The sequence below is a fragment of the Carica papaya genome, chromosome 1 (genome assembly GCF_054855325.1).
Source record: "Carica papaya isolate Zhongbai chromosome 1, ASM5485532v1, whole genome shotgun sequence".
NCBI classification, from domain to species: Eukaryota; Viridiplantae; Streptophyta; class Magnoliopsida; order Brassicales; family Caricaceae; genus Carica; species Carica papaya.
The window spans coordinates 13,328,799-13,400,887 of NC_142309.1; the positions used below are offsets into that span (position 1 = coordinate 13,328,799).

At 35.0% G+C, this 72,089-nt stretch overlaps 1 protein-coding gene across 12 annotated transcripts; it reads left to right on the top strand.

Annotated features, from left to right (window-relative positions):
* The first annotated feature begins 28,385 nt into the window (after positions 1–28,385).
* On the top strand, positions 28,386–58,201 carry LOC110825159 (ATPase E1-E2 type family protein / haloacid dehalogenase-like hydrolase family protein). 12 transcript variants are annotated; one of them, XM_088220191.1, is made up of 13 exons: positions 28,387–29,342; positions 30,822–32,146; positions 34,195–34,314; positions 34,411–34,687; positions 34,972–35,060; positions 35,140–35,248; positions 35,322–35,528; positions 35,634–35,756; positions 36,464–36,523; positions 55,278–55,376; positions 56,034–56,225; positions 57,226–57,757; positions 57,862–58,201. In XM_088220191.1, the coding sequence occupies exons 1-12, from the start codon at positions 28,947–28,949 to the stop codon at positions 57,742–57,744; spliced, it is 3,516 nt and encodes a 1,171-aa protein (XP_088076317.1). In that variant the 5' UTR covers positions 28,387–28,946; the 3' UTR covers positions 57,745–57,757; positions 57,862–58,201. The 12 variants fall into 12 exon arrangements, 11 of the variants coding, with proteins under 11 accessions (XP_088076338.1, XP_088076343.1, XP_088076346.1 ...); XR_015819208.1 differs by lacking the exons at positions 57,226–57,757; positions 57,862–58,201 and adding an exon at positions 44,778–44,835 and having other exon boundaries at positions 28,386–29,342; positions 56,034–56,173; XM_088220212.1 differs by lacking the exons at positions 57,226–57,757; positions 57,862–58,201 and adding an exon at positions 56,446–57,136 and having other exon boundaries at positions 28,386–29,342.
* Positions 58,202–72,089: the final 13,888 nt, after the last annotated feature.

Below are 72,089 nucleotides of genomic sequence, written 5' to 3' on the forward strand. Positions count from 1 at the left end.
AGAAATTATACCCACACTCAAAAAACTAACTAATGTCTTAAACAATTGTAGGGAAAATGTTTATTTAGCTTACTTGGGCAACATCATCTGCTCCCACAATTGCAAATGGTATTATCATGGTGCCAAATTTAGCTGCAATCCTTACAAACTCAAGATTCTTAGGCCAAAATAACATGTATTCTTCATCTGTAATGTATGAAATTCATGATTGCTGAATAAATAGGATGTACTCTGGTCTTCAAGGCTTAGACCTTGTTTAGTGAGAATCTTGTAACAAAAAGAAGGCAACTCGTTTTCAGTAGAAACATTCGTTACAGAGATCTTTTTTCAATGAAGCCACCATATTATCTGTTGTGAAAGCAATTACTCTGATCACGGCTTCAATTCAGAAAGGAAACAGCAATGAACTGTTTTTAGTCATTGCATTTACAAGGTAATATAGTTTATAAGATTTTGGTTGGTTCTCAGGTACTTCAAGATGGGTATGGAGGTGGTTTCTACATAAATGTTTTATGTTGTAATTCTACATATTAATCTTAATCTTGTAATCAGTAAAGAAATAACTAGAAATGAAATACAAATTAAACACGTCGGACAGTAGGCATATACCTTCCTATGCATGGCCTCACTAATATCTCCTAAATAGAGCAGGACATGCGAATTGGATGACAGAAGTTCGTAGAGGTTACATGCTAATACAGGAACTCCACCTTGTGGTTCTCCGTGAATCCAATCATGATACATCAAGTAACAGTCCGTCTTTCAGTCTTGTAAACATAAAGGGATGTCCCGTTCCTCTCAGAATAATCTTTCTTTCAGCATAAAACCGATCAGGCAAGGAAACCAAGTCATATCCCAACATATGATTTCCAACAATTAGGATGGATCCTTCTGAAGGAATTCCATTAAGACCCTTCATAATCTTCCCATCTTCTGAAGTCGAGAACGTCATTGAGCTGGTAAAAATTTCAAGCAACCTGGGAAAATATTTGAGATTAGATATTTAAAACAAATCGAGTCTGCAATTGTATTTTATATGGATCTGATGGCAAAGAATCTTATGGAAAAGAGTCTAGAATCCAATGGTCAGACCAGTGCGACAGCTCTGTCGTTCCTCTCTCGCAGTCGGGGGTTCTCTTTGGTCGTCCTGCACTAGAAAAAAGTCTAGAATCCAATGGTCAGAAAATGGAAGAAAACGAGGAGGGGATTTGGGCTCACTGGAGGGATTTTATCGTGGGTGCGGTGGCCCAGCCGGGCTCTGCTCTCGGTTTTTGGCTCTTCTTTCAGTTTTTCGGCGCTGATATGGGTTTTAAGGAGGCTTAAAATTAAATTACGAATCGAATGGGGGAAAAAAAAATCACCTTGCAATGGCTGACTTTTTTTTTTACTGCCCTTCTTCTTCTTCTTCGACGGGATTGGTTGCGGCTACGGTTAGGATTTCTGTAGAAGAGGAGTTTAAATACTCCTCTTCATTAAATTTGGGTCGTTTGTTCGAGGAGATGTGATTTATTCCCAGTTGTTGGATCAATCCTATATGGGGAATAAATCTGGACCACACGATCAAATGCAATCAGGGTGTTCGATCGCTCCTGAAGAGAAGTAGATCTGGACTGTCCGTGTGTGCAGGAGTAGAACTGGGCCGTCGGATCCGTTGGCACGCGGATCACCTGCGTGGATTCCCACATGGACACGTGTTTGCGTGTCTGCCACGCAGCGCATGACAATCAACCACGTTTCTGACGTAGTGATCCACGTGGCCACTTTTATGTTTTTTTCACTTTTGCCCTAGTTTCCTAGATTTTTTTTCAAATTAGTCTTTTTTTATTTTTAGTTTGGCCACGACTTTTGAAAATTGTTTTCAAATACACTCAAAACATATATTTCTTCAAAATTTCTATGAGAAATTAAAAATTAAATTTTCTAAAATTATTTATTATTATAATTTGTTTATCCCTAGCCTAAATCCCAGGTTCGAGTGTTACAACTCTTTCCCCTTTTAAGAAAATTTGGTCCCCCAAATTTGTCGCTCTCCCACTAGTTAAACAATTGAGGGTACTGGATCTTGCAAGTGGTTCTGCCCTAAGACCTTGATGAAGGAAATTTTTCTGTTGCAAAGCACTATGCTCTTCTAGTCTAAAATACCAACCGGTACCTCTTCATATGATAAATCCTCCTAAAGTGGGAGTGACTCTAAGATAAGACATATGAGGGGTCCGGGTTGTACTTACATAACACTGACACGTGGAATACATTATGAGTTATGAATAGTTTTGGAGGTAATGTTAGCATATAGACAAATGTCTCAATCATGTCCAAAATCTCAAACGGTCCCATGAACCAGGGGTTCAACTTCCATCTCTTCCCAAACCTAATAATACCCTTAAAGGGAGTGACTTTAAGGAAAACTCAATCGCCCTTCTCAAATTCTAAATCTCTCATTCGGGTGTCCGTATAACTTTTTCGTCTACTCTGGGTTGTCTAGATGTTCTTCCTAATTTTAGCTATCTTCGCTGTGGTCTCATCTATAAGATTTAGAACAATCAATTTCCTATCACCCACCTCTTCCCAACAGATCGGTGACCTACAAGGTTGGCTATACAATATCTCATATGGAGTCATGTCAATACTTGCTTGATAACTGTTATTATAGGTGAACTCTATCAGGAGTAAGTGGTCATTCTAATGTCCTCCGAAATCTAGAACGCAGGCCCTGAGCATATCCTCAAATGTGCGAATGGTTCGTTCTTATTGTCCATCTGTCTAAGAGTGGAATGTTGTGCTAAGAGATAGTTTTATCCCCATTGTTTGCTGAAAACTTGTTCAAAATAGAGAGGTGAAGTTAGAATCCCTATCTGATACCAATGTCACCGAAACTTCATCTAGCCCAACTGTCTCCCAAATATAGATCCTAACTAGTTTGTCCAAGGGGTAAATCATTCTGATGGCCAATAAATGAGAAAACTTAGTGAGTCAGTCAACAATTACCTAGATTGCATCATGCCTCGAGCGTGCCCTAAGCAACCCTATTATAAAATCTATGGTGATATATTCTCATTTTCACTTCAAGATTGGTAATGGCTGAAGTAGTCTGTCTGTCCATTGATGTTCTACCTTGACCTGTTAACGTACAAGGCACTTTGAGATGAAATCGAAAATTTTTCTTTTTATCCTGTTTCACCAGAATCGGAGTTGCATGTTTTGATACATCTTAGTACTTTCGAGATACGTGGTGAACCTTGAACTGTGAGCCTTTGTCATGATATCCTCTTTCAATTCACTGTCATTTAGAACATAAACCCTATCATGAAATCTAAGCAACCCATTGATAGAGACTCAAAATTTTGAATTTAAACCCTGTTCTGTATCCTTTCTGATAGCTACTAGAGTGGGATCAGTTAATTGAGCTTCTTTTATTCTCTGAATTAATTCGGGTTGGACTGCTAGATGGGCCAGACATGTGACCTTTTTCAAATCTTGGAACTGTATCATTGCGCAGCCTTTATTACCCTACATTCAGAAACCATTATGTGAGCCAACATAATTGCATTCTTCATGCTGAGAGCATCGGCGACCACATTATCCTTATCTAGATGATACAATATCTTATAATCGTAGTCCTTGAGGAGCTCTATCCAATGCATCTGACGTATGTTGAGATCCTTTTAGGTGAATATATACTTTAAACTCTTATGGTCTGTATAAATTTCAAATATCTCCTCATACAAGTAGTGGCACCAGGTCCTCAAGGTGTGGATAATGACAACAAGTTCCAAGTCGTGAGTGAAATAATTCTTTTCATGAGTTTTCAACTACCTGAATCCACAAACTATAACCTTTCTGTATTGCATCAGAACGCAACCCAATCCTTGGTAGGACGCGTCACTATATACCGTATATCCACCTGTCCCATTCGACAAAGCCAAAACTGGTGCGGTAGTCAATCATTTCTTGAGTTTTGTAAAGTTCATTTCACATTCATCATTCCACTCAAACTTGATGTTTTTCTTCGTAAGTCGGGTCAGGAGAGCAGCTATGCTTGAAAACCTTTTTACAAACCCTACGATAATAAGTTATCATGCCCAAAAAGCTTCGAACTTCCTTAACTGAAGTCAACTACTTCCAATCCATCACTGCATCAATTTTTTTGGGATTCATTGACACCCCATCCTTTGATATTATGTGCCCTATAAAGGAAGTTTGCTCAAGCCAAAACCCACACTAACTCAGTTTTACATATAGTTTCTTTTTCCTAAAAACTTGTAAGACCTGAGTTAGATGTTGAGCGTGTTCCTCTCTACTTTTTGAATAAACTAGGATATCATCAATAAATATTATGATAAACTGATCTAAGAACAGCCTGAAGGCCTTGTTCATCAAGTCCATAAAGATGGCAGATGCATTAGTTAATTCGAATAGCATGACCAAGAACTTATAGTACCCATACCAAGTTTTGAAGATCATCTTAGGATGTCTTCTGCCTTGATCTTTACCTAATGGTAACCCAAACGCAAGTCAATCTTAGAGAAAACCTTAGTACCCTGTAACTGATCGAAAAGATCATCAATCTTGGAAAAGGGGTACTTGTTTTTTTATTGTGACCTTATTCAATTCCCTGTAATCAATACATAACCTCAAATACCCATCACTTTTCCTTACGAACGTGACTCCAATATCTCAAAGATATATATTGTGTCGGATGAACCCATTATCTTACAATTCCTTGATCTGTTTCGTCAGTTCTTCCATCTCAACACGACTCATTCGGTAGGAGGCAACTAAGATGGGTTGGGCGCCAGGCTAAAGATCTATGGCAAATTTAACTTCTCGATCTATTGGTAGTACTGATAGCTCATTAGGGAATACATCCAAAAAATCTCGGATCACAAAAATATCATAAATGCAAATTTCTTTCTTAGGCTTGCCTAACGTAGAAAAGAATAGTTGGGTTAAGGCGTATGATAAAAAATGCATAATATCTAAATTATTAATTTATGAATGACTCTTCGTTAGGAATGTTGAATACAAGCTTCTTATGAAAATAATCTACGGTGGCATGATATGCCACTAACTAATTCATTTCTAGAATTACATCAAAATTTTTCATGTCTCGTACTATCAGATCTGCACTCAATTTTCTACCTGCTATTTCTATTATACAAGCCTTGTGTATGACATCTCCTAATAGTGTCTCATTCCCAAGTGTAGATACAAACAGCATAGAATCAAGGCTTTCAGGTGATAAATTTAAATTTTTTGTAAAAGTATGTGAAACAAAAAAATGTGAAGCATTAGCATCAATTAAAACATGTGCACAGTGGTTACAAATAGTGTACGTAACCTGTATCATATCTAAATTGGCTTCAGCAACCTGCTGGGTGATGGTATAGACTCTGCCCTGGACTAGAGGTCGAACCTGATTCTGATTCCGCAGAGTGTTCTTGTATAGTGCTGGGCACTTTCACATATTCAGCAGGTGTTGTTAAAGCGATACCAGGGTCGATTCCCATGGTCCTTGCCACAGTGCTGACAAGCCTTATTGCGTCATATTGCTGGGGCCTGAGGAGCAGCTTGAGTCACGAGCCTAAGTCTCTTGTTCTGTTGGTTCGATGTAGTAGGTACTAGCCTGCGATGTGGAACCGAGGGCCTGGGGTTGCCCACTATTGGAGACAAGATGCGGAGGTTTTTTTTCTATCAGTTGTGCCTTGGCCAAAACTGCTGAGTAGGTATTGAACTCGAACACATACAGTTGTTGCCTAATCTCAAAACGGAGACCCCACTCAAACTTCATTATCTTTCTGTCTTCGTCCATCATGCTCTCAGGAGAGTATCAGCCCAATTCCAAGAATTTTTAGGCATACTTAGATATTGTCATATCCTCTTGGACCAAGTGTGCAAACTCCATCTCCTTTAAATGTCGAAGGTGTTCTGAGAGGTACTCTGTATTGAAAGCTACCAGAAATTATTCCCAAGTGACTGGGATGGGTAGGGTGGCCTGCTTTAGTTGCCATCAACGTCCTACTTCACCCACAAACATGTAAGTGGCAAGGATGACCTTATGTTCATGAACTATTTCAAAAATTGCGAAAGCCTTATTCGTCTCTGCTAACCAATACTAAGATTTTTCAAAATTGGATGCCCCTACAAAAGTAGATGGGTTAAATCTTTTGTACTTCTCGATGTAGCCTGGGTCCATTTTGGGTGGAGTTGAGTCCTGCTGAAAATGAACTGAATTATGCTGGAGAGGGACCGGATTGCCCTGTGGTGGCACCTGATTGTATGGCGGAGTCACCGGATTGTACTGTGGCAGTGTCGAATGATACGGAAGATGAAGAGGGTTGTACCGAGGTGGTAGTAGATCCTCTCACTATAGGGGTACCTCATACTGTAGTAGTGGTGGAGGAGGATCAAACAACTCTCTCATCTCTTCCCTCACCTGCTGGGCAGAGATGAGTCTCTCCAGCATCTCAAAGGGCCGATCGTCTTGAAGCGACCCCTCCCGGGTTACTCTATTCAGTGGGGACCTTCCTCTCCTCATATCCTTGTACCTGCATTTCACAACAAATGGTTGAGATTTGGGTTGTATTGAATGATTCTAACCTTTGTGCAATAAATGATTCCGAGGAACGTGGCTTTGATACAAACTGTAACAGCCCAAAATTCATTTGATTGGTAATATTGAATTAATAAAGTATTAGTAGAAACAATTAAGAATTTAGGGTTTATATTCCTTGCACAGTTTAATTAGAATGTACAATAGGGTTACGGAAATGTCCCTTGAAGGAAATTAAAATAACATAAGAAAAAATGCAACTAGAAACTTATAGGGTTGACCTCCATTATACAAATAGTGAAAAACGGGAGATAACCTTTAATCACTAACTTTCTTGCTGTTCAGGATTCAAATCTTTGTCATTTTGATATGAAATAGTTAAAAAAGAAGGATGAACTATACTAGCTCATTAAGAATATCAATACTTTACAACTGATACGAAAAAATCAATTGTTGGTAAAAATCATAAAATAACCAATAGAGCTATTTTATTTTTAGATAAATTCATTCAATTTTAAATAATGTTAGTTTCATACTCGCCTTTCAGGTTCTCAAATACGACTCGTGAAGAGAAAAATCGAAATAGTAATCCATTAGGCATTATAAAAAATAACAATAATCAAACTATACCTTTTTACTTACTTACCGGTGTCTTTAGGGTCCATAGGGATTCTCACTATACGCAGACCCAATATCAAATCTCTTAATTAACCGGTTGTCCCTATGCCCCATTTAGTAATGGGCACCAAACATACTATTGCCTCAATACCCCATCCGATAATGAGGGTGAACAAATGTTTCCCAACCCCTTTTGACATGAGACTTCTCAGCCCTGTTTGACTGAAGTAATATCCACGATAGGGTTTGTCCTATGTAACGGGTCCGTACACCCTTTCCCATGACACTAGGTAAACCTTCCACATACATATCTTCATTATTAACTAGTCCCCCATAACATACAACAGTCTTATTTCGTAATTACAGGACAATAGAATGAAAATTAAATAGACAATACAATTTGATACTTTAATAACTAAGAAAAGTAAAGTCAGAACATTTATTTCAAACTAATCAACCGATAGACATAAAACAGTTAAGTAAACTAATAAACAGGAAGACAATTAAAATCAATAAATTAAACCACACCATGTAACAGTAAGCAATTAAGGCAATATAGAAATAAATAGGCAACACAAATAAACTATACACTGACCAGTTACTGTCTCCATCGGTGACTTGTATTTAATTAATAAAAGGTTGTTAATATCCACAAATTTTACTTTTATTATTATTTAAACTTTAATGAACCATAACGGGAGAAAGGATGAGGGATTCTTACCCCAGATAGGTGTTCGAAACACCGTTTTTTTCATTGCACTTCCTGGCGGTTCCCAGATTTCTTGGTTTTTTGTTGCGAATACTGATGAATGCGTCACATATCTTGAAATACCCAAAAAGGCCAAAAATAAGGTTTTAAAAATTTCCAGGATGATTTAGGGTTCCTACATGGTGGCGTCGTCATGCTCTGACATCAACTCTGCCGCCTACGACGGTGTTTCCTCTTGGTCTTGTTGGTTTTAACCGGTCTTATGCAAAAACCTGCAAAACTCGAGGTTAGTTGGCCTCTGTTGGCCGAAAAAAGGAAAAAACTGAAGCATTACTGGCGGGGTGCTTTTTCGGTGTGGTGGCTCCGCCGTTCTTCTCTCGCAGCGCACCAGAAAAGAGTCAGGAATCTAATGGTTAGAAAATGGAATGAAACGGGAAGGGGATTTGGGCTCACCAGAGGGGTTTTGGGTCGCGAGTGTGGTGGCTTGGCCGAGCTCTGCCCTCGGTTTCTGGCTCCCCTTTTAGTTTTTCAGCACTAATATGGGTTTGAGGAGGCTTAGAATTAAATTGTGAATCGAAAAGGGAAAAAAACTCATCTTTCATCTTCGGCAACGGCTCCGGTGCGGCGGCGATGGTGGCTGGCTTTCCTTCTGGCCGCCCTTCTTCTTCTTCTTCTCTAGCAAGATCGGTTGCGGTTAGGGTTAGGATTTTTGTGGAAGAGGAGTTTAAATACTCCTCTTCATTAAATCTGGGCCTTCTGTTCAAGGAGACGTGGCCCATTCCCACCTATTGGATCAATCCTATATGGGAAATGAATCTGGACCGCATGATCGGATGCAATCAGGACCATTTGATTGCATCTAAAAAGTAAACAAATGTAGACCATCCCTGCGCGCAGGAGTTGGTCTGAGTCGTTGATCCGTTGGCACGCAGAACACCCGCGTAGCTTCTTGCGTGGACACTTGTCCGGGTGTCTGCCACGCGGCGCACGGTGACCAGCCGCACTGCTGACGTGGTGGTCCACGTGGTGCACGATGATCGGCCACGCTGCTAATGTGGCAGTCCACGTGGCCACTTTTTTATTTTTTTCACTTTTACCCCAATTTTTTAGATTTCTTTTCAAATAGGTCATTTTTTATTTTCAGTTTGACATTGACTTTTGAAAATTATTTCAAATACACCCAAAACATATATTTCTTCAAATTTTCTATGAAAAATTAAAAATTAAAAATTATTTATTATTATAATTTGTTTATCCCGGGCCTAAATCTCAGGTCCGGGTGTTACATTACGGCTCAAGAGGATGGAAGGAAGGAGATTTATTTTTTAATTTTTAAATATGATTCTAAAAAATCTATCTAAAATTTACTAGAGAGAAGTATTTATACATGAGAATGTCAAAAAGAGTTACTAAACGATTTTTCAAACCAAATCTTATACTTTGAAAAAAATTGAAGAAATGTTCCCCAAACATTATAGATTTTTTTTGTTCTACATGATCTTCTAACGGCCCAGGAATTATAATTAACTTGGGTTCAAAAATTTAAGAGAATGAGTAAATTTTTATGCAATAATGTATAAAAATATTTTTATGTTCTCAAAATTTTTCTAAAATAGATTGTAATGTTTATAAACGCTAAGAATTCGAGTTTTAGAAAAATATTAAATTGATATTAATTTATTTTGACTCCGACAAATATAGATCCCTAGAAAATAATTTTAAAATCTCAAATATTTTTCTAGGATATAATTGAAAAAATTTTAAAAATTAGGAAAAATATGTAATTAAAAAAGGATTGAATTGAAGAAAATTTTCAAAATTAGGAAAAATCTGTAATTTTATGAAGTTGTGATACCTCAACTGGTGCAGTGTCCAAGGGAGGCCAACCAAAAATGACCGAATGTTAGATCACATAGGCACGCAGAAGGGGAATGAAATCAAAGGCTTTGATGGAGCCATGAAGAAAGACATGTGGAGGATCAAACAAACGAGAGGGAAAAGAAAATGAAATGCTAGAGACGGACCACGTAGGAAACTACAAATTTAAATAGACACATAATTGTATTGTTAATTGCAAAAATTTGCTTTTTTCATTGTTAAATATAAATAGTTATATTATAATACACTATGTATATCATAATGACTACAAATTTAAATAGACATTCTTCCAATATAAATTAAAACATATTGATGATCATATCTTAACATGGCTCAACATGATAACACTAATTTGAGGGAACACTCTTCACCCTATCTACGGGGCACTAAAATTATTTAAAGAATTAAAATCATATTTTAACACTGATCAACATTAGTTAAAATCTATATTATGATTAATAAAATTAAAACTATTAAAATTAGAAAGTCAAAATTTTCTTTAGTTAAGTTCTTATGTGTATATTAATTCTAAAAAAACAAAATAATTTAATTTTTTTATAAATACATAATATATAGTGACATTTTTAAAAAAACAAGAATTAAAAGTGAGTCTTCAAAATGAAAGAATAACATAAATAATCATTGAGTTAAAATTCGTTAATGATCCAATGAGTTTAATTGCTCTTATTGTGGGGCCCGACTATCTTATTAGAATTTATTTAATCCTCTTTGTTCTTAATATGTCAAGCAAACAACATCATATTCATACTAAAATTTTAATCAAATAACATAATATACATAGCGTCAGTTTTATTATATTCTTTCTGAATTTAATAAATTAAATGTGTCAGAATAAATTACTCACACAATTAATTGACCAAATAAATTCTCTTAGCTCTCCATCAAAAAAAAAATTTATCAATCTCAAATTAGCAAAGGATAATAATAAATATAAACTAAACAAAAATTTTACAAGATGCTTCCACCTATAAATCAACTAGGTTAGTTGACAGATTATATGCATTATATATATGTATAATTTGTATATAAACATATAGGGACAGTCTATATATATTATACATATTAAAATATATATATTTAGGGTTTAGTCTCCAAGGGGAAGACTATGGTAGTATATTTAGGTATCTTGACAAGCTATGACTATCTAAAGGTTAAAGACAACAAGCAGAACAAGAATGTTGGGAAAATTAATCTCTAAAGAGCATACAATCATAACAAAATAAAGTAGATAAAAAAGAACACACAAGATTTAACGATGTTTGGTAGTGTACCTATATTTACGGGTAAGACCGACAAAATTTTTTTCTACTATGATAATTTGATAGTACATTACTAATAAGTTATTAAGCCTATATATATAGAAAAACAAAAACTCTCTAAGATATACATCAAATATTTTTCAAGATAAATACAAAATATTTCCAAGATATATATAAAAATATCTACTAGAATAAACATGAAATATCCCTCAGAATAAGATATCCCCAAATTTTAAGTCACATCGACAAATTTTTCTCTTGGTTTGAATCCTTTTTATCATCAAAGCAATTGATCGTCTTGTTGCACCATCTTGCCAACATATCCCCACAGAGGCACTACTGAGTTTCATATACTTCAACCAAGTCTAGTTTGTGCTTAAACTTGCTACCTAATCCTCGAACAAAGTGATGTCTGCATAAAGTTCTTCACACTTAACACTAATTATTTGATCTACATCTGAACTCCCTAGCTCTTACAAATCAATTATCTCTGCAATTGACAAGTCATATACAACTAAATTCTTATACCTCTATGGTGGTCTAATATGTCTTCTCTCCCTATCTATTGTTATACTATATCGTTGTTGTTGATCAGGTGCACCATCACCTTCTTGATTAAGATCATGTACTTTATTCCCTTGACCATTAGACTAAAATTCCATCTCTACTTGTTTTTCATCATCGTGATCTGATTCTGTTATTGTCTTCTCTGACTATCTAGTGAAGCAAACTCATCAAATGTTACATCTCTACTGATAATCAACTCTGGAGACCTGAGATCACTACATTATAACCTGTAGCTTTTCACTTCAGATACATACCTTAGAAATATACATTTATTTACCTTTGGCTCAAGTTTACCATTTCTTACATGAGCATAATCAGGACAACTAAATACTCTCAACTAAGAGTAATCAACAGTTGACCTAGATCAGACTTCAAAAGGAGTTTTGTCATTAATAATTGCGGATGAAGATCTATTAACGAAGTAACAAACAATATTCACAGCCTCATTCTACAATTCATGTCCCAAACCTAAATAAGACAACATACTTTGTGCTTTATCACAAAGCGTCCTATTCATGTGTTCTATAATACCATTATGATGTGGTGTTCCAATACAAGTGTAGTATCTCACTATGTCTTCTGTACTGCAAAAATCATTAAACATATGATTGTAAAATTTTAACTCATTATTAGTCTTAAAATACTTGATTTTTCTCTTTATCTACTTCTTAATCATGGTGTTCCATTTGACAAATGTTAAAAATATTTCTTCCTTAGTCTTCACAAAATACACTCAAACTTTTTAAGAGTAATCATCAATTATAGTCATGAATACTTGACACCACTCTTGGAGGGAGTTGTATAGACCTCATAAGTCAGAATGAACATAATCCTACTAACTTATAGTCTTATCCATTGCCCTTTTGTTAAATTTGACGCTAGTTGCTAACCAAACACATAGTATTCATAGAAACTCATGGCTCCTTCTTTATATCCGTCCAACAAACTTTGTCTGCTCAAAATAAATAACTCATTGTCACTCATATGACCCAAACACAAATGCCACAATTGATTTTGATTACTACTCCGTGATGCTACTACAACTTTATTTGAAACTGAACTCATCTGAAGAACATATAATTTAGATTCCAAACTGCCTTCCATGAGTACCTTAGAATCCTTACACACTTTGAGGATATCATTATTTGTATGCAATTTATAACCTTGAGACATCAATATAGAAAAAAAAATCAAATTCCTCTTTATCTAAAGAACATGTCAACACTTGATAGTTCTGATAATACTATTAAACATTTTTAATCCGATAGTATTAATCTCAACTATAGTCAACAGACTGTTATCTCATATATGCATATTATCACTCATTTGCTTATAAGTAGCAAACCAATGTCTATGTGAACACATGTGGATCTAGCACTAAAATCAAGAATTCAAGAATTCTTTCTATGATCTAAACTCACATATAAGAGTTTTTAAGTGAAACTGTTATCACTATTATTAGAATTATTCATGTCAACTATATTAGTAGAACTCTCCTATTTTTTTTCCTCTTTTCATATAAAAATCCAGAACTTAAAGGGAAATAAATTCATTAATTTAATGCAGAAGCGATTAATAGAGTTAGGATTTATATTCCTTATACAATAATTTTGAATGCCCGATAGGATTAAGGGAATGTCCCTTCTAAAAGGCAAACGAAAATGAAATAAATGAAACGAAAAACGAATAACTAAATATCCTAAGACAACCTTCACTAGCACTTGAAGGGAGTCTGGATAGTGAACTACTCACAATCCTCTTGCTGATCAGGATCTGGATCTTGGTCATCTTGATATGAAATAGTTAATGAAATGATGAGCTACATTAGCTCAGTAAGAATATCACACTAATCATAGATACAGAAAATTAAAGATTAGTAAAAATGATAAAACCGCTAATGGACCACTTATTTTGAGTAAATTCATTTAATATAAAGAAGACCGTTTATTCTGTACTTACCGTAACGAGTTTTTCAAAAACAACCTATGAAGAACCTAAATCCATATCACTTTTCATTTTCACACATAAAAGAATAAAAAATAATAATTTTCCTTTCTTACCTACTTATTTGTACCCTTGTGGGTTAGTAAGGGTGTCCCCCTTACTCGTGAACCCAATATCCAATTTTAATAATTAACCAGTAGTCCCCATACCCCGTCCAGTAATGGGCGCAAAGTATTCCATCGCCTCAATACTCCGTCTGGTATGAGAGTTAACCATATCTCCCAAACCTTCCTGATAAGGGACTTCCTAGCTCTGTCCGACTGAGGTAACATTCATGGTAGGACTTCTTATATACTGGGTCCATCCGTCCTTTCCCTAGGTGCTCAGTAAGTCTTTCACATAAAATTTCTCACAGAAAACAACCGACAAACTCATACAAATATCACATATCAATTAAACTACATTTATGCTGACAGTATATAAACAAAATAACCATATAAGTTGATAAGACTATTGAACTATAAATTAAGAATATGAGCTATACGAAAATCAAGCAAGTAGGACGGTATAGAAAAATAGACAGGAATCAAGATAATTGTGAACTAACCGGTTCTACCTCCACTAGTAACCTGTAATTATTTTTACAGTTTTCTAATTTTTTACAAAAATACAAAATTATACATCCTTAAACCTCAATTTACCATAATGGAGAATAGAGTGAGAGATCCTTACTTGGATCAGTGTTTTGAGATGTCGAGTTATCTACTACGCCTCATAACGGGTACTGAGTTCTCTAATTTTTTTTTGTTGAGTTTAAAACACTTGTCACATACCTCAAAATGTCCTAAAAATAAAAAATTGATAACCAGAACTCATTCTGACCAATTTTGGAGTTCTAGCATGGCGACGCCGCCATGCTCTGGCGCTGGCTCCATCGCCCATGACAGCAGTTCACCTCGGCTTGGCCAGTGTTAACTGGTTTTGACCAGTTTTGGCCGTATCCTTGCAGAAAAACACATTAGGGACCTCGGATAGCCAAAAAATCACAAAAAACTAAACCTACCGATGGGGGGACCTCCGAGTATGGCGGCTCTGCCAGTCCTCCTTCGCAGTTGAGGTTCTTTCTTTAGCTATCCTGCATAAAAAAGGACAGTAAACACAATGATCAAAAAATTACATGAAACGAGAATTAGGAAGGGGCTCATCGGAAGGGTTTTGGGGTTTTAGCTGCAACGATTCCTCTAGGCTTTGCCCACGGTTTATGGCTCACTTGTTGTTCCTCTTTCTCCGATTTGGCCGTAGGAGTACTCGAAATTGAATTTCGATCGGGTAGAGGAAATTTTTACCTTTTTTGGCAGTCGGTGGTGGTTCCGACGTGGAAGCAGTTGGTGGTCGCCTTCCTTATCTGGCGTATGATTCTTCTCCTTCGGCGGGGGCTGACAGCTAGGATTTAGGTTCCCGTGTGATGCGAATTATTTACAACCAACCCACATTGATCTGGATCGTCCATTGCGATCGATCTCATCCGTCCGATCGCACCTAAGGAAGCAACGAATCGGGGCCATTCATCTCGATTAATTTCGATTATCCTATCGTATCTAAGGGAGAAACAGATCCAGGCTGTCCACGCGTGCGAGATGGATCCTTAGCCGTCCGATCGGGGGGCATGCGGATTACCAGCATGGCCTCCCATGTGGTACCGATGTTAGTGCGCCTTGCCACACGGTGTGCTCTAGTTCGTCAAGACTGTTGACTGAGTGGTCTTACGTGGTCGAAGTTTTTTTATTTGTACTTTGACCCCTTGTTCTCATTTTTTTTTCAAAAACATCCTTATAGCCCAAATTTTTACCCTTTTTAAAAAAAATTATTTTCAATCTTGTCCTTAATTCATTTTTTCTCAAAATTTTACTTAAATAAAAATAAAATAAATTAATCAAATATTTTAAATTAATAATTAAAGAGAAAAAAATTTATCTTGGGTCGTTTTTTGGACCTGAGTATTACAACTCTCCCCTTCTTAAGAAAATTTAGTCTCTCAAATTAGTCATTCTCTCACTCTGTTGAATAGTTGGGGGTACTGGGCCCTAAAAGTTGATTCCAGTTCCCAAGTGGCCTCTTCCTACTTATGGTTCTGCCATAGGACCTTGATGAATGAAATTTCTCAGTTACGGAGTACTCTACTCTTTCGGTTTATAATACCTACCGATACCTCCTCATAGGATAGATCCTCCTGAAGTAAAAGGGACTCATGGGACAGGATGTGTGAGGGGTTTGAGTTGTACTTACGTAGCATAGATACATGGAACACATTATGAACCCTGAATAGCTCTAGAGGTAGTATCAGTTTGTAAGCAATCGTACCAATCCAGTCTAAGATCTCAAATGGTCCAATGAACCAGGAATTTAATTTTTTCCTCTTGTCAAACCTACTTATCCCTTTGAAATGAGTGACTTTAAGAAATACTCGGTCACCTTTCTCAAATTCTAAATCCCTCCTCCAATAGTTTGCATAACTTTTCTGCATCATCTGAGTTGTCTGAATATTCTTCTTTATCTTAACTATCTTGGTTGTAGTCTCTTCCACAATATATAAGCTGAATAATTTTTTATCACTCATCTTTCTAATAGATCGACAATCTACATGGGCGACCATATAATGTCTCTTACAGAGCCATATCGATACTTCTCTAATAGCCATTATTGTAGGTGAACTCTATCAGAGGTAGGTGATCATTCCAATGGCCCCGGAACACTAAAACACAAGCTCTGAGTATATCCTCTAGTGTGCGAATCGTCCTATATAATCATCCATCAATTTGAGGGTAGAATACGGTACTAAGGGACAGTTTCGTTCCCATGACTTGGTAAAAACTAGACCAAAATCGAGAAGTGAACTTAGAGTCTATGTCTGATTCCACTGACACTGAAACTCCATGTAACCTGACTATTTCTCGGTTATACATTCTTACTAACTTGTCCAAGGGATCGGTATCTTGATAGCCAAGAAGTTAAACGACTTGGTGAGCATGTCGACAATTACTCAAATGGTATCATGTCCTAAGCGTGCCTTAGGCAACCCTGTCACAAAATCTATTGTGATATGTTCCCATTTCCACTCCAGGATCGATAGTAGCTAAAGTAACCCGTCTGAGCACTGATGTTTTTTCTTAACCTGTTGGCATACTAGACACTTGGAAACAAAGTTCACTACCTCTCTTTTCATCTCACTCCACCAAAATCGGAGTCACATACTTTGATACATTTTTAATACTTCTAGGATGTATGGCGAACTTGGAGTTGTGAGCCTCTGTCATGATGTCTCTTTTTAGTTCACTGTTATCTGGAACACACATCTTGTCCTAAAACCTGAGCAATCTATCGGCAGAGACTTAAAATTGTGGATGTACTCATTTTTGTGCATCTTTCTTAATTGCGGCTATGGTGGAATCAGTTAATTAAGTTTTTCTTATTCTCTGGATCAATTCAGGTTGGATAGTCAGGTGGGTCAAGCATGCAACTTTCTTTAAGTCCTGAAGTCGTATATGTTATACGACCCTTATTACCCTGCATTCGAAAATTATTATGTGAGCTAACACACCTGCACTTTTTCTACTGAGTGTGTCAGCTACTACATTGCCCTTGCTCGGGTTATACAAGATATTACAATCATAATCCTTGAGGAGCTCTATCTAACGCCTCTAACGAATGTTTAGATCCTTCTAAATGAATATGTGTTTCAAGCTCTTATAGTTAGTAAAAATCTCAAAAGTCTCCCCATACAGGTAGTGGCGCTAGGTCTTCTAGGCGTGGATAATGGCGGCAAGTTTCAAGTCATGGGTGGGTTAATTTTTCTCATGATTCTTCAACTGCCTAGATCCAAAGGCCATATGACATTGTCATGCTACATCAAAATACAACCCAACCCCAGGTAGAAGGCATCACTGTACACTGTATGTCCACTTGTCCCACTCGATAAAGCCAACACGGGTGCAGTAGTCAACCGCTTCTTAAGTTCTATAAAGCTCCTTTCGCAGTTCACGTTCCATTCAAACTTAACGTTCTTTTTTGTGAGCTGGGTCAAAGGAGCGGTTAGGCTGGAAAATCCTTCTACAAACCTGTGGTAATAACCTGTCATTTCCAGAAAGTTATGAATCTCCTTGACTGATGTCAATTTTTCCCATCCAAGCACTGCCTCAATTTTTTTGGAGTTCACTGATACTCCATCCATTGATATGATATGTCCTAGAAAGGTAGTTTGTTCAAGTCAAAACTCACACTTGCTCAATTTTGCATACAGTTTCTTCTCCCTAAGAACCTGTAAAACTTTAGTCAGGTGGTAAGCGTGTTCCTCTTTGCTCTTTGAATAGATCAGGATATCATCGATAAACACAATGATGAACTGATCTAAAAATTGTCTAAAAACCAAGTTCATCAAGTCCATAAAAATAGTTGGTGGGTTGGTTAGTTCAAAGGGCATGACTAGAAACTCATAATGTACGTACCTGGTTCTGAAAGTTGTCTTGAGAGTGTCCTCTATCATGATCTTTACCTAGTGGTAACCCGAACACAAATCTATTTTAGAGAAGACCTGAGCACTCTGCAATTGGTCAAAAAGATTATCAATTCTGGGAAAGGGGTACTTGTTCTTGATCGTAATTCAATTCAATTCCTTGTAGTCAATACACAATCGTAACGTCTCATCCTCCATTTCTTGCAAATATGACTCAAACATCCTAAGGAGATGCACTATGTCGGATGAACCCACTGTCTTGTAATTTATTAATATGTTTTCTCAATTCTTCCATCTCAGCATGGCTCATGCGGTAAGGGATAGTAGAGATAGGCTGGGTACCGGGCTAAAGATCTATAGTGAACTCAACTTTTCTATCTACTAGCAGTCCAGGTAGTTCATCACGAAATAAATATAAAAAGTCTCAGACTACTAGGATCTCTTAAATGTAAACTTCTTTCTTAGGTTTACCTAATGTAAAGAAGACAATAGAGTTAAAACACTATATAATGAGGAAATTACTATGGGAAAATAATGTTTAAAATTTTCATTAACTTGTAAATGGCTCTTCATTAGGAGGGTTGAATACAAGTTTCTTGTTAAAACAATCTACAGTGGCGTGGTACGCCGCTAACCAGTTCATTATCAGAATTACATCAAAGTCCCCCGTGTCCATCTCTATCAAGTCCACACTCAATTTCCTATTTGCTATGTCTATGACACAAGTTTTATATATAACTTTCTCTAGTAGTGTCCTACTTCCAAGGTAGATATAAATAACATAAAATCAAGTTTTTCTAGTGATATATTTAAGTTTTGTGTAAAAGTGTATGAGACAAACGAATGTGAAACATCAGTATCAATCAATTCATGTGAAAAATGCTTACAGATAGTGTACGGTACTAGACAAAGTGCTGAGTTGGTTTCAGCATCCTACTGAGTTAAGTTATAAGCTTTGTCTTGGATAGGAGGTCTGACTTGCTTCTAATTCCGCGGGCACTCTCTCGCGTAATGTCGGGTACTCCTATATATGCGACAAGTATTATTGAGGCGATAGTAGAATCGGCCCCCATGATCTTTGCCACAGTGCTAGCAAGTCCTACCGCAGCCTGTTACCAGAGCCTGAGTCACTGCCTAAGCCTCTTGCTCTACTGAACCGATGTAGTGGGTGCTGATTTGTAGTGTGAAACTAGGGGTCTAGGATTCCCCACTGCTAGAGGAAAGATGCGAAGGTTCCTCTCCACTAGTTGTGCCTTGGCCAGAATGGCTAAGTACGTACTAAGCTCAAATATGTACAGCTGCTGTCTGATCTCAGGGTAGAGGCCCCACTCGAACTTCTTTGCCTTCCTGCCCTCATCCATCATACTCTCAGGGAAATATTAGTCTAACTCTAGGAACCTTCGGGCATACTCTGACACAATCATCTCACCCTGTACTAGGTGTGCAAACTCCATCTCCTTCAAATGTCGGAGGTGCTCTAGGAGGTACTCTACATTGAAGCCATTAAGAACTGTTCCCAATTAACTGGATCGAGGAGGGTGGCTTGCTTGAGTTGTCACCAACGGTCTGCCTCTCCTATAAACATGTATGTGACAAATACAACTTTTTATTTGGAACCACCCCAAAAGTCGTGAATGCATTCTCTGTCTTAACCAACTAATACTCGGCCTCTTCAAAAAAGGATGCACCTGCAAAAGTAGATGTGTTTAGTCTTTTGTACCTTTCAATGTAGCCTAGATCCATCATGGGTGGAACTGAGTCCCATGGAAGAAGAACTAGATTGTGCTAGGGAGGAACCGAGTGGTCTTATGGTGGTGTCGGATGATACGGTAGAGGCACTAGGTTATACTGTGGCAGTACTAAATGATGATGTGGAGGCACCGGATTGTATTATGGTGGTGCTGGATGGTATGGTGGAGGAATAGGATCATACTAGGGTGGCTTCAGATCTTCCTATTACAAAGGTGGCTCAAATTATGGTAGCAGGGGAAGGTCAGACAGCTCCCTCCTTTCCTCCCAAGCTTGTTGGACAAAGATGAGACTCTTCAACATCTCAAAGATTCAGTCAACATTCTCTCGAAGTGAGCCATCCCGAGCTGCTCGATTTAGTAGGGGTTTTCCTCTCCTCATTTTTTTATACCTACATTTCACAAGGAAATGTTGAGTGGTAGTTTGTATTTGGTGTCTTTAAGTCTTTGTGTAAGGAATGGTTCTGAAGAACGCAGCACTGATACCAACAGTAGATACCCGGAACTTAAAGAAAAATAAATTCATAAATTTAGTACGGAAGTGATTAATAGAGTTAGGATTTACATTCCTTACACAATAATTTTGAATGTCTAATAGGATTATGAGAATGTCTCTTCTAAAAGACAAACGAAAATTAAATAAATGAAACGAAAAATAAATAACTAAACATCCTAGGACAACCTTCACTGGCACTTGAAGGGAGTCTGGATAGTGAACTACTCACAACCCTATTATTGATCGAGATTTGGATCTTGGTCCTCTTAATCTAAAATAGTTAATGAAATGGTGAGTTATATTAACCTAATAAGAATATCACATTATATACTAACTTTTCTTTCTTACTTGCTTAATGGTACCCCTGGGGGTCTCTAGAGTTGTCGCCCCTACTCGTGAACCAAATATCTAATTTTAATAATTAATCAGTCGTCCCCATACCCCGTCCGATAATGGGCACCTCAATACCCCGTTTGTTATGAGAGTGAACTATATCTCCCAAACTTTTCTGATAAGGGACTTCCCAGCCCAGTCCGACTGAGGTAACGTTCATGGTAGGGTTCCCTATGTACCAAGTCCCTCTGCCCTTTTTCTAGGTGCCCAATAAGTCTTTTACATAAAGATTCTCATAGCAAACAACCAACAAACTTATACCACTATTTTATGTCACATTCACATATCAATTAAACTATATTTATGCTAATAGTATATAAACAAAATAATCAGATAAGTTGATAAGACTATTGAACTATAAATTAAGAATATGTACTATACGAAAATCAAGCAAGTAGGATGGCATAGAAAAATATACAGGAATCAAGACAATTGTGAACTAACTGGTTCTACCTCCACTACTAACCTGTAATTATTTTTAGGATTTTTTAATTTTTTTACAAAAACACAAAATTATACATCATTAAGCCTCAATTTATCGTACCAAAGAATAGGGTGAGGGATCCTTACCCGGATCGGTGTTTCGAGATGTCGAGCTATCTACTACGCCTCTTAACAGGTACCGAGTTCTTTAAAATTTTCCTATGGAATTCAAAACACTTATCACACACCTTAAAGTACCCCAAAAATCCAAAATCAGTGTCCAAAACTCATTCCGGCCAATTTTGGTGTTCCAGCTTGACGACACCGCTAGCTGTGGGCGGTGGTTCACCTTGGCCTGGCCAGTTTTAGTAAGTTTTGGCCGGTTTTGATCGGTTTTGGCTGTATCCCTGCAAAAAAACACGTTAGAGGCATCTGTTGGCCAGAAAATCACAAAAAAATTGAACCTACTGATGAGGGAACCTCCAGGTGTGCAGCTCCATCGGTCCTCCTTCGTGGCTAAGGTTCTTTCTTCGGCTACTCTGCACAGAAAAGGACGGTGAACACAATGATTGAAAAATTACGTGAAACGAGAATCGAAAAATAGCTCATCGAGGGGTTTTGGAATTTTAGCCGTCGTGGCTCCGCTGGGCTTTGCCCGCAGTTTCTGACTCACATACCGTTCATCTTGCTCCGATTTAGCCACAGATGTACTCAAAATCAAATTTCGAGCGGGTAGGGGGAATTTTTACCTTTTTTAGTGGTCGACCGTGGCTTTGGCGTGACAGTGATTGGCAATCGGTCTCCTTCTCCGGCATCTGGTTCTTCTTTTCCGGCTGGGGGCTGACGGCTAAGGTTTAAGTTCCCATGTGATGCGACGTATTTATAACCATCCCGTGTTGATCTGAACCGTCCATCGCGATCGATCTCATTCATCCGATCGCTCATAAAGAAGAAACAAATCTGGACCATTCATTGCGATTAATCTCGACCGTCTGATCGCTCTTAAGGGAGAAACAGATCCAAGCCATCTACGTGCACGGATCAATCCTGGACCGTCCGATCGCAGGGCACACGGATTGTTAGCGTGGCCTCCCACGTGGCACCGACGTTAGCACGTCTTGCCACGCGGCGCGCTCCGGTTTGTCGAGACTGTTGACTAGGCGATCCTACATGGCTGAACTTTCTCTATTTGTACTTTAACCCCCTATTTTCTAATTTTTCTTTAAAAAACACCCCAAAACCCAAATTTTTACCCCTTTTTCCCAAAATTATTTTAAATATAGTCCCTAATTTATTTTTTCTCAAAATTTCACTTAAATAAAAATAAAATAAATTAATCAAATATTTTAAATTAATAATTAAAGAGAAAAAAATTTATCTCGGGTCGTTTTTCGGGCCTGGTATTATATTTCAGCTTAAGACAAAATCTCTCTTAAGGTAACCATGCTCCCCACACTCAAAATAATTTCTCTTTTTACCTCTAGATTTTGATCTAGCATGTGTTTTTACTCTTTCCCTGCTTACCAAACTTTTTCCTTCTGTTTTATACTTTAGAAAGTTATTTTTCAACTCTTTTGATTTTAATGCATTAATAACATCATCTAGTGAAATACTCATCATCTAGTGAAATATTAGTTTTCTCATACAATAAAGAATCAACAAAAGTCTTATAAGAAGATGGTAGTGAACACAATATAATTAATATTTGATCCTTATTATCAATCTTGATATCTATGTTATTTAGTTTTATAATTATGGAATTAAACTTATCAAGATGTTGTCTAATGTGCGTACCTTCACTCATTGTTAGATTATACAGTCTTTTCTTCAAATAAAAGCAATTCGTTAGTATTTTATAGAGTATAACTCTTTTAGTTTCTTCCACGTAGCTGAAATCGAGTTTTCTCCAGCAAGTTCTCGCATAACATTATCAGTCACACTTATAAAAATTGCACATAAGGCTCTATCCTGCAGATCTGACTTATTCGACTCTCTCATACCCTTAGTAAATCTTTCTTCAATTGTCCCTTATAAACCTTATAAAACTAAGGACGATCTCATTCTAATTTTTCACATATTGAACCTCCTTTCACCATCAAAATTTGTTATCTTATACTTTATAGATATCATCTCGAATCCCTAAATTGTGCACCAAAAACAAACAGAGTAATATTACTGTCAGAAAACAAACAAAAAAACTACTCATAAAGAAGCATCATCATTTAGAAACCATCGCATGCAACCACTGGAGCACCTTACGCATCGCTGTTATTCGCCACACGCTAATGTATACATTATCACCGGTTTTCACACGCCGCCGTCAGCCACCATGCGTCGCCTTGACTTGGCCAAAAATCAATACAGAAATGCATGCCTGTTCAAATATGGCACGAATCTAGTGAAACTACAGCAGAAAATGCATGAAAAAAGTCGTGGATTTGGCTTCGTGAGATCTGGCTGCCGCTGCTGGTTCATCTTCTTCGACTATTTACACATTTTTTCTTTAGTTTTCTGGTCTTGCACCTATACATATCTAGTCGGACAATCGGTTCACGCAATAATCAGTCGAAAGTCGTCAACATCACGTACTAACAGGCCTACTTCCATCGTGGGACTCACCTTCCCCATGTCTGGTCTCGATTCGCCTGAAAGCCGGATAGATCAGGCTACCGCTCCTTCATCTTCTTGTTCCAGATCGCACCGACCGTCTTCTGGTTCTATATTTGTCAATAGCATCGTTGCAGGCAATTTAAATGCCATCGCAATCGATTTAAACCATCATCGCCGCAATTAGGTAGATATGGTCAACTTGGGTATAGCCAACATAGATGCGGTCTTCTTTGCCTTCAGATATGTTGTTTGTTCTGATTCTCTCTCAAACTTGAGCTCTGATACCACTTGGTGGGAAAATTAATACTTAAACTGCACATAATCACAACAAAATAAAGCAGATAGAAAAGAACACACAAGATTTAACGTGATTCAACAGTATGTCTACATTTACAGAGAATACTGACAAAAAAAATTTTCATTATGGTAATTTGAGAGTACATCACCAATAAGTTATCAAGCCTATGCATAGAGAGACTATTAGAGTTTTTCTTCGATAAAAACTCTTTAAGATATACATCAAATATTTTTCATGATAAAAAAAAATATTTTCAAGATATAAATAAAAATATCCATTTTGATAAATATAAAAATATTTCTAAAATTCAAGCCATATCAACAAAGAGAAAGGAGGATAATGGATATGGGGAAGGAGAGGAGAATAGCAGCAGCCAAATGATGACAACCCAATAAATTTGTACACTTAAATGATTTATTATCAAAACTTAAAAAAAAGATTCAAATTATTATGAATGCCTGAATTGATATTAATTAAAATATAATTTTCACAACTCAAATTAGTGATATCATCATCAAGATTACATATCATAATTTATAGTTATTTCAAAAATGTATAATTATTCAACCTCCATATTGCTCAAATCATACATACCTTATTGGTAGTTGTTGTGTTCTAGAGAAATTATTGAACTAGTGGTTATTTAATCTACAAAAACTAAGTCTCTCCTTGAATGCGTACTGAATAATTGAGAAAACTGCAGGAACTACTAAAATAGCTAAGTTTAAATACGCATAAATACATGTATATATATATATATATATATAAGGGAAGAGAGAAGAGAATTAGTATCTAAATATACATATATATACATATACATGTCTGCTTTTGTGTAAACACTACCATACGAAGGGCTTTTGTCATAATAATTATGTCATTAATTGATTGCTTGATAATGAGCAAAATTTGGTCATAAATTGTTTAATAAATTTTACTAACAACGGCATGTTTTGTAATGATATATTTTAATGATAAAATATGTGTCACAAATATACTATTTAAATATATGTAACAATAGAAGAAAATAGTAATGCAAATAATTTGTTATTAATGAGATTTAAAATTTTTTACTGGATATATCTTTTTTTTATTATTATATTTTAAAAGTAGTCATAACTATTATTAATGACCTACTTTTTATGACATGACAACAGAAGAAAGTAAAATAATAAATAATTTGTTACTAATAGTATTTAATATTTTTGACAAATAATATCCTAATTATTTTAATATATATTTGCTATGAATTTTGTCACTGATTATATTTTTTTTAGTGAAAATCAGCAAAATTATAAGTATTATCAATGACCTACTTTTTATGATATTGAGTGAGCCACGAGACAAAATGTTATCACCATATATAGTTGTAAAAAATTGAAATTTGTTTATTATGGAGCAAGGCATTAAGTTGAATTAATATTGCATACATAATATACGTAACTAATGACATGCGAATTTAATATATAACAATAAATTAAGGCGTACGTAGTAGTTTGTGGACTAAATGCAATCTTATGGCCATCATTAATTACACAACTCCATGTATATAGTTGCCTTGAATGCACTCCTAACTTCCCTTCTTGAGACCCATTGATTATTCTTCATATATATCATCAATATACATGTGATTAATTTCTCTCCAAACAAACATACTCTAGCTCCATTATTCAACTCAGTTTCTCATATGCTTTACATATCAATCAAAGCTTTAAATCGACATAAATCAAATAATTAATTATTATAATAAATCTAAATGAGTAAATTGCTTAAGAATGATCCCATCGTTACTGAACACCATACATAAATCAAATGAAAAAAATTACATATGTTTTAGCTGTCTTCACCATACCTCATATGAACCTTGGCAGCAACATAACCTTAAATATCGAAAGCACATACAAATTTCACAATAAATTTATCCAAAAATAATGAAATAGTACCACAATCATATGACATATTTTAATATTTAAATAGCATCTTGAAATCATATTCATATTGATATACAAGACATCACCCACCTATATGTAATTGTTATAATGTACAAAACTACAATGCAACACTACTTGCAAAAGCAACACTATAGAAAGCCTATTCACACTAAAAAACGTATGACACTTACTAGGACAAGATAAATGATCAAATTGTATGTGGAGACTTTCATTTTTTTTTTTTGCATGAAAACCAAGTAAAACCAACCAAGTCCACCCAAGAATAATGGTGTGACTTAGAGCAAGTGGTTACTTACCATCTCTATTCCTCATAATGTTCTAAACTCCCAAAAAGCAATATGCCATTAGACATGTAAAATCTTAACAACTCGAAAGCCATTCATCTGTTAAGCTTTGTAAGCAAAACACTTACATTGAGAATTCACATACTCTAACATCATTCATCAAGAAAAATCCTACTATTTAATCAAACCAAACATAGTACTACTTTAAATAAACCAACTTTATGAGACATAATAATTGAAATAAACAAAGTCTGTAAAACATAAACTAAATATGTCATGTTTGAGATTAGGAAGAATATTAATCAAGAGACATTCTCCTCAATTGGAAAGCTCTTTGCAATTTTGATTTTATTTTCTTTCTTTATTTTCTTTTCTTCTTTGGTCTAACAACAGTTTTTTTAACTTGTGAAGCTCCATTAACTCTCTCTTTATCTTCTATTTTCTATTTTCTATTTTCTCTCGCTGTTTGTCCTCCTATCCTCTATTTCTCTATTGTTTCTCTATTCTTCCCCTCTCTTTTAATATCTTTAGTTGCTCTTTTTTTCACTCCATTTGAGAATACCTTAAGTTAAAGATGAATCCTCATCTTGTAGTCGATTTCTGCCTCTTTTGTGTGACTACTCAGTTAAGCCTTTGTCTTCTTCCTCCAACATTCAATAGGAACCTTGCCAAATTTTAATCATAAAAAATTAAGATGGGAGTGAAATATACTCAATCACAAAAAATTAGATTCTAGTTATGTATGTTACATAGTACATGCATTGTTTTATAAGGATAGTCACATGAACACAAAAATTCCACATAAATGATGGTTAGCAATGATAAAGTGCGACACATGTCTTCTCGAAAAAGGTCTCTTCCAACTAAGGGATTTATATGTATTAATTATTGCGAGAGTCAGACAAGTTCTGACACTATATTTTGATATTGAAGTATTTGTAAAAATAGATCAAATGCCACTCCAAATATTGTATAAATTAGAAGTGGGAATTGATATGGGGATCATGTGCATCATGATGGAGGAAGACTTAAAAACTATTTTTTCTTTGATATTATTTAAGGCTTTCTCTTTAAATGAAGTGAATTTGTTGATAGGAGATGCTATGGACTTAGTTCCTTTGTTTGAATATCCCCTATTCATTAGGTTTTCATTAGGTTTCTATAAGTGTAAATCATGCATATCTCACATCTTTAGTTAAAGAGTGGTATAGGTTTATGTGATGCCATTAGGATGAGTCATAAGCTACTTATGTTTTATTTTTCTTTTTCTGCTCCATTACTTAATCAAGATAGATATTGTACACTATGTTGGAGTTATGAAGGGAAGAGTTTCTCTAGAAAAAGTGATTCTGAAAGAATTTTAACTATTAATTAAATGCTTTTATCCTTGAAACCGAAATAATTTGAGGATTATTGTTAAATTTGCTATAACTTTCTTCAGGAACTTCAAATTAATCATGATTTGTTGAATTATTTTTGAGAGACATAAGATATATTGAATTTAGACATGATTAAAGGTTAACAATGTATATTATAAGTGGAATTTAGTTCGAGCTGATAAAGAACAATTGAGTTAATTTGCTATTGTTTCAACCCAAGCTTTAGTTTGGAGTTTTTGATAATGCACTTATGTCAATACACATTGTTCTAATTGAATTTACATGTCTGCAAGTTGAGACAAATATAAAATTACAGTTATATTTTAAAACATTATCTTTAATAAAAAATAAAATTTAAAATTTATTACATGTTGTAATATAATTTAAAAATTTTAAATCTTTCCTACATTGTATGTAATATATGTTTGAATTATATTTCAACAAAAGAATCCTTGAAGAAGCCTTTAATATTTTGTACTGTAAGTATGACAATTACCTATTTTCATCGATTTAAAGAAAATAAATGTAGAAATTAAAGTAGAAGAAAGATCACAGAAGCACACTTAGTAGTGCTAACGTAGCACGAGGTAACACAAATCCACGGAGTTATCGACGGTGTTCTAGGGGGCTTCTTCCACGTGTAATGCTAAAAATCCATCACGTGTCAAAAATGCTGACGTCATCTTCCCTAGATCGTACGGCACCTGTTGTTTGCTAGGCCGTCTATTTTATCCTCGCTCGTTGAATATTTTAGCTCATAAAAGCGGCAAAAAGCTTAACTGCTGCTTCTCCCACAAAACTTCGCTTTCTCACTCTCTCTGTCTCTGTCTGTCCGTCTCTCTCTCTAGATTTAAGCTGAAACTGCAAGAAAGAGATCTCTGGAACTTGTTAGCGAAGTAAGGAAGTCTCGGGAGAGCAAGCATTCTAGGGTTTTTACATTTTATTGATAGCAGCACGTGCTCTTCTTTTCTCTTATATATTCAAAATTATCTGGATTTCGTGCTCCTTTACGCGTTTGATGTGCGGAAATCTTAGCTGAGAGCTAATGCGGTTAACGAATCACGCTCTCGTCAAGATATTAACTTGAATTTCATTTAAAAGTTTTGTTCATATTTTTTTGAATGTTCAGTTCTTCGCTGGTGGTGTGTTTGTTGGGGAACTCACAGTTTGTCAATGTTGAATATGTTTGGTGTGAACTAGAAAATGCACGTGGTACAGTGAGCGGAACTTGATTTCTATATATTTTTCTTCTTTTTTTTTAATGTCTTTCTTGGTGAAGAGAAAATATCCATTTTGGATATAGTGTGAAAATGCCGAGAGAGAAATTGAGGGGAATACTGTTCAGGAAGTTATTCAGTTTAGGAGTGTGCTTTCGGCATTCATCAGGAGAAGATCATGCTCGAATTGGTCAGAAAGGCTACTCGAGGGTGGTATATTGTAATGATCCAGACAACCCTGAAGCTATTCAGCTCAACTATAGGGGAAATTATGTATCCACAACGAAATATACGGCAGCTAATTTTATTCCCAAGTCTCTGTCTGAGCAGTTTAGGAGGGTTGCCAACATATATTTTCTTGTTGTAGCCTGTGTCTCGTTTAGCCCACTGGCGCCCTATTCTGCACCTAGTATTCTTGTTCCTTTGATTGTGGTGATTGGAGCTACCATGGCCAAGGAAGGCGTGGAAGATTGGAGAAGAAGAAAACAGGTACGAAGATTTCAACTTCTTTTGTGTGGTCCAACATCATGCTTTCGTATTGCTTGCTCTGTCTCTTCTCTTTAAGTTGCATTCCAGTGGCTTCAGTGTTGAGGTTGGATATCTAATTGCTTGAGTTCTGCATTGGTTCCAACTATCTAACACTATACAAATGACGCAAAATCTAATGTCCTAAGGGCCTGATAGATGATGGTAGACTGAAATTGTGGTTTGGAACATGCTATATATTTATTACCTCAATGCGATTTAACCCTGAAATTTTTTTTGAGAGGTGATTCAACCCTGATATTAGTTGAGTCCATGACTTTTTTTGAATGTATAGTTAAGTCTGTGAGTTTATTACAGAGCTTTAGTATGTGGTTAACAGAGTACGAAAAGAAAAAAGCTAACGCGATTAAGATTATTTATATCATTATGGCTTAAGCTCATTTTTTATTGTCAGCAATGGTAAAGTTCTCACTTAATTTAATTGATAGGGCCAGAGTTACTAATTTATAAAGCTAAAATTATTTTTCTACATTATTATGGGTCAGAATAACCTTTTATTATGATTAATGGGTCAAGCATATTGTTAATGGGGTCAAATTTACCACAACATATTCTTAAAATTATATTTTTATTAAAATTATGTATACATAATATATATATATTTTTTTTAAATCAATTAATGCCACTTGAAAAATGGAGGAGCCGCAACTTTTTCCTAGGTACTTTTATGGGGTGCAAGTATCCACTATTTCCAAAATATAATCAACCTTGTACGTTAATGGTCACAGTTATTGTTATTATCCGTGATTTTTCATAAATTTGTTTTCATAATTTGGAATGAACCTTAAACAATTCCATATTCAATGAACCAATTCTGAAAAGATGTATTACTATCAATCCATTTTGCAGTATATGGTGTCGGAACTGCTAGATAAAAACAACATAAAGAAAGTGAAAGACATTTAGGTAAAATAAAATGCATCCCCATTTTTATCAAGTCATGCATGTGTTGTTCCATATGTTGATTGGTGAATTTTCCGCCGATATATTCTTTTACTGGGTGTAGAGTTTGGTCATTCTATTAGTATTCGTCCTAATGCTTCTCTCTGTTGCAATAGTTTAGGCAGTTGAGCTACCTCTTCTTTAATGACTCCAAAAAATGTTAGATTTACTTTTCTTTTTTTTTTCTTGCTTTGGTGGACTTTGGATTTTCCCATCTTAATTGTATGGATCTAACATTTTCAGATTTTGTTGACGCAATGGCTGTCTATTGTTTCTGGACATGTAAATACATATATTAGTTGTGTTAGATTCGTAAGGTTTACACGTAATTTGGTTTTAATATTGTCTTTCTTCATGAAAGATTCTTTCTTTTGCAGTAATCTAAGTGAGTTTTTTTTTCTCTGCCTTAGATTTCATGCTTTTTTATTTCCTTCAGACATAATTTCTGTAGAAGTCATGGATAAGCTTCAATTGTTTCAGGACATAGAGGCCAATAATCGAAAGGTTATGGTGTACAGAAATTATACCTTCACTGAGACAAAATGGAAGAACGTCAGAGTTGGTGACCTTGTCAAGGTGTATAAGAATGAATATTTTCCTGCCGACCTGCTTCTGCTCTCATCAAACTATGAGGATGGGGTTTGTTATGTTGAGACGATGAATCTTGATGGAGAAACCAACCTAAAATTGAAGCATTCCTTAGAGGAGACAGCGGTTCTACGTGATGAAGAATCATTTCAGAGATTTAAAGAGGTAGTCAAGTGTGAGGATCCAAATGAACATCTCTATTCTTTTGTTGGAACAATGTACTATAATGGGAAACAATACCCACTTTCTCCTCAGCAAATTCTTCTAAGGGATTCCAAGTTGAAGAACACAGAGTATATTTATGGTGTTGTAATATTCACAGGACATGACACCAAAGTGATGCAGAATGCTACTGATCCTCCTTCAAAGAGGAGTAAGATTGAAAGAAAAATGGATAAGGTTGTATATATCCTTTTCTGTGCTCTATTTTTGATATCTTTCACTGGATCTTTACTTTTTGGAATTCAAACTAAGCAAGATATTACTGATGGAAAATACAAAAGGTGGTATCTTCGACCAGATGATGCAACTATCTTTTACGACCCCAAAAGAGCATCGCTAGCTGCGTTCTTCCATTTCTTGACAGGCCTTATGTTGTATGGATACCTGATACCAATATCATTATATGTTTCCATAGAGATGGTAAAGGTTTTACAGAGCATTTTTATCAACCAAGATCAGTATATGTATTGGGAGGAAACAGACAAGCCTGCACATGCAAGAACTTCTAATCTGAATGAGGAACTTGGTCAGGTTGATACTATTCTGTCTGACAAAACAGGCACTCTGACTTGCAACTCCATGGAGTTTGTCAAATGTTCAATTGCTGGTTTTGCTTATGGCCGTGGAATCACAGAAGTGGAAAGGGCCCTAATTAGAATGGGTAGAAAACATGAAGTTGATGGTTCTTGTACTATTGGGTCAAGGAAGTCATTTAAAGGATTCAACTTCCATGATGAACGCATAATGAATGGGCAGTGGGTTAATCAACCTCATTCAGATATCATAAGGAGATTCTTTCAAGTATTAGCACTTTGCCATACAGTAATAATATCTCTTGCAGAAATATGTGATGAAATTTCTTATGAAGCTGAATCACCGGATGAAGCAGCCTTTGTCGTAGCTGCTAGAGAGCTTGGCTTCGAGTTCTTTAAAAGGACACAAACAAGAATCCTACTGAGGGAACCAGATCAGCAGACTGGCTCAAAGGAAATCAAGTAAGCTTTTATGGAACAATCTTTTTTGATTTATTTGTCTGCAATCAGAAATAAAGTATTTTTGAAATACCTGACTAAACGAAGGAGTGTATATGTTGATTCCTAGTTGTTTGACTTAGGCTTGTTGAGTATTTGAGTTAATTTACTTTGTTTCATCTAAGCGGGGTTTCCTTTGTGGTTAGACATATGTTCACACCTAGTTAGTCTGGATATGGATGTTAATATCTTGCATGACTGTCTTTAATTATGGCTAGAAATATTTGCATCACTATCATCTAGGTGATAAGGCTTGTAAAGGAAGTTGCAATTATCCTAGTTTTGAAGGGGAAGCTACTATGGATATATATTGTAAAAACCAGATGTCCATGAGGATAGTGGAAAGGCTAGACAGCCAACAAAGAAAATAATAAAGAGAAATTTTGCATGGGAGGAATGAGGACAAGAAATGGATATACACGAGTTACAGGAACTGAAAAAAGGTAAAAAGGAAATACAAGGGTTGTTTCTTTAGATAGTATAGAAGTTTTGTATTTAAAACTGTAATACGGGAGAGGTATTACCACTTCGGGGTGTGAATAACTGAGGTTTTTCTTGGCATTAGAAATGTTCTCTTCCACCCATGTGAAGAATGCTTGGGTCTCTTCGACCCCATAAAAGATGTTGGTATTGACACACCCCCAATTGAGGTCCTTTTTCACATTAAAAGTGCTCTCTTTAGGGCAAATATCAGAGACATGTATTTGTTAAAGGTTAATGTAGAAATTATAATTTATTTTATTTATTAGTTTGTAGTCAAATAGGGTTTATTTTCTAATTAGACTTGTCCATATTTATCTTTTAAATATTATGTAGTTAACGAGAGTTTATCTTTTAACTAAACTTTATTCATATTTATCTTTTAGATATTATGTAGTTAGTAGTAGCTTATCTTTAGAAGATTAGTTTATATGTAAACTTATTTAAAGGGACACTAAGTTGTCGATTTAGGAGTTAATAGAAATTCAAGTTTTCTTCACCTAGAAAATTTCCAACAAAAGGTATCGGAGTCTTTCTTGGTCATGAGTTTATAAGAAAAAAAATATAGAGAAAAAACAAGTTTCTTTTATTAAATATGACCTCAAACACTTTTTTTTTGTTTCACCTTTTATTTTCACAGAGAAAAATTATCAACTATGCATTGTGAAAATGCAAACATATCTACAATCATTTGATTTGTGAGATGTGGTTGAAAATAATGGTGAACTCCCACCATTGCCACTCCATTCAATTGCAGCTCAACTAAAGAGTTATAATGAATAAAAATTCAAGAGAATTAATAGTAAATTTGGTGAGAAATGTATCAATAATTGGAGAATGGTGAGAAGTGTATCAACAATCAAAGAAAAATGTTCCAAAATATGAAAATTAAAAAAAATATATCGAAGAGAGGGATTCCAAAAGACAAATTTGGTGCTTATAATTTCTACAATTGGAGAGAGTGTTAAAAATTAATATAGAAATTATAATTTAGTTTATTTGTTAGTTTGTAGTCAAATAGGTTTTATCTTTTAATTAGAATTGGTTCATGTTTATTTTTTAAATATTATATAGTTAGTGAGAGTTTATTTTTTAATTAGACTTGGTTCATATTTATCTTTTAAATATCGTGTGGTTAGTGGTATATTATGTTTTATGAGATTAGTTTATATGTAAATCTATTTAAATACACACTAAACTGTCAATTTGGGAGTTAATGAAAATTTAAGTTTTTTCCTCCTAGAAAATCTTTAACAGTATTACAGTAAAAAATATGAATCATATATTTTTTCTTTTGTTGGATAGTGAGCACTAAAAGTGCTCTCTTCTACCCATTCTGAAGAATCCTTCCCTCGGGGGCTCGGTTTTGGTTGTCAAAATACCTTTTCTGATCGTCAATCCTAACCTGATGTGGATATTCATTATTGAAATCTACTTTTAAAAAATTAACGTATTGTATTCCTTGTCTTATAAAGATGTCTCTTATTCTTTGTTCCTTTTGTGTATCCTTGTGATTCAATTCTTATTTCCAGAGAATATGAACTTCTTCATGTCTTAGAGTTCAGTAGTTCTCGCAAAAGAATGTCTGTCATTGTTCGGACAATGGAGAATGGAGAGAGTAAGTTGCTGCTTCTTTGCAAGGGTGCAGACAGGTTAGACTCTTGATCCATGGAACTCATTTATAAAATTTATGAAGCTGTGAAATGGGCCCATTGATATCAAATTTTCATTTATCTTTATGCATTCAGTGTAATGTTTGAGAGACTTTCAGAACAGAACCAGCAATTTGAGGCTGAGACTAAAGAACATATCAAGAAATATGCTGAGGAAGGTTTACGAGTTTTGGTAATTGCATATCGGGAACTTGATGAGTATGAATATAGGAAATGGGAAGAGGAGTTTTTGGAGGCCAAAACTTCTGTAGATGCTAATCGAGATACATCAGTGGATGCACTTGCCAATAAGATTGAAAAGGACTTGGTTCTTCTTGGTGCTACAGCTGTTGAGGACAAACTACAAAAGGGGGTCAGTATTAAATGCATAAGATGTTTTATATGCTTCTGGAAAGTAGCTATTATTTGCTGGAAGAAGTTCAGGTCTTCGGACCTCTCCTTAGCCTAACCCTACCTTGTACTAACGTGTGGTTTTTGTTGCTTTCTTTGATATTTGCCAAATGTTGGAAAAATGTCTGTGGTGCTAATCTGATATAAAGAATTTAAATATTTTTTGTAAGAACAAAAAGGAGAGTATATTTGATAGAAAATGCTGTTTTGGGGGCCTTGTTTATGGTTTGAACTACCACTTCACAGGTTCCAGAGTGTATTGACAAGCTTGCGAAGGCTGGGATAAGAATATGGGTCCTAACTGGTGATAAAGTAGAAACTGGAATAAATATTGGGTATGGTAAAAATTGTGACTAAATTCCTTCACTTTTCTTTTCTCCTTTGTAGTTTTTCTAACTGTAGTTTCACCTACAGGTATGCATGCAGTCTATTAAGACAAGACATGAAACAGATCCTGATCACCCTAGATTTACCACATATTGAAGCCTTGGAGAAACAAAGAGATAAGGAGGCCATAGTGAAGGTTTACAATTCTAAATTTGACATTTTAATACTTCTTTCCTTTAAAGGAGGTTCTAAAATCATTTCTATATCAGGCTTCTCTTGGAAGTGTGAAAAAGCAGATAATGGATGGAAAATCCCAAGTTAACACAGAAGGGGGTCCAATCCAATTTGGTTTGATTATTGATGGCAAGTCCTTGGATTTTGCTTTGGGCAAGGAGCTAGATAAAGAGTTTTTGGAGCTTGCACTCAGTTGTTCGTCTGTTATATGTTGCCGCACTTCACCCAAACAGAAAGCACTTGTAAGTGTTATTTCTGGTGTTGGACTCTTCTGGTTGTAGTGAAGTTAGTTTATCCTTTTATACTTAACACCAAAATGATCTAATAAAATTGTAGAGGGCATGCAGGTTACAAGAATGGTGAAATCGAGAAAAGCTACAACACTAGCAATTGGTGATGGGGCAAACGATGTCGGCATGCTTCAAGAGGCTGATATTGGAGTTGGCATCAGCGGTGTTGAAGGGATGCAGGTCATACATGCATGCGCACATACATTACACACAGACACAGACACAGACACATCCACATCCACACACACACTGAACACCAACGCACAAACACACATGTTACTGATGGAGAAGGGATGCATGTCAGTTGAACACTTAAATAGTAATATCTTAAACACTTTTTACATTTTTATATTTATATCAAATTGCATTCACTTTTACCTGTATCAATGTGTACTTGAAACTATCGCAAAGTATCAAATTACACATTCTATTAAAGAAGTTAACATCAATTTTCCTTTTTCTACACAGAAATAGAAACTAGTACGAATTTTTAATAAAAAAATTAACAACATCCTCCATCTCTCTCTCTCCCTCTTGCCTTTTTTTTCTTTCTTTCTTTCTTACTTTCTCTTTGTTTATTCAAATATAACTGACTACAACTACCACGTGTCTGCAACAAAAGTGTGCTTAGATTTCCACACTGCCTTCATTTATCCTTGGTAGCTTTAGGGCCAAAAGTAGCTATCTTGCTTGCAGCTTATTCTGTTCTAGGAAAATAGCAATCAACTGTAGTCGGGTAGAGGTAAATGAGCTTATGACAATTCGTATTCTCTCTACTCTCCTTTATTATATATATGTTTAGTGTTCATTTATGTAAAGGTACATGGGTAGTTGAGTTAATTATTGAATAAGCATGGTGAGCGAGATAGCAAAAATTTGATTTGCAGGTTCAATGCAGGGTATTCCTTGGAGGAGGAGGAGGAGGGGGGGAAGAATCACGTTTCTTGGTAACTCACTGAGTTTATACATGTGGCAGTCTCTTGTTTATTTGATAGCCAAACCAGCCAGCAAATTCTATTAGAGAAAAGATAGAAGGAAAAAAGAAAGAAAAATTGGGAGAAAGGCTGGAGTCCTAGGGTTTGGGAGAGTGTTTGCAGCAGAGAGGGAAAGGAATGACAAAAGAAAAAAGAGGAAAGGGGGGGGGGGGGGGGGGGGAGGGAGACTATATTTTTAATTTAAAAATAAATTTTCTTTACTTCTCAGAAAAGAAGGTAGGCTGTTGTTTAGAGTTACAAAAATTACTAACAGAAAATGCAACTTGATATCTTTTGATAGTTTGAGGTGCATAGTGATAGATTGTAAATCTAGGAGATAGTTTGATATAAATTTAAAGGTGGCACAGCTTATCTTTTGATATGACCCTAATTTAAGTCAGGAATGGTGCCATGAAGAGTATAGGCTTTACTGCTAATGCCATTTGAACCATAAACAGAATCCCTGAACATGGCTTGTCCTAAAGAAATGGCTTTCAACAATGATTCCTCTTCCACAATTTTAATTATTTATGTTAAGAATGGTTGAACACATATTTTATTGAATATCATAATCCTATATATACAGATCTTTCCTAAAATTAAAAAAATTATATGAGTGTATTTATCGTAATGCTCTTTAACCTAATTTATGTATAATATGTTCTCTTTAATAATCCTCTTCAAATTGGGGAACAAACATTGTCCATCCCAGCTTGATAATGATAGTTTAGAATGCTGGACTGGTTGGGTCTTCGGTCGGCACATCTACTAGCTGTGAATTGGTAGGCATCTATGGAGTACATATTAGGCCGCCATAGAGGTTCTCTTTAATAACATGTATATTCACTTCAATATATTTGGTTCAGTTATTTTGTATGGATTATGTGTAATGCTTATAATCGATTATTGTTACAGCATAGGCGTATAAGGCTCTCCCACATGATTCTCAGATCTTTTAAAATCCTTTTTAGTCATAGTAATTCACGTACTCTTTGTACCATTATCTGAAATTCTAGTTCTGCACTTGATCTTGTAACTACATTTTACTTCTTGCTTCTTCAGATAGGTTACTCCGAGGACGATACAATAACATGTGATATACCTTTTTCCCACCACTAATCTGCATGATATACATCAGTAGAGATTTTTATGAGCAATCTGTCACTTTTTCTTAACAAGATCTATTTCCCAGATGATTTTTTTAGGTAATGTAACACACTGTAGGCTGCCTGTAAGTGCATTTCTTTACGACTGTGCATGAAGTGGTTTATAACACTTACTGCATGTATAGCATCAACCTTCTTCAGATCCACAGAGCTTACCAGACTATGGCTTATTATGTACCTGTTGTTAGAACATGAAATTATCATAGATTGCGGTAAAATAATGCATGATAATCATGTTATCCTTGCACCTGCTGGCAATCAAACTCCAAAAGTATACTAGAGAAATAGAGCGAGAAGAGAGGAAAAGAAGAGAAGCACAAGGGAGGCATTGAGACTTAGAAGCTTAAGGGTTCCTAACCGAGATCCTTAGGGAAGAGAGGAGGTGAATAAAAGACAAAATTAGAGCAGGCACAAAACCTTGCCTTGTTCTTCTCTCCAAATCCAAAACCCTAGGGTTATTTGCATCTCCTTTTTGGCAGCTTATGTTTGCTTTTTCAAGCGAGAAGCGATAAGAACTCAATGATTACACTAGTTGTCCTACCTCGCTCGGTTGGCATCGAGATAAAGACATAAGGAATCGAGAAACAGCAGCGAGCCATTTTTGTGTGTCACATATAGCCCTTTTTCCATTCACGAGGATTTATTTCTATGAGGAATTATCTATTCTTGCTAGTGGCGTGCTCTGCTCAGGTGCGAGGTATAGGCAACAATCCTTGCAATGGTCTTTGGAAGGAATCTGCTAGTGAAGACTCTAAAGCTGGGCCTAGCTCTGGAATTAATAGAAAAGAGGAGATTAGGCTTTGATGAAAAAGAAGGAAAAAGGATTTTGAATAAGAAAACCCAAAAAGAAAAGTGAGAATAGAGAGTGAGGAGATAGGAAGAGGTTGCATAATAAAAAGACATAGAGTGGTTTGAGGATGGAGCAAAGAAAAGGCGAGGAAAAGGAAGAAGAAAACTCAAATGGAGGGTCAAAAGGGTCACCAAATTGAGCAATATACGGATGTTCAATCTAGGGCTTTTTGAAGAAGAAGAAAGGAAGAAGCAAATAAAGAACCAAGAACAGTGGCGTGGAAGTCTTCTACAGAAACTTAAGAGAAAATTGAAAGAAAGAAGAAGACGGATCGGATGAGCTTATCTGCAAGCTAGAGTAGCCTCCTTTAGGGAGGTGGTAATGGTGCTCCATCAGACCAGAAGATTTCTGGTCATTAAGAATAAACCGTTCAATGTTGTCTATAAAGAGAAGACAGACTGAATAAGGATGAGTAGAAATGGGAGAAGTATTAAGGTCTCGATTACTTTTTGGAAAGATGAAATTAAATCATTGCTTGGAGCCGTGTAAGAGTTTTATTGGACTAGAGGTGGAAGGTTGGGGTCAAAATAAGACAGGAAGGAGTTACAATTTACGGGTGGCTGTTGTAGATGACAACAAGGGGAGGTTTCTAGTCATCATAGAGAAGAAAAAGAGGAGGTAGTGAGACACATTTGTATTCCAGAAGGCCCACAGGCCGATGGATAGTGGAGGATGATAGTAGCCTGTCCAAAATGGCTGGAAGCAAATGTGAGGCACTGAGGAAGCCTAAGGAGGTCAAAACAAGAATCTAAAAGCATTTGCATTGCCTGAAGAAGGTCAAGAAAATCCACTTATTATGCTATGTTGTTCGAATTGCATAATGGAGCTGAGAGTGAGACTACAGGTAAAGAGAGAAAGATCGACAATGTGAAGGATGTCTTGTGACAGGAGAGGCCAATGGGGAAGACAAGGCCTGATTTCAAGATGGGTCAGGTCAAATTTAAAAATCAAAATTCAAATCTTGGTTTCCCTTGAAACATAGAAATGAGGCGTCATTTTGAGCATCTTTGGAGCATAAATGGGACTTGGGTTGGAGAGTCCAATTATGAGAGGAAAACTTGGCTGACTACGTGATTCACACGAGCTGAGAAAGGAAAATGAATCAAACAGATTGATCCAGGGAAATAGGTTAAAAAGATTAGGTCTAGGTCGAATTGTGTTTTGAGACCCGTGACCCAAAATTAGAAGTGGAAACCCACGCTGTGAATCGGGGGAGATGAAGAGAAGTCCCGCATAACTGCGACGATAGATTCAAAAACATATTCCTACGAAGCAGAGGCTAACTGAGGAGACGGGAGTTTAGAAGTGCTTGGGAGGAAGTAGGGATAGGTAAGGAGGTGGTGACAAAATTTGAAATCTTTTGATTGGGCGTGAGGCAGTCGAGAAGGATGAAGCCCAGCCATTTTGGTGGTTCCAAAGGCAGGCAATGTGGCCATTGAAATGCTTGGGAGAGATGATTAGACAACGATGTAGAGGGCAGAAATAATGGAGGTTGAGGTGAGGGAGGGATTTGAGTGAGGAAGAAAACTTTAGATGGGTTCTCTAGAATCCCCAGTGGATTAGTAGCGTGCTTGAGGTTATCTTTGACAATTTAGTAGATAATTTATGATAGCTCAAGGAAGGGGAAAAGAATGAAGAGAGGTTGATTAGGGACACTTACATTATTTCTTGGAATGTAAGGAGAATAAGTGACCACAGGAAGAGACAGGTGATAAGTGGTTGCATCGATAGATATAAAACTGATACAATATATTTTCAGGGATCTAAAATAGAATTCATCTCAAGTGGGATTTTTCTGTGGCCTTAAGAAAACCAAAGAAAGCAATTAGAATGATTTACTTCTTAAGGGGATTACCGAGGGATTTTGGTCCTTTGAAATGAAGAGATTCTTAATAGCGAGGAGGTGTTGCTGGGAGAATGCTTATTTTATGCCTCTTCGAAGATCGTAAAAATGGGTGGAAGTGGATGTTTATTGATGTATATAGCAAAGGTGAAGGAGGAAAAGGGTTGTGGAAGGATTTGGATGACTCTAAGCAAAATTAAAACTTTTCGTGGACTGTGGGAGAGCATTCGAACATAGTTCTGAACAGAAAAGAGAGATCTATAAAGCATTGTTGAGGGTTTGTGCTGATGAGTTTAAAGACACTTCAGATAGACTTGAACTATTGGATTTACTCTGCATGGGAAGTAAGTGGACATTGTCTAATCAGAGACTCAACTCGACTTGTTTCAGAATTGATAGGCTTTTCCTGTTGATTTCCTGCCACTTATAACTAATAGCTATTGTGCACTATTTTTGGTTATTTCCCATTTACCTAGTCGTCGATGGGATTAAATGGGGTCCTTGACCCTTCAGGTTTAAGGACAAATAGTTAATAATTAGTAGTTTATGTGATAACATCAAAGAATGGTGGAAAAAGCAAGGATGGATTGTAATGCTAGCTTTAAAGTGGTGCAAAAAAAAGGAGGGAAGGGGGTTTGGGGGGGAGGAGGGTGGTCTATCTATCGGGAATTTGATTCGTAAGGAATTTATAAAGTTAGAATTTGCAAACAAATTACAAGTAGAGATTTCTTGGATTCAAAAATTAAGAATCTAATGGATTAAAAATTAGGATAAGAACAAAAATTTCTTTCACTACATGACTAACTACCATAGGAGGGTCAGTTATGTGGAGGAAACCAAGATAGATGGCTGGTAGTGACGGGTAATAAGAGCATCTGAGGCAAGAGGTCATGGAATTCATTTGCAGGTTGTATTATAAGGAATTCAATTGGAGGTTCAAGTTAGGTGGTTTGATCTTCACGTCTTTAAATGAACAGAGCTGAGAATCACTTGAAAGAGAGTTTACTGTGGAGGAGATTGTTGAGGGACCCATGGAATGTAAGAAGGATAAATTCCTTGGTCCTGATGGGTTTAGCATGAGTTTTCTATAACAATTTTGATATGTACAACGGATTACATTCTTGGATTTTTTAAAGAATTTCATGAATCTGGTTCTTTTGTTAAATCTTTAAACTCTTCTTTTTTGGTCCTCATATTGAACATGGAAGGGGGTGGTTAATATTAAGGACTTTATACCTATCAACTTAATTGAAAGCGTTTATAAGCTCATACCGAAAGTACTGGCAAAAATGAGCGGTAAGTGGACGAGTGTCAATGTACTTTTATGGATGGAAAATATATTTTGGATGCAACTCTTCTAGCTAATGAGGTTGTGGATGGTATGTTATATAGGAATAGGGAAGATGTTCTACGTAAGTTGAATATGGGAAAACCTATGAGCATGTAAATTGGGGCTTTTTTGACTATATGCTGAGAAGGTTTGGGACGAATGGTGCAAGTGATCAACTCGTATATTTCTACTACTTCTGCCATCATGATGTTCATTTTTTAAAACTTCCAGAAGCTTGAGATAAAGTGTCCATTTTGTTAGCAAGGTGGACAGCTCATTAGAGAGTTAATATGAACAGCTCATTAGAAAAATAATACTTTCCATATATATTTTAGAAATGTAATAACTGTAAATATTTCTATAATTATGGTTTAAATATTCTATAATTATACCGTAAATTATTTTCCCTTATTAGAATATTATTTCAGATAGGAATAGCATATTTTTAGGGATGTAAATAAGAACTATTTCTATTTAATGGAAAGCTGATGAAGGGCAAAAGCATTCAACTCAAAAACGTGATATAGTATCAGAGTCTGAATCTGTATTTTTTTCCCAAGTATTTTGATATTTTTCAGCTGGGTTTTTCTTCTGAGTGCTTTGATAATTCAAATATCTTTGTGATCTTCGTGCTGGAATTTTCGTTATTTTTTTGTTCTTTTTCGTTATTTCAAAAAAATGACTTCCGAAAAGATTACGTTCGAATCTTTTAATGTTCGATTCACCAGAAAAAATAACTCATGCATGAGAATTTTAGTTTCGACTATTTATGACAGGAAAAGAATTATGGGGTCATATATATGGAAGTGATCCAGCTCCTACAGACCTTGAAAAGTTACTTCAGTGGAATGTCAAAGATGCTAGGGTGATGACTTGGATTTTAAGATCGGCTGATCCTCTTATTGTACTTAATTTAAAGCCATATAAGAATGCAAAAGCTATGTGAGATTATCTTAAAAAGGTGTACAATCAAAACAACTGTTCAAGATGCTTTCAGTTGGAGCATGACATTGTCAATTACTCTCAGGGAAATCTCTCTATCCAAGATTATTTTTCTGGATTTCAGAATTTATGAACTAAATTTACTGATATTGTTTATGCTGACATACTTGATGCATCTCTATCTATAATTCAAAAAGTTCATGAACAGAGTAAGCAAGATCAATTTTTGATGAACTTGCAGCCTAATTTTGAGAATATTTGCTCAAACTTAATGAATCGTGTTCCTTCTGCCCCTTGGATGTTTGCTTTGGAGAACTGCTTCGTGAAGAACAACACCTTTTAACCCAAACCACTTTTCAGAAAGAGAACACTATCAATCTTGCTATTGTAGCGCAAGGAAAAGGAAAAGGTAGAGATATAAGCATAAAGCAATGTTATAGTTGCAAAAACTATGGTCATATTACTACCAATTGTGGAAAAAAGTTTTGCAATTACTGTAAGCAACAAGGACACATTCTCAAAGAATGTCACACACGTCCTCAAAATCGCAAAGTCAATGCTTTTCAAACTGGTTTAAATAATTTTGCTTCAGCAAGTATCAACAATTAATTTGCTGCATTAGCTGTATCTATAAATCCTACAACAACCCCATCAACAGCTGTACCAGTTGTAGTTATTATTTCAGCTTTTTCAATTTTGGGTCTACAAGGTAATGATACTAAATTTCAATTTTGGCTTGTTGATTATGCTGCTTCAAATCACATGACCAACTCATCTCGTATGCTTAAAAATATTCGTAAGTATTATGGTTCATCATAAATTGAGATTGCTAATGGAAGTTTTCAAAAATGTTTTTATATCACCAAGGTTGTCTGCTAGTTTTATTTCGGTTGGTCAATTGGTAGATAATAATTGTGATGTGTATTTTTCTCGTAATGGTTGTCTTGTGCAGAATTATGTGTCGGGGACGACAATCGCGAAGGGACCTAAAGTCGGGAGATTATTTACTATTCATTTTTCTATTCCTCGCGCCTTATCTGTTGCTTGTACCACTATTGACAGTAAAAGTGAAATATGGCCTAAACATTTAGGACATCCGAATTTTAATATTTTATCTCATTTATTGAATTCTGGTTTGTTGGGTGATAAAAATCTTTTTTCGAATATTTCTTTTAATTGTTCTACATGTAAGTTAGGTAAAAGTAAAACACTTCATTTTCTGTCTATTGATTAGCGAGATGCAAAATATTTTGATGTTATTCATAGTGATGTTTGGGGTCCTCCACCTGTTATTTCTCATACTAAGTATAAGTATTTTGTAACATTTATAACTAATTACAACCGGTTTACTTGGGTGTATTTTTTTCGTGCTAAATCTGAAGTATTATCTGTTTTCAGAACTTTTTTTTGCTTATATTGAGACTTAATTTTATACAAGTATTAAAGTGTTAAGATCTTATTCTGGTGGAAAGTATGTCTTATGAATTTCTTAAATTTTTATTTGAGAAGGGAATTATTTCACAAATATCATGTACATATACACCATAGCAAAATGGAGTTGTTGAACGTAGGAACCGACATCTTTTAGATGTAACTCGTACTTTGCTAATTGAGTCGTTTATTTCATCAAAATATTGGGCTGAAGCTTTGTCCACAACCGTCTATTTAATTAATAGACTATCATCTCAGGTATTAAAACTTGACTCTCTTTACTATCGTCTTTATAGTAAACATCCTACCTATCATAACTTACATTCATTCGGTTGTGTTGGTTTTATACTTTTGCCATTAGCGTCATAAATTTTCTGCTCAATCTGCTAAATGTGCTTTTATCGGGTATAGTACTTCACAAAAAGGTTTTGTTTGCTATGATCCTAGCTCTAACAAATTTCGTATCTCTAAGAATGTTATTTTTTTTTAGTCAATATTTTTTTTTACCTATGTGGAGTCATCTACTGTTGGTATTTTTCTTTCTACCTTTGAGGACTTACAATCTTTTGAACATTTCAAACTTGGATGTGTCTATCAACAACGTCAACCGACTTTACTCCTTCTCAAGACTGCTCCTGAACCTGTCTCTAATATTTCTTCTGCAGTTGTCCCTCCAGAGCTTATCATTCGACGATCTACCAGAGTATCTCGTCCTCCTAATTGGTATGGTTATTCCTCTACTTTGTCCTCTATTTTTATTCCATCATGTTACTCATAAGCTGCCAAGCATGAGTGATAGCAGAAAGCAATAAAGAAGGAACTCCAAGCTCTCCAAGAGAGTCATACTTGAGGTATTGTATCTTGTTCTCCATCTATTCGACCCATTGGATGTAAATGGGTTTATTCAATTAAACTTCATTCAAATGGAACTCTAGATCGATATAAAGCTCGCTTAGTTGTTTTTGGGAACAAACAGGAGAATGGAGTGGATTATGAGGAAACTTTTGCACCTATAGCAAAAATGGCAACTGTGCAAACTATTATTGCCATTGCTGCTTCACAAGACTGGTCATTTCACCAGATGGATGTAAAAAATGTTTTCCTTCATGGTGATCTCAAAGAAGATATCTATATGACACCTCCACCTGGTTTATTTTCTACACCTACATCAGATGTATGTAAATTAAAAAAATATCTTTGTATGGCCTGAAACAGGCTCAAAGCTTGGTTTGACAAGTTTCGAACTACTTTGCTCCAATTCTCTTTCGTGCAGAGTAAATATAGCTCATCTTTGTTTCTTTGCAAAACGGTTACAGGTTGTGTTCTTCTTCTTATATATGTAGATGACATTGCTATCACAGGAACTGATTCTTTATTTATCACTAGTCTCCAACAATATCTTAAGGATTGTTTTCATATAAAAGATCTTGGTTCTTTTATATATTTTTTTGGGATTGGAGGTTCATTTTGATTCTTCTGGTGTGTTCTTACATCAACACAAGTACACTCAAGATCTGATTGCTTTGGCTGGCCTTCAAGATTCTTTTTCAATTGATACTCCATTGGAATTGAATGTGAAATATCGTTGTGAGGAAGAGGATCCTCTTCCTGATCCTACTATGTTTCGCCAATTGGTTGGAAGCTTGAATTATCTTACTATTACACGACCAAATATTTCCTTTGCTGTTCAATAGGTCAGCCAATTTATGCAAGCTCCACGTCATCTGCACTTAGTAGTTGTTCATCATTCGGTATCTTATAGGCTCACCTAGCCATGGCTTATTCTTTTCGACTGGTTCTTCAATTCGTCTTGTGGCATTTAGTGGTACTGATTGGGTTAGATGTCCTGATACTCGTCATTCTGTCACTGGCTAGTGTATGTTTCTTGGAGATTCCTTAATATCTTGGAAGAGTAAGAAATAAGATCGAGTTTCAAAATCTTCCACCAAGTCTGAATATCGAGCCATGTCAGCAGCTTGCTCTGAGATTGTTTGGCTTCGTGGGCTACTTGCCAAACTTAGGTTTTCTCAATCCGATCCTACTCCTCTTCATGCAGACAACACAAGTGCTATTTAAATCGCTAGGTGATGGGAGGGATACTTCTTATTTGGCATTTTTCGTAAATGCGCTGACACTCTATTGGTGCTTGTGAATAAATAATACCATATTTTTTATCTAAAAAAAAAGAACTTATTGCATAACCGATGTTTGGTCTTGTGTGGAACAGGTATATCAGTTTCCTAACCAATTTCTCATACATCTCCTTATCTAATGGTTTATCTTCTTCTACGACTCTCATGATTGGAATTCATAAGAATAGTAGTTGGTTTATAGGCTAACTTGCCAATATCTCTTAATAGGCCATAAATGTATTAATTTACCTAGGTCATTGATTTCGAACTCTTTTGTTAGGCTTTGCTTTACATTATTTTTTTTTTCATCATCACTTGTTATAATAATGTTATCAACATATAATAAGAGTGCTATAACTCTTCCTGTCTTTGAGCATTTGATAAACAAAGTGTGGTTCCTTTAAATCTACTTATGTCTCAAGCGGATCATCACCTTTGCAACTTTTCCAAACCATGCTTTAGGCGATTGCTTGAGCTTATAGAGTGGATTTTTCAGTTTATAAATTTTATTTTACCTACTTCTCTAGCAAAATCTGTAGGATTCGTGTGTAGGTTTCTTTTTCCATATTTTTGTGCAGGAAAACATTTTTACATCGAATTATTGCAATGGCCAATGAAAGTGGGTAAAAGTCACATTCTGTTTATCTTGACTATTGGTGTGAGTGTTTCTTAGTAGTCTATCCCATAAGTCTGTATATAGTTATTTGTTGTCAATCTTGTTTTATATTTCTTGATTGTCTCATCTGTCTTCTATTTGATTGTGGACACTTACTTGTATCCCACAAGCCTTTTTTGATAGGTTCACCACTTTTATGTTTGGTTTTTTTCTAATGTCTGCATTCTTATATTCATAGTATTTTTTCATTTCTCATATGATAATATCTTAAATATAATGTCAAAAATAAATTTTGTGTTCAAATTTATGAGAAAATTTTTATGAGATTATGAACATTTGTCAACTGATACAAACCGTGAAATAAGATGAAGAGGATGTTTAGTGCATTCCCGATATCTTAACGAAGTCCAATAGGTATATTATTATTAAACTATGTGGGGTTTCAGGACTTATTTCTGTTTCATAATTGAGGTCGAATGTTTGGATCGGCTTAGGCTAAGAACTCAAATTCTTCCTCCTTGTATACATCTAAGTAAATCTGGCTTTTGGTATGGTTTCTTGAGTAGACAAGTGCTCTGATGGGTTTTGTAGGTTCTCTTGTGATGGTGTTGGCGGTGTTTTGAGTATGTGGCAAAGATGGTAGGTTAAAGTCAATCAAGAAGTCTATTTTTATTTTCAAATATAAACTCTCCGTGAAGATGAAGGTTGATGAAATATGAGCTCTTGTTCAACATAGGTGACATCTAAGATATAGAATTTATATGTGGGTGGATGTTGATAGTTGTACCTTTTTTTAGAAGAGGAGTACCCTATTAAAACGTTTTGAAATATAGAATTTATCTTTTTATTTTTAATATCTAAAATTGATACGTTAGACGTTAGATATAGATCAATTCTATCTTGTAAATTATCTCTACTTTATTTTCTCAATTGAGCCTTCAGTCTTTCTTTTGTGCTCCTTAATTAATGACCAAAGAATTGTAATATGCATTTTAAGGCCCTGTGATCAATTTTTCCCATTTAATGAAAATGAATATGAATGAAAGACCATATGGTTTGTAGCATTTATTTCTTGATAAAACTTGAAGAGTGTTTTTAGAGGACTTTCGAAATCTAGAACACTAGAGAGTAAACGATTAATAATTTAGGTGGTTGTAGGGACTGCTTCGCTCCAATATTGTTTTTGGACATTGTTTTGGAAGAGGAAAGCTTTGGTGGTGGGTAGAAGATGACTATTCTTGTATTTCACTACATTTTATTGTGGAGTGTGTAAATAAGATTCATGAAGATCATTTCTTGGTGAAAAAATGATAAGAGTATGTAAGTAATAAAGTTTTTTGCTTTGTCAGGGTGAAATTTCTTAGATGGGTTCCAAATTGAGCTTTTATTATATTACCAAACTGGTATGTGGCTGACATATAATTTGGATTTGGGTAAGAAAAGTCATGTGATTCTAGTGCACTTAGTAATAAATGACAAACTATCTAGTTCTAGAAATGTTAGGAATGTGGGATAGTCTCCAAATGTCACATGGATTAATGAAAATAGAAATATACTTTTTTGTTGCTACTGGGATTGTTACATGCTTTTGAATACATCGCAGTGTAAATTTTTACCAAAAGAATTTTTAAATAAGAAGGGAAACATAACCTTCAGTATTAAAAAAGATGTCCAGTTTTTTGCAAAAGAGTCAGAGCTTATTGATTGGGTCTGAAGTAGTGGCAGGAAGCGAGAGAATTCAGTTGCATTCAAGTAGTACAATTTGTTTCTGGCTTCAGCATGTCCAGTTATCTTTCTCGAGTTCTGGTCTTGAAAGTTATAATGAGAAGTAACCTTAGTTACTTTCTAGTTTAAATCCTTTGATAATTTACTAACGAGATTAGTACAAAGTTTAGGAACATGTAGCATGTTTTCTAGAACTAGAATATACAAAACTTACTATTGCCTATTCCTGCAACAGTATTTAGCGACCCATCAACAGTAATAATTTTCCTACTACTTGGACGTTAAACATATGTGTGAAAGTACTTCAAAATGTTTGTTGTATGGTTAATGGCCCTGAATCTATAATCCATGACTTTTCAAAGAATCTATCTATTATGCGGAAAAGAAAGCATACCTAAGCATGTCACCAAGCCTATACCTGTGGATTTATGTGTATCTGCAATGCTGGGTTTTGTACCTGTAACTTGAGATGAGACCTCTGACATGATCTGAACATTATGAGGCAGTTAAGGCCAATTAAATAGAGCAGAATTCAGGAATTACAGTAGTAGAACAGAATTTCCAAGCTGTCCACAGCAGAGGGCTAAGTGTGTAAGGAATCGGTTGTGCTTGTGGGCTATGTGCAGCAGGCAGATGCAGCTTGTGGAGGTTGCATGGCTGTTGGCTGTGTGCAGAAGGGCAGATGTGCAACTAGATTGAGCACACTACTGAAAAGAGGCACAGTTGGAGGTGCCCAATGAAGGCGCTGTTTGGGCCTGGCACATCAGAGGGTAGCTATGCAGTGACAACCAGCTATTTTGCGGTTATTAGGGCTGCTGTTGCAATGAGGTGCATCTGTGGTTGGTTTTAGCAATTGCAGGGGACAGCAATTGGTGGCATGTGCTGCAGGAATTGACTACAGCTATCTAGGAGCTGTGCAGGTTTGGCTGCATGGAGGAGACACTGTAGAGGTTTGACCTGCGTGCAAACAGATGTTTGTGGGTGGTGCGGCGTCCAGGAGCGGCCTCAGAGCCAGCTGAACTGCACGGGGTAAGATGCTGAACATGCGGCTGGCGGAGATGAGCATGGTTGGAGGCACGGCTGAAGGATTCTGGTGTCGGCGATGAAGGCTGGTCTTGGAGCTAGCAGCTGGATGGTGGTGGCCAACAATGAGGGTTGGCTCCTTAGGGTTTTTAGGTCTTCTTTCAGTAATAAAGGCCAATAAGAGATTGTGATGGAGGCCTAAAGTTTTTTTCTAGTGCTCTAATACTAATTAAGAATGATTGAACGTATATTTGTTTAATATCACAACTTTATATATACGGATTTTCTAAAATAGAAAAAAGAAATAAATAATTGATTAGGTAAGATGCATTTTGTTTTAATGGTTTTCAACCTAATTTACATACTATAAGATCCTTGGGCTAAAACTTTGTGCCGAACTGTCTCTTGCACCTATTTGGACAGAGTTTCAAGTTTGTTAGTGTAATATTTTTACGTGAAAATTTGTTGCATGCAAAAACTAATTACGTAGCTTTTGTAGAGAGAGAAAGAAAGAGAGAGAGAGGGCACATAAACAAAGCATAACCCTGCAAAGCTCTCTGTTTCTGTGCTTCAGTAAAATTTTTATAAGATGATGCAAGAAAAAGGGTTTCAGTTTCATTCATGTTTGCATGGCTTAAATAAATCAATTTACAATCACAGATCTTGTTTTTTCGTGCAAGTGATGATCTTGTACACAAACTTAATTCCACCCTTATCCAGTTACGACATAATTTAAGGAAATTTAAATTTAAAATTCAAATGCAAGTTGATAAGAATAGATTTTAACTGATTCTTAATAATCTAACACTCCTCCTTAAGAATAAGTCCCTACAATTCCTAACTTCTTTCTCATCATTTCGAATTTCCCTTTTCCAAGCGACTTTGTAAGAATGTCAGCCAGTTGCTCATCGGATGAGCAATAAGAAAGCTTGATTTTACCACTCTTTTTAGCATCTCTAATTGCATGGAACTTCACATTAATGTGCTTGGTTCGGCCATGCATCACTGGGTTCTTAGCAATTGCAATGACCGACTTATTATCCACCAAAATTTCAGTTGGTAGAGAAACATCCAGCTTTAGATCATGCATTACTTTCCTTAGCCACATTGCCTGATTTGCAGCACCTGCAGCAGCAATATATTTAGCTTCAGCTATAGATTGAGCAACCACTTCTAGCTTTTTAGATGTCCAGGAGAAAAGCCAAATGAAAATAGATAACCAAAAGTGCTGCGTGCATCATCTAGACTCCCTGCCCAATCACTGTTAGTATACTTGAGCAGCCTTCCTTCTCCCTTTATCTCATATAGAATTCCATAATTTTGGGTATCATTAAGATACTTCAATACATGCTTTGCCGCTGCCATGTGAGATTGTTTTGGAGATGACATAAATCGTGGTAGCAAACTCACAGCAAACAACATATTCGGCCTTGAAACAGTGAGATACTGCAAGCTTCCAATAAAGCTTCTGTACCTTGCCTCATCCACTTTATCACCTGTTTCATCCTTAATTAATTTTAAGTTTGGAATTAATGGAGTAGAGACAGCTTTACACTCCATCAAGCTGAACCTTTTAAGTATTTCACGTGCATACTTTGCTTGAGACAGAAAAATCCCGTTCTGAGTTTGCTTTATTTCCATCCCCAGGAAGTATGTTACTTCACCTAGGTTGGACATCTTAAACATCTCCTCAAACTGTCTTTTGCATTCTTCCATTTTACATCGATTATTACCTGTCACCAGTATGTCATCCACATAAATGGCAGTGATTAGATTCCAGCCATTTTCATTGTGTTTTGCATATAGTGTTGTTTCTGCCTTGCTCCTTTTAAATCCATAATACAGTAGGTACTCGTCCAGCTTCTATTACCAAGCTCGTGGAGCTTGCTTAAGGCCATACAGAGCCTTATGTAGCAGATAAACATGATCCTCTTTTCGCTCGACAGTGAATCGATCCGGTTGATCAACATAAATTTCTTCTTGAAGATCACCATTTAGGAATGCAGACTTGACGTCCAGGTGCATAACCTGCCACTATGAATGCGCTGCTACTTCCAGGATCATTATGATGGTTTCATGTCTTGCAACTGGAGCGAAGGTGTCCCCAAAGTCGATTCCTGCAGTCTGGGCATAGCCTAGCTTTGTGCCGATTTACAGAGTTATCGGGATTCAACTTGAGTCTGTAAATCCACTTGACACTGATTATCTTCTTGCCTTTTGGTTTAGGAATCAAAGTCCAGGTTTTATTCTTTGTGATCATAGCAATCTCCTCCATCATAGCATCCTTCCAAGAGGAATGTGTGGCTGCCTCTTGATAGGTTGCAGGTTCTTTGAAGACAAAATTGTATGATTCGTATGTCTCAGAGAGACTTCTCATCCTAACTCCATCAGCACTTCCATCATCTCCAACTTCCTCATCATTTTCCAATTCAAAAGGGAATGGAGCTGGTACAGATTCATCTCCTCTTGTCACCAGTTTCTCTGCCTCATCACGTTCTATTTTTTCTTCTACCCAATTCCAGTGTGAGCCTTGATCTATCACGACATTTCTCCTAATCATAAGCTTTCTGGAGCACAGCATATACACCCGATACCTCTTTGTTTCTGTATTATAGCCGAGGAGAATTCCAAGCTCTCCCTTGTCATCTAACTTTCTTCTTTTTTCATCAGGAATTAGGCTGTAACAAACTGAGCCAAAGATCCTGATGTGGGTAGTCTCGAGCTTCCTGCCATGCCAAGCTTCAAATGGAGTCATCTTCTCCAAGGCACGAGTGGGCAACTGATTAAGCAAGTAAACAGATGTGTTTACTGCTTCAGCCCTGAACTATTTGTGCAAGTGTTTGTCATTCATCAGAAATCTCCCCATTTCCACTACAGTTATATTCTTCCTTTCAGCAACGTCGTTTTGCTACAGTGAGTAGGGGGCAGCAAGTTGCTTTTTGATCCCTTGAGAGCTACAAAAATCCCTGAATTCCTGTGAATTATATTCAAGTGCATTATCAGTTATTAACATTTTGAGCAAACACCCACTTTCTTTTTCTGCAATCAATTTAAACTCCTTAAACTTACCAAACACTTCTGCTTTGTTTTTGAGAAAGTAAATCCAGGCCTTCCGTGTCTGATCGTCAATAAAAAGGGAGAAATACCTGCTCCCATTTAAGGAGTCTTGGCTCATTGACCCGCAAATATCAGAGTGAACAAGTTGAAGTTTTTCTGTTGCTCGTGTGCTGGCTTGTGCAAGAAAGGATGTTCTATGCATCTTGCTCATTTGGCATACACTGCAAACAGTGTTGGTTTCACCAAGTGAAGGGGGATTGAGACTCAGGTTCTCAATTTGCAACTTCTTCAAGCCGGACAAATGATAATGTCCAAAACTTTTGTGCCGAATTTCACCCTCATTTGCACTAGCATAGCAGGCCATGTGTGCTGGCCTCTTCATGCACAGTAGGTAATTCTGATTAATCTTTGGTGCTGTTTCGATCTGCTTCCCATCAAGATCATAAATCCTGCAGCATTTGCTCTCAAAAAGAACTTTATACCTATTATTTGTCATTTGATTCACACTTACAAATTTTGCTTTAATGTAGGTACAAAAAGCACATGAGTAATATGTCGTGTACCTAGATGGGTATTCACAGAGATAGTGCCATTATCTTATGCATTCTTGAACTTGCCATTTCCCAACCTCACTTTGTCTTTTAGAGCTTTGTTTAGATAGGTAAACATGAACTCGTTCTTGCACATGTGGGATGTACACCCACTGTCAACGATCCATTTTGTGTCATCTTCGTTTATTACTTCATTTGAGGCCACATACAAGTTTGGCGAGACTTCACCAGTTGCTTCGGTGATGTTTGCTTGCTGAGGTTCTCCTTTAGTTTGGCCTTCATTCTGCTTCTACTTCAGCCTACAATTTCTTTCTTTGTGGCCAAGCCTTTACAGAAGTGGCACTGAATTGCCTTCTTGTCCTGGTACCAACAATCCTTTTCTAGATGGTTGGTCAAGGTGCAAATTTTGCAAGGATGAAATTTTGATTGCTTACCTCTGTTTTGGTTTCCTTGTTGCTTCCAGGTTGAGCTCTTCTCTCCAGTCTGCTTTCCTTTGTTCTCAATTCCAGCTTTGGCTTTTATGAACAAGGCTCCTTCCGTGTAATTGGTTTTCCTCATGTTGGTTCGCTGCTCCTGCGAATCTAATTTATTGATAAGTTCAGCTGCAGTGATGGTATCAGTATCATTCAGCTCCTCCAACATAGAGATTTTGGACTCAAACCGAGATAGTAAACTAATTAGGATCTGTTTTACCACCCATGAGTCAAGAAAGTTTTCTCCCAGCAGCCTTATCTTGTTCATAACATCCATCAGCTTTGTTGAATATTGTCTTACTGTTTCATCTTCTCTCATTCGCAGCATTGCAAATTCTCTTTTCAATTTTAGTAACTGTGTTCTTCTGTTTCTGGTACCACCTTCAAACTCTTCTCTGATTTTGTCTCAGGCCGACTTAGGGGTTTTGTAGAGCATGATCCTACTAAATACCGCATCTGAGACTGCCGAGTGAATGCAGGTAAGCACACGAGGCCTTTTCATAACCTCCTCCTTATGCCTTTTGATCTAGGTTAGGGACGTCGTGTCCCGCAGTGGAGGTGGCTCGGTGTCATTGAGAACCACATCCCAGAGGTTTAGTGATTGCAAATAGATCTCCATCTTCAGCGCCCAAACATGGTAATTTTTGCCATTGAAGTGTGGAGGTGCAGATGAGCCAGAACAGGTTGCATTTTTATAACGGGTTTTTGAGATTTTTGGATTGATAGGTAGGCTTTATTCTTTTCACAGATCCTTCGAGACAAGATGCTCTGATACCACGTAATATTTTTACGTGGAAATTTGCTGCATGCAAAAACTAATTACGTAGCTTTTGTAGAGAGAGAAAGTAAGAGAGAGAGAGGGCACAGAAACAGAGCATAACCCCACAAAGCTCTCTGTTTCTGTGCTTCGGTAAAATTTTGAGAAGATGATGCAAGAAAAAGAGTTTCAGTTTCATTCATATTTGCATGGCTTAAATAAACCAATTTACAATCACAAGTCTTGTTTTTTCGTGCAAATGATGATCTTGTACACAAACTCAAGTCCACCCTTATCCGGTTACAACATAATTCAACTAAACTTAAATTTAAAATTCAAATGCAAGTTGATATGAATTAATTTTAACTAATTTTTAATAATCTAACAGTTAGAGTTTGAATGAAAGTAAATATTAATGAGAGGGACAAGTCTGTAATTGAAAAAATTGTTGTGTAGTCCATAGGAAACACCTTCTCCAGCAGTTCATTTTAGCAAAGACAAAAACTAGGTGATCATTTTTTTTTTCTTTTATCTGCCATATTCTTTGGTATCATGTTCGATTTATGGTTGTGTCTCCTGTTTGATGTGATTTTGTTCAAATTTATAGAGTTAAAATAGAGATGTCCTGCTATCAAGATTCAATGTACCAGCGAAGCAGATAACTATCCTCAAATATTTTTTCACTTTTTATACCTGCTGCATGAATTTGTTTTCTCAATGTCATCTTTGACCTTTGTAACATTTCACCATCATCCTTTCAAGATGTTTTCATACTTCTATGGTATCTAATTGTCTGATTTTTAGTTTTGTTTTTTAAATCTTGGACTGCAGGCTGTAATGGCTAGTGATTTTGCTATTGCTCAGTTCTGTTTTCTGGAACGTCTGTTGCTGGTACATGGTCACTGGTGCTATAGGCGAATATCAATGATGGTAAAAATGGGGCCCTAGAGGTGCTCTTTTTTCTTTCCTTTTTCTTGCTGGTGATTAATTGTTTTGGGTGGGGGTCGAGGTGGGGTAGGGAATCTGGGCAAGTGGCAAAGGTATAGTTTTGATCACAGTTTTCAATATCTAGATGCAACTGCCTTGTTAGGAGAAAATGTGTTGCCCTTATGCCAGTTACTTGTTCCATAATCATGTTTTCTTTGGAATATGTTTGGAACAAATTCAAAAATTTTTTAGCATTTATTTTTAAGTTCATATTTGATTGAATTAAAAATGATGTAATTTTATTGAAAGATGATAAAAATTAACCTCATATAAACTCTGATGTGGAACTGAAACAGTGTACTTTAAATTTCTAAAAGATATTGTTCTAGATCTACATAGAATTGTATAGAAGGTCAATAAATTTCAAAATATTTCACATGAGGTCATCTAGAATATATAATTTTTTGTAGATTTATTCGAAACATAGCCTTAACATGACTCTGCTGTTTTACTTAAAGCTAGCAAAGATGGCTATATGCATATATTATTTAAATATGTAGCTCTACCCTTTTCCTCAACTTCAAGTCCCTTTACCATGGTGTAAAAACCGCAAGATGCTACTTTGTTTAGATAATCATTCTGTTGTTTTGGTGGATGCAGATCTGTTACTTCTTCTACAAGAATATCACCTTTGGATTTACTTTATTTTGGTTCGAGGCTCATGCTTCTTTCTCTGGTCAACCTGCTTATAATGATTGGTACATGTCGTGTTACAATGTCTTCTTCACTTCACTTCCTGTAATTGCTCTGGGTGTTTTTGACCAGGATGTACCTGCACGACTCTGTCTCCAGGTATGAGACCCTCTTTTTTGGTAGGAAAAGAGAGAATATTAAGGATAAGAAGGGAGAAAATGTAATGCAGAAGGATAATATAGCCTCTTAGAGTCTTCTAAATTATGAAAGTGAAAACATTACAGCAAAAACAGAAAACTCATTGTACTATTGCCCTCCAATTTTTACGTAGCACAGAAATAGAAATACCAGTAAATTGACCATGGAACTTGGCTTATAGGAAGGCCAAAAAGGTCATCCTTTCCTGCTGGAACTGAAAAGGGAATGATCGGTCTTCAAAGATCCTGTTCTGCACCAGCCACAGCATCCAAAAACCTGCACTAGCTCCCTTTCTTATCACTAGCTTCCTTTCTTAACCCCCCTCCACAGAGGTTTGAACTCATGAAGCACTCTAGTGAAGTAGCAACCCAGCATCCACACACCTGCAAAAATTCCACCTATCGTAAGAGTTTTAGCTTCCTTTCTTGCCCTCCCTCATACAGGTTAACTCATGAAGCCCTGAAGGAGCAACCTGCACCAACCAGAAATATGCATGAGAACATGGAAGAAAACCAATGATGGACATAAACAATGATAGGAAAAGAGATTGAATGTCCTTGAATTTTCAATGGATGCATTTCTCTTATCATTCCAAAAAGGGATTAATGTCTGTGATTTAAAAAAATATATATGATGTAAACATTCCCCATATCGTTCCCAGCGAATTAGGTACTTTTCATACTTAAGTCCATTCTAATTGTATATTTGATATGTAGAATAAGATCACAACTTCTCTACAAAGCAACTCCATACTAACTTGCACTTGGAGATATATCCCTAATTTCTATTTAAAGAGCAGGAATGGTCTCAAATGGAATACTCATGTATAATGTTTTTACTGGTAGTTGACTAATCAAATGCTCATGTATTTTTCCTGTGGTTAGATTCACACGATAGAATTATAATAACTTTAGTGTGGTATCAGGGTCATAAGGTCATTTATGGGACAATTGTTTTGCAGTATCCTTGGCTGTATCAAGAGGGAACATATAATGTACTTTTCAGCTGGAAACGCATACTCTGCTGGATGTTTAATGGAGTACTTAGTTCCATAATTATATTCCTCTTCACCACCAACTGTATCATGTACCAAGCGTTTCGAGGAGATGGTCAAGTAGTTGATTTTTCAGTTCTTGGGATCACAATGTATTCATGTGTAGTGTGGGCTGTAAATTGCCAAATGGCACTTTCAGTCAACTACTTCACTTGGATCCAGCATATCTTCATCTGGGGAAGCATATTCTTATGGTATTTATTCTTGGTGGTTTATGGTTCAATTCCTCCCACAATATCTACGACTGCATACAGTGTTCTTACAGAAGCCTGTGCTCCAAGTATCCTTTACTGGCTCATCACATTTCTTGTTGTCATTTCTACTCTCATACCTTATTTCTCCTATAGAGCTTTTCAAATGAGGTTTCAACCAATGCCTCATGATATTATACAAAGAGATATGATCTGTCGCAGAAATGCCAGATGACTTGCCAGCCAAGGTTAACTTCTCATTACATTACCTAAATTGCAAAATTTCATAAAGATCATGAAACTCTTCAACTTTATTGTGGTTAGGATTCTTTGTTTTTTGTATATCCTGTAGTTTGTTAGGTCTAAAGGATGGTTGCGAGATGATTGACAAACAAGAACATGAAGATAGAATCCGTATTTCCTAAGCCTCTCCTTTTGTGTGGATCATGCTTGTAAAGGAGTATAAAAGAACATGTCCTTATCTTCCATTTTACCTCAAACTTCAAGAAGGCTCCAGAAGCCAGATTTCCTCCACAGAGAGAATAGTTAGAATGTATACAGTGATGTTTTTATTTGAAGTGTGCTAGTAATATTTCAGTGGGGAGATGGTCATATTACGTTTACTTTTTTTAGCTCATGAGAATAGTTCTTTAACCCAGGGATGATCATGAATATATCTCTTTTTTTTTTTATTTTCTTAGAAAACTTTTTGTATATATATATATATATATATATTTTTTTTTTCTGAAAAACTGTGGTATATTATTGTGATATTGACAGATTTTTTGCCAACTTATTAAGACACTTCTAAATATCTTAATGATTTTATAATGAAAAAATATTTTTGGAATAATATAAAATAAAAAAATAAATGTTGTAACAATGATCAAATTAAATTAAAAAAAAATTATTTTTTAAAATTCCTTTTATAGGCGTCATATAGACATGTCATCAGGGCTTCCTCCCAAGAGCTTAAATAATTAAGTTGATGTATTGCTGAAATAGAAAAATAAATAACTGATCTATATTTTTGGAGAGAATTTTTCTCAATTTTTAGGAAGAATTTTTTAAAAATTTTTAACATTTTTGAAATATAAAATAAAATTAATTTAATTATATCAATTATTTATTTAGTTGTGAATAGAAATCTAATATTGTCAAAAATTTTATATTAAAGAATTTCTTCAATTAAGTTATTTAATTCATATTATATTTGATTAATTTCTAAGAATTTAGATATGAAAATAGAATTTGTTTTATCACAATTTCAATGGTATAGAATAAATTAATTAACGTTTTATTTTTTACGAACGTTTTTAGAGTATGCATTGTAGTACCTAACTAACTTATTATCACTTTCCTTTAATTTTTCAAGCCTTACCTCCCCAATGCCCGCATATAATGCGTTTGGAAAAAAAAAAAAAAAAAAAAAAAAAGTGCAGGATCAAAATTGATAATATAGAATGTGAATGTTCTTACTACTTTCAAAAGAAAATTACAGTAAATGAATGGAATTGTTTTCTTAACATATCACCATGTAAGGAGGAATATTCAGATGATGTTTTTTACTACTTTCAAAGGAAGAGTTGGATATCGAACAATCACCATCAATCAAGCCCTCTACATAATGCATCTCTGTAAGTTCCAAATTATTTTTATTGCAAAATGTGGAGGCATTAGTTAGTACAAATATTGGACAAGTGGTTCAAACATGAATTATTCCGCTTGCCAACAAATGAGAAAGACAGACAGTCGCAGAATCCCAAGCAAAGATAAAGCTTTTTAACCTCGGTTAGGATGAAAATTCTATCAAACACCCTAATTAATAAGCGTCCAACCTTAACGAAAACCAGAAACAGTTATAAGTGGGACACGGAGCACAAGAAAAAAATAATAATGAAGAAAATGAGAAAATTTTAGGGCATGCCATGTGTCACAAATGTTTTAAGCCAAACTGTCAATGGATAATTAAGAAGAGCTTCTCTAACACAAATAAAATCTGTGCAATAGTATATAAACATTACAAAAAATATAAGACATAGTGAACTTTCTATCTCTTTTCCAAACTTCAAAAATACCCTTTTGAGGATTTTGTAAAAATAAAATAAATTTTGAATTATGAAACAAAATTCTTCCAACTCCATTTAAATATTTTCAGAAGAAAAAAAAAATAGAAGCATTAATTTTGAAACTAAAAATTTTTATAGTCTAGTGTAAAAAAATAAAGTAAAATTTCATCATGCATCCATCTTCAATGCCTAAAAAAAGAAGATTAATATTTAATTATGTATTTACTTTCAGTACATAAAAAGATAAAGTGAAATTCTGTTATGCATTCATTTTTAATACTTAAAAAGATAAAATACTTTTTAATCTTGCATTCGTTTTTAATTCATAATAATATAATTTATTCATATATAATATCTAAAAAGATAAGGTAACCCTCTAATTTTATATTTACCTTAATGTCTAAAAATGTAATGTAACTTTTGAATCAATGCATTTACTTTTAATACTTGAAAAGAGAATATGTCATCAATTCATACATTCGCCTTTAACTTTTAAAAATATAAAATAATCTTTTAACTCTAAATTCATCTTTAATGCCTAAAAAAGAAATATAACTTTTTAATCATATACTTACGTTCAGTGCTTAAAAAATCAATGTGTTCTTTATTTTGTATTTCTCTTCAATATTTAAAAAGTTAAGGTATCATTCATTCATGCACTCATCTTCAATGTCTAAAAAATTAATATGACTTTTAATCGTGCACTCACATTTAATACTCAAAAAGTCAATGTAACTTTTTTATTTCTGCATTTATCTTTAACATCTAAAGAAATGAGGTGATATTTTGTTATATATTTACCTTTAATGTTTAAAAAGATAATGTGACTTTTTAATTATGCATTCACTTTAAATGTCTGAAAAAGTAATTTGACTTTTTAATTATGTATCTATTTCTAATATCTAAAAAAATAAAGTAATATTTTATGAGGTTGAATTTATCTTCAATGTCTAAAAAGACGAATTGACTTTTAATTCTGCATACACCAACAAACTTAAAAGAAAAGGTATATTCAATTTTACATTCATTTGCAATGCTTCAAAAGGTAAGGCAAATGCAATCTTAAGAAAAAAAAAAACACTCATTTTACTATTATAAGAAAACGACAAACAACAAATAAAGTGATAAAAATAAATAAATAAAATGAGAGAAGACTAAGATTTTTTTTTTTTTTTTTAAAAAAAAGATTTTTGCAGACAAAAATGGAGTAATTTTAAATTTTAATTTATTTATTTTTTATAAAAGTCTAAGTAAAAAGAGACAACTTTCATACCCTATTTTCCCATTGAAGGTTTGATTAATCAAAATTGAAAAGACAATGAAAATAAATACTCAAGAGAGCATTAATTTTTCAAATAATTATTATATATTCTATCATTAATTAAAATATGAAAAGGAAAAAAGCAACAAAGAATAATTAGAAAAAACGTAAGAATGTAAATTGTTGAAGTAATTATGTTGTGTGTGGGTATTTAAATACTAGCTCTGTCTCCAAAACTCTCTGAGGAAGCATTCAATATATATAAATATCTTCTACAAGTCCGTATTTTAATTTCATCTAAAACAAGCCAATGCATTGGTCACCCCCCTAAAACAATTATGTTTTGTGGAAAGTACTATAGGCCTTTCCAGAAAACGATGCCGTTTCGGAGAAGGCAATTAAAATTAAAGCCTCTCCCGAAACCGCTGTCGTTTTGACGAAGGCTTTTTAATTTTAAAGCCACCCAACCCCCCCTCCTCTCCGACAACAGAAGTTTTCTTTTTCACAGAAGAGCAGAGGGTAAGTGGGAGAGAGTGAAGTGTGGAGCTTGCATGGCGTGCGACTCGCTCATGCTAATCAACGATGATGAGGAGCACATATCGAAGACGACAAACAGACGAGAAAAAGTTGAACAGAAAAAGGAGAGATGGCTAGGCTATATGACAACCATCTTACCTGCTTTAATGAAAATCATTTAGAATCAAATGGATTTTGGATTTTCGAGAATTATAATGGAATCAATTGAAACTGGTTTGGAGTAGAATATTTGAAATTACTATTTTAACTTGGGGACAAATTAATTTTTTGACAGCATAAATGTAGTTTTGACAATATTTTGAATGCTACGATACACCTTTCATTCAAACAATTTCAAAATCTGTATCATGTGTTCTTGGCTCTATATAATGTATTTGACATTCTTTCTATATATAAAATTATTAAATTTTAATTCACCAAAGAATGTCACAATCACACCCCTCGTGACGCTATATAAAATGATTAATTAATTTATGAGAGAGAGCAAGTGTTTCACACATTTCTACTTTATAAAATTTCATCCACTAATTTATGGTTAAATGATCGGGTATGCTTCATTGTTTGATCAAAAGAATGAGACTTCTTGCAATTGTCTTTAATTTCTTACTTTTTTTTTTCAAAGTTTTGTTTTATATGTGATTCTATTCTATCATACATAATGGGTTTTCAGTGTTGAAACATTGAAATATATATGGTAATATATCCACACACAAAAAATATATATATCATAATTATCAAATTTGTTAAATGTTAGTATGTGGTTTGCAATTTATAGGATATAATACTTTGCAAGGTTGATCAAACAACTTAAAAAGAGGCTTTAGGTTATTTTTTAGGATTAGTTTAGCTCAAACTCCAAGGGAAATAATTACTTGCAAGGATTTCATAGAACACGATATTCATCTTATTATGTTTCAATTAAGGAGCCAACCTAAGAATGACAGTTCCAATATTATTTGTCTGGTAAACGTTGTTAGTACAACTCAATTTTATGAGTGATCTTGATAGCCTATGTATGTGAAAGTAAATTGGAACGCATTTATCTCTTGATTAAACACTTATTATGGTCTACTTAATTTAGATTTAATTTAATTTCTCTTAGTAATTAATTAATCAATCCATTATTTAGTTTACCTCAACTAGCATCAAAATGTAGTTAATTATAAATATCTTGATTGGAATTGATACTCTATACTCACTCTTTATTACTTGTTCAAGAGTTATACTTGCTAGTACAAGAGTGACATATGTATATTCCTAATAAACTATGAATCAATCACAAGATGTCATATGCATATTCACAATAAATTTTCATAGCCATTCATGAGAGAATTTTTTTCTAAAAAAATCTTTACATAAATACCGATACATCCATAATAAAGTGCTCATTGAGACACTAAAATGTTCAAAAATAAATTTTATACTCTTATAGCCTTAATAGTTTTCTCTCTTTATATAATCACCAACAAGACAAAAGAAAACCAAAAAAACAAAAATATGATCACGTAAGTAGAAGAAAAAAAAGCAATATTTTTTTTTTTTATATAATCACCCAATAACACAAAAGAAAACTACAAAAGTAAAAATTTGATCATATAAGTAGAACAAACAAAAGTGACTATCCATCAAGACATCTAACTTTGTACTCACATTTTTAAATTGCCAAAAGGATTTGCTTGTTCTCCATAATTACCTATTAATTTCTATGTTAATCCGTTAATTTTATGAAGTTAGTGACTAGAGCAAGGGAGATAGGTTGTTGGTTATTCAAAATGTTGAGGTGTCAATCAATGAAAGCACAGAGTGATATATTTGCAAAGTAGATGCAGAAGGAGCAAGCTACCTATGCATAAAACAATGTTGATCGTTAATAAGCTCAATGAAAACATATTTTCCTTCCTCATTGATATAATTGAATTTTATAGATATTTTTCTATTTCATTTAGGTTGATTTTGATTGATTTTTTAACACATATATTGTTGGATTGTTTTTGGCACTTCCTAGGAATGATTTTAGAATTTGAAAGCAAATTACAGTGGATTGGAGCAAGATTTGGGCGAAAAAGGGTTGAAACATAAAGATATGGAAGTCATGTATTAAGAAGCTAGTATTTTTGTTTCTGATGAGGAGTGAGACATAGCCATGTGATTGAAGACATGATCATGTGCTTTATACTGGGTTAACACACAACTATGTGTTAAGAAGCTAACATTTCTATTTCTGATGATGAGTGAGACATGGTTGTGTGTCAATTTTTGACATGGCCATGGGACGTGTCAGATCAAATTTGGACTCTATCAAAATATTAGGTTTTGAACTATATAAAGGGGGTGTTATCTAAAAAAGAAAAGAAGAGACCAGAGGAGGAGAAAAAAAGAAAAACGGTGATAGCCATAAAAGCTTCTTCTCAAGGGTTTATTTTAAATCATTTTATGTTTTATTTATATTTATTTCTTGCAATTTTCTTTAGGATGAGTAACTAAACTCTTATGTTGGGATCTTTGATGAAACTCTAAAGGATGCTTTATTATTTTATTATTTAATCTATGAAAGTCTTTTTTCCCAGTGTTATCTTGTGGTTTAATGCATAAATAGATTGACTACCTATTTATTGATTTGAAATAAATAATTGAATTAAGAGATTGATTATTCATTAAAATATCAAATTAGCACAATAGACTGAATGAGAGTAGAGATATTTGACATGATCTATGTATTTGATTATTAAATATTAATGCACCGATTCATACTAATCTATAGAGATGTGTGTGTTATTATGAATTAGATAGGGTAATTGATCTTGAAAAAGAGATTACTATATAATTTAATGAAATTAGATGAAAGTTTCTTGTTATAGATTGAATTAAGAAAATTTACGATTGAACTTAGCGTGGATTCTAAGATTTTAACAATTATTATATCTCAATTGTTAATCAGTTTAAATTCATTGTTTTCTTAGTTAAGCATTAATTCATATTTATTCTCTTAATCATTAGCCAAATAATATAAATCAATTGAGATTCTAGTATTTGTTATATTAATTTTTGTGGGACGATATCCAAATTCACCGCTATAGTATGTGTTCGAACTAGTATTTTTGCTAGTCGAGTTAAAATCACTACAAGTTTTTGGCGTCATTGTCAGAACTAATACTAGCAATATTAGAATAGGTTGATTATTATTAATTTAGTATTTCTATTCTGTTTGTTTTGTCTATCTATTTGCAGTTGATTCTGTAGTGCATGACCAAATACAGCAAAGAACTATTGATTTTTGATCCAGAAATCGAGAGGACTTGTCGTAGATTGAGAGCATATATAAAAAATAAACGAGTCCCATCTCATGTAAAAAATTCATTGAGAAGAGGAACAACAACAATTGTTTGACTTACAAAAGGAGTGAAAAGAGTGCACAATGATGGATTATGTTATTCCATCTCCTATTGGAATTAAACTGAGTGTCACAAAGTCGGTTGTAGCAGCTAACAACTTTGAGATTAAGCCAGCCATCATCTAGATGATTCAATAAAGTGTACAACTTTCTGGGTTCCCAGTTGAAGATCCTAATGAGCACATTGCTAATTTTCTAGAGATTTGTAAAACTTTCAAACACAATGGAGTGAGTAATGATGCAATCAGGTTGAGGCTCTTCCCTTGGTTGAATTTATTACTAGCTGGTTCCATCACTTCTTGGGACGACATGGCTCAACACTTTCTAGTCAAGCATTTTCCACCTTCAAAGACAGCTAGATTAAGGAATGACATCACACCTTTGCACAAATAGATGGAGAATCACTGTATGAATCTTAGGATCACTATAGGGATCTGCTAAGGAGATTTTCTCACCATGGTCTACCTATGTGGCTTCAAGTATAAACATTCTACAATGGTCTCAACACCAACATCAAGACCATAATTGATGCAGTAGCCAGAGGAACATTAAACAACAAGACACCTGAGGCAGCCTACAAGTTGATCGAGGATATGGCAAATAATAGTTACCAATAGGAGAATGAGAGATCTTCATCAAGAAAGAATATGAGCTTGTATAGTGTTGACAACTATCTAGCTCTATCTGCATAAATTGTGGCCTTAACTAAAAAAAATAAACAATATGAGTATGGCGACAACACAAGCAATACGAGTTCAGAATTCTAAATTTTAACAAGGGGGTCTGTCTTAATAAGCTGAACAAGTAGAATATGTTGAAAATACTCCAAGACAACAAGAAAATCCTTATTCTAATACTTACTATCCTGAATAGAGGAATCACCCTAATTTTTCATGGGGCAGCCAAAATAATTAAAGACAAGTTACTCTACCAGCTCAGTCACCCAATGAATGAAGGCTAAATATGGAGGATATGTTCACTAAATTCATGACAGCAACGGATACTAGGCTGCAAAGTAATGAAGCCTCCATCAAGAGTCTAGAGAGCCAAATTGGGCAATTGGCAAAGTTGACTTTTGAGCGTGCCCAAGAAACTTTGTCAAGCAACACAAAGACTAACCCAAGGGAGTATATGAATACTATAACACTGGGGAGTGGCAAACAATTGGTGGAAGTGGAAACAAAGAAGAGAACACAAGCATATGTGGCCATGGTGATACTTAACGAAGAATGCTCAGTTATTCTGCAAAGTAAAATGCCACAAAAGTGTAAGGATCTAAGTAAGTTTTCTATTCAATGTGACGTAAGTGATCTTTCAATTGAAAAAACATTATGTGATTTAAGAGCTAGTATTAATTTGATGTTATATGATATTTACAAGAAGTTAAGATTAAGAGAACTTAAGCCTACTAGGATTACTTTATAATTAGCAAATAGGTCTATCAAAATTTCGGTTAGAATAATAGAAAATATGTTAGTTAAAGTTGATAAGTTTATATTTCCAGTAACCCTTGTGATCTTAGATATGGAAGAGGACTTTGGGATATCAATTATCCTAGGAAGACTATTTCCAACAACTGTTAGAACTTTAATTGATGTTCATAATAGTAAATTGACTCTGAGGGTATTTGATGAGGAAATTACTTTTTATATGTCTGAATCTATGGAATATACACATACTTCAATGATACTTGTTTCATGATTGATACACTTGATTCGATTACACAAGGTATTTTTCAAAAACATTACTTTAAATATACATTGGACTAAGGTATCATGAATGGAGAAAAGAGTGACATGAAGAATGAAGAAGTCAATGAGTAAATAGTTTTACTAGAAGCGAGACCTCAATTTAATGCACTAAAGAATTTCATATTTGAGGACATTTGTAGCTCTAGTGAAGAGAAAGACAACCCACCAACTAAGGAACCATCAGACAAGTCAAAATCAAAGTGGTCGAAACCATTCCTAATTACTCCGATGTGGCCAAGTGGAGAAATTGAAGTGACTCACCTGGAGAAAGGTACTTTTAAAGTTAATGGTCAACGATTAAAGCCATACAATGCAGGAGATGAGCTTATGATTGTTATTATCCATCTTATCAACTCTTGAAGACAGTTGTTAGGTCAAATTAATGACGAAAAATAAGCGTTGACTAGGAGGCACCCTAGATATTTTTTCTCCAAACTTTAGGAATTAGGAAGTAGTGGTAGCTAGTAGGTTTACATTCACTTAAGAGAGGAAATATTTGGGTTTTAGATGATATGAATATAGTGGTCGTTGAACCCATAGATAAGAGTGGGCCTAGTTATCCCTAGATCAATGTAGAAGCAGGTTCTTGTCCAAGTTCCACCATAGAGGAGAGATTAGAGCAGCTTAGTATGGGAAACAAAAAAGAATTAAAGAACACCAAAGGTGAATGGAGCAATATATGATGGCATACTTTCATTATATAGGATTTCAGCCCCCACCATACCCATCTTCAGATAGTTAGTTTCACTTTTGCATTTCTTCTCTTTTTATTTTTATGTTTATTTTTCATTTTATCTTTGCATTTTATATCTTTTAGTTCCCTTCTATCCTTTACCACTAACTTGTTTGCTTAGTTTTTCTTTAGTATTTGTCAGTATGTTTTTAGGTTTTTAGCAAACTTCATCAAGGCTGCAGTGGATGCTACTCCATCAAAGTTTAAGGGAAATTTAGTTTCTCTTGCTTTTATTGTCTTTTATTTTTCTGTTTTGCGAACTATAGGGACATAGTCGCATTTAAGTATCAGGTAGTGGTATTTAATTCTTTATGTTTGTTATTATCCTCCTAATCTTAACGAAGTTCTATGGCTTGATCTTAATGTGTCCTCTAGTGTCATGACTACTTATGACGATAATTATGGTATCAAATCCATTTGTACTGTGACAAGATTGTTTGTGGAAATAGTTTAGCAATGGAAGTATTTGACCTTATTTAGTTTATTCGAATTTTAGGAGTGTAGTATATTTTATATCATTTGAGTTGTAAAATTTGTTCTTTGGTCTAAACTGAATAGTTTTTTTACATAAGAAAGTGTATTTTGGTATAGAATTAAATATATACGTATGAAAAAAAATTAATAACTTGTTGAAATAAATTACTCTGTTGATCATGTGGAAATTATAATACCGTATAGTAAGTGATCAACAGTAAAGATAATAGCCATTCAGAAGTGTGACCAACTGAGTAACCGGGGACTGACATCAGAAATGTCTACATTCGCATAAAAAGGTAGAGTGACATTTCGGACAAGCCAAAATAAATTACTCTACTAATCATTTGGGAATGATAGTACCATATAGTAAGTGATCAAGAATAAAGCTAATAGTCATTCGTAAGTGTGACCAACTGAGTAACCGGGGGCTGACATCACAAATGTCTACAATCACGTAAAAAAGTTGACTAACATCTCAGACAAATAAAAAAGTGTTAAATAAATAAATAAATGAAAATAAAGTTGCATATATTTATATTCTTTTGCCAATTGAGCTTGGTTTTGTTTTGAGTTATAAAGTTTGGATATTATGAATGATTGAATGACTCATAAAATGTAATGCCCGGGCCAAAAATTTGACCCGGAATTAATTTTAACATTCTAAAATGTATAAAAATCTATTTTTTGAAATTAATAAATTTTAATTTAACGTGAAATTGAAAAAATTGGTGAAAATTTGGGTTCAGATGGTGTTTTTGAAAGAAAAATTAGAAATTGAAGGTCATAATATAATTTTAAAAACTTTTACCACGTAGGACTGCCCAGTCAACAGTCTCGACGAATCGAAGCGCACTGCGTGGTAAGGCAAGCTGACTCGGTGCCATGTGGGAGGCCACGCTGGCGATCTGTATGCCCCGCGATCAGAAAACCCAGAAGTCTTCCCGTGCGTGTGGACGATCTGGATATATTTCTTCATTAGGCATGATCAGACGATCATGATCAAACGTGATGAACGGTCCAGTTTTATTCTCTTCATTATGCACGATTGGATGGTCGAATCAAACATGATGAACGGTCTAGATTCATTTCTTCCTTAGGCAGGATCGAAAGGTCAAGATTAAATGCGATAAACAGTTCAGATTAACGCGAGATGGATATAAATATTTCACTTCACACAGAATACGAACCCTAGCCGCCAGCTCCCCACTGAAAAAGAAGAACTAGTCGCTGCAGAATGGAGCTGACCGCTGCCCGATGCCGCACTGGAGCCACCTCCGACGGCCAAAAAATGTAAAAAAAACCCCTCTCACACGCTCAGAATTTGATTCTGAGCACCCCTGTGGCCATATCAAAGCAAAACAAACGGCGAGTGAGCCAGTAACCGTGGGCAAAACCCAGCACCGCTGCCACGGACAAAACCCACAACCGCCTTCGATGAGCCCTTTTCTGATTCCCGTTTCATGCGATTTTTCCACCTTTGTGTTCACCATTTTCTCTTTTACATGTTGACCAAAGAAAAACACTCAGCCGCGAGGGTGCGCCGGCGGAGTCACCGCACTGGAAATCCCACTGCCGGTAGGTTTTTATTTTTTGATTTTTTTTGGCCAATCGAGGCCTCGTAACGTGTTTTCTCGCATGGATGGGTATAAAATCGGCTAAAACTAGCCAAAAACAGCCAAGCTGAAACAAACTGCCGCTGCAGGCGGCGGTGCCGTCGCCCGAGCACGGCAGTGCCGCTATGCCAGAACCCCAAAATTGGCCAAAAAAGGCTTTCTAACACCAATTTTAGGTTTTTGGGTATTTTAAGGTACATAAGGCATGTATTAATCTCCGCAGAAAAATTCAAGAAACCCAGGGACTACCAGTAGGTGCAATAGAAAGTTTGGTATTTCGGACACCGATTCGAGTAATAATCTCTCACCTTATTCTTTGTTATGGAATTAAAGTTTAATTATCAATAATACGTTATTTTCTGTAATTTAGAAAACTTCAAAAATAATTTCAGGTTACTAATGGAGCCGGAACCGGTTAGTTATTATTATTTGTCCTATTTTAACTGATAGTTTGATTTTACAGCTTTAAATGCATGAGAATATATTAGAATGGTTAAATGATTAAGTTGTGCTTCCTTGATGCATGTATTGTTTTGTCTTGCATGATTTACGATTAATTTGTGAAACTTAAAATTAAAATATAAACAAGAAATTGCTTGGTTAAGTGAATTAATGAAATGTTTGTCTTTCGGGATATCCTGGGAGATGGTGGACGGACCGTGTACATAGAAAACCCTATCGTGAACATTACCTCATACCGAAATAGGTATCGAGAAATAATATTTTTTATGCTCATATCAGACAAGGTATGGGAACAGTCCGATTCACCCTCATATCAGATAGAGTATTGAGAGATGATACTTTTGGTGCTCATATCGGACGAGATATGGAGACGACCGGTTAGTTGACACGGTTTAATATGGGATCATGGATAGTGGGACATCCCTATAGACCCACAGGGATACCAGTAAGCAAATAAAAAGGAAAGTTGTTGGTCTGGCCACTTGAATATGAGATTATGATGTTGTTTGTGTTATTGCCTCTATAGGTCGATTTCAAAAATATTGCAACGGTAAATATGTAATAAATTATTTTATTTATGATAAATAAATTTACTTAATTTAAGAGCTCTATTGATTATTTTTATGATTTTTACCAACCTTCAGTTTCTGTATCGGTGAGTAGTGTGATATTCTTACTGGGCTAATGTAGTTCACCATTTCATTAACTATTTCCGATCAAGAGAACCAGGATCCAAATCCCGATCAACAAGAGGGTTATGAATAGTTCACTACCCGGACTCCCTTCAAAAACTAATAAAGGTTGTCCTAGAATGTGTAATCGTTTACTTTTCGTTTATTTCTTTGATTTTCATTTGTTCTTTTAGAATGGACATCCACGTACCCCTATTGGATATTTTAAATTATTGTGTAAGAAATATAAACCCTAACTCTATTATGTCACTTCTGTATTCAATTTATGATTTTGTTTTCTTTTAAGTTCCAAGTCTTTACATAGAATATTTTGGATATTTAATTTCTAATAATAATATGGGATTGAATGGGGTTTATATTATGAAGTTGTTGAATTATTTTCAATAGATGATTATGCCCATATACATATTATTTTGTGTTATCATGAGGTAATACAATCTTGATGAGGAGGATTTCATTAATGGTTTTGTTGTGGAATGAATTTAAGATTGCTTGATGACAAGCAAAAACTCAAGTGTGGGGGAGTTGATATAATTAAATTTTATAGATATTTTTCCATTTCATTTGAGTTGATTTTGAATTATTTTTGTCACATATATTGTTGGATTGTCACATATATTGAGACTTGGAAGCAAATTAGAGTGGACTAGAGCAAAATTTGAGCAAAAAAAGGTTGAAACATGAAGACATAAAAGATATTGCCATAACACATGGTCATGTGTTAAGAAACTAGTGTTTCTATTTTTTATGAGGAGTGAGACACGACCATGTGATTGAAGACACAACTGTGTGCTTTATACTAGGTTAACACACGGTTATGTGTTAAGAAGTTAACATTTTTATTTCTAAGGAGGAGTTAGACATGGCCATGTGTTAATTCGATAGCCATGAGACGTGTTAGTCAGGTGTGGACTCTGTCAAAACATTAGATTTTGAACTATATAAAGGGGGTTTTATCTAAAAAAAGAAAAAAAGAAACCATAAGAGGAGAAAAGAAAGAAAATAGTGACAGACAACAAGAGCTTCTTCTCGAGGGTTTATTTTTAGATCATTTTATGAATTATTTTATATTTCTTTAGATTTGTTTCTTGCAATTTTTTTTAGGATGAGTAAATAAACTCTTTTGTTAGGATCTTTGATGAACCCTAAGAAATACTTTGTTGTTTCATTATTTAATATGTGAAAGTCTTTTCCCCCAATCCTTATATGTTATAATATAGCTTAATATATAAATAGATTAATCACCTATTTATTAATCTATAATAAATGATTGAATTGAGAGATTGATTATTCATTAGAATATCAAATTAGCACAATAGATTGAATGTGAGTAGAGATACTTGGCATGATCTATGTATTTGATGATTGCATGTTAATACACCGATTAATACTAATCCATAGAGATATGTGTGTTATTATGAATTAGGTAGGCAATGATCTTGAAAAAGAGATTACTATATGATTAAATAAAATTAGATGAAAGTTTCTTATTGTAGGTTGAATTAAAAAATTTACAGTTGAACTTAGAGTGGATTCTAAGATCTTAACAGTTATTATATCTTGATTATTAATAAGTTTTAATTCATTGCTTTTT

Excerpts from the sequence above, each read along its gene's own strand:
- LOC110825159 (XM_088220183.1), top strand. The coding sequence starts at position 28,947 with ATGCCGAGAGAGAAATTGAGGGGAATACTGTTCAGGAAGTTATTCAGT. Across the intron at positions 34,315-34,410 it reads CTTTGCAAGGGTGCAGACAG|TGTAATGTTTGAGAGACTTT; the intron begins GTTAGACTCTTG and ends TTATGCATTCAG. Across the intron at positions 56,226-57,225 it reads CTGCACGACTCTGTCTCCAG|TATCCTTGGCTGTATCAAGA; the intron begins GTATGAGACCCT and ends ATTGTTTTGCAG.